We start from the raw sequence: 60,948 nt of genomic DNA, 5'->3' as shown, positions 1-60,948 counted from the left end.
AACCCTGCCTGGAAGTGACGAATTCTTTCTTTTTGCCTGTCCTGCTGGCAACTTCGGCAGGTGGCTTTGAGTTCTAATACAGAAGGAGAGCCAGGGTGGTGTGATGGTAAGAGTGTTAGACTAGGATTCTGGGAGACCCAGGTTCAAATTCCCCTTCTGCCATGGAACACTGAACACACGAAGCTGCCTTATACTGAATCAGATCCATGGTCCATCAAAGTCAGTATTGTCCATTCAGACAGGCAGCGGCTGTCCAGGATCTCAGGCAGAGGTCTTTCACATCACTTACTTGCCTGGTCCCTTTAACTGGAGATGCCGGGGATTGAACCTGGGAACTTCTGCATGCCGAGCAGATGCTCTACCACTGAGAATTGCTGGGTACCCTTGGCTCCTTCCAACACTCTCAACCTAAACCTACCTCACAGGGTTGTTGTGAGGATAAAATCATGGGATAAAGTTTTTTTAAAAAGAGCTTGCGGAGAATAAAAATCTGAACCGTGAATCAACAAAAAGGAAAAAAACAATACAAACAACAACAAATACAAAAGAAAAAAAGTATAACAATATAGAGAACTACATAATAAGAATGATATTATGTAGACCTTCTGGGGCAACAGAAAACAACGGAGCACCCTCCTCTGAATGGCAGCCCTTCAAGTACCTGTCCACTCCCGAAGCCACAGCCGCCGGACCCACCTCTGGGGATCCCTAAGCCGCGGGAGAGAGCTCGGGGAATGCCCGGCCGCTGATTGGCTCTTCGGCCGGGCCAGTGGCCGAGGGGGGCTCGGCGACGGCAGCCAATGGGGAGGCGGGGACGGGCTCTCCTGCGCGCGGAGGCGCTTCAGGGGCGCAGCGGGGCGCGAGCGGCGGAGCGGCCAGGATGCGCCTCGGGCTCGGCGCGCCTGGGCTGCTGCAGCTCTTCCAGCTGTTGCGGCAGCTGGATTTCTCCCCGGCCGGCGCCCAGACGGGTAAGTCCTGCGGAGGCGGCTGGGATGCTTGGATGGGGCGGGAGAGAAGAAGTTAAGCGGGGTGGGGGCTAGAAAGGGGACCCCCCGGGGACCCCCCGGGGATCCCCGCCTCCCCCCCCTCCCCAGCCAGGCGACTTGTGGCACCTTCAAATTGTTTATCCCAGCAAACTTTTTTTTTTCGTGTTCACTTGGTCTAAGGGCAGGTTATGCCTGTTGAAATGCAGTCTGTCGCTGTTGCCTGGATGCTTTCGCGTAGAAATATGGAGAAATGAGAAGGGTAGATTATACCTGTTGAAGTGCAGTCTGTCGCCGTCGCCTGGATGCTTTCGCGGAGAAATATGGAGAAATGAGAAAGGGTAGATTATACCTGTTGAAATGCAGTCTGTCGCTGTCGCCTGGATGCTTTCACGGAGAAATGTCACGGAGGGTCGATACACTCCTATGCTATTTCCGTCTAAGTTCATGGTGGAGCAAAATCCGATTCACGGTTCAGATTTTTATTTATTTCGATTTTTCTCCGCAATGGGACCCAAAGGGGCAACTGCGTGGTCCCCCCCCCTTAATTTTATCCTCACAACCACAACCCTGCGAGGTTAAGCTGAAGAAAAATGACGGGCTCACATGGTGGAATGGGCATTCGAACCCATTCAATTCAATTCAATCATTTATTGCAGGCAAAAGACCAGTTCAGCACAGACTTTAAAACTCTACAACATTCAGTTTTCCCCTACATAAATTCGAACCCAGGTCTTAATCTTACTCTCTGACCACTATACCAGGCTGGCTCCTTTTAGTCACTAAAATACTCCAAGGCTCAAGTTTATTTTTGTTGCAACAGACTAACTCGTTGACCCCTTTTGGAGTTATCACTCCCCCACCTCCATCACCACCCCAAAACAGTGCAAGCTCAAGCCAATAGGCAGACACATAATTCTGGGGTGCCAAAATCCAGCTGAATGACACATTTCTGAGCCGCAGAAGACATCCATATCTGGAGGTTCTTTATACTCAGAAAGTTCAGTTCATAACTGCATGTAATTCCAACTTCCTCACCCCCAGATAATACGGCTGCTACTCTGGGCTCAGGGGAAACACAAATAGCAACTCCCATATGTTGGATGTATTATCCATTTAATTATAAGAAAATTCTGGATACCAAGTTTCCTAAAATTTTGATCCTGGCCCACACCTCTCTTTGCTCAACTCCTCCTCTCTTCTGCAACTTTCTTAAAACGAGGTAAGTAGTTTTCTTTCTTTTTTGTATCTAAGGAAGTGAGGTATGACTCATGAGAGCCCATACAGGAATAAATGTTGTTAGACTTGGGATTCAGAAATGTATTCTTAACTGTCAAATTCCAGAGGGGGCCACTCACAATCCTCTATGTTTACTTAGAAGTAGTGGTTAGCAGTTTCAATGAGACTGCCTTTTTCACAGCTCTCAAGTTCTATATTTCTTTTGCACATCCATATGATGAAAGCTAGATTTATACCTGTTTGGCAAGATGGCTCTTATTTCGTTAGAAAGTGTATACCCCACCACTCTATTATACATATACACGGCAAGAGACTTACAGAGGTGGTTTGCCAGTGCCTGCCTCTGCCTGTCTCTGCACAGCAACCCTGATATTCCTTGGTGGTCTCCCATCCAAATACTAACCAGGGCCAACCCTGCTTAGCTTCTGACATCTGACGAGATCAGGCTAGCCTGGGCCATCCAGGTCAGGGCACATATACACATACCCACACACAATTAAAACCAAAATAGAAATGATGGAATCATGATGTTCTGACCATAGGGCTGCCAACCTCCAGGTATTAGCTGGAGATCTCCTGCTGTTACAACCGTTCTCCAGCCGATCGAAATCGTTTCACCTGGATAAAATGGCTGCTTTGGCAATTGGACTCTGTGGCATCAAAGTTCCTCCCCTCCCCAGGCTCCACCTGAAAAACCCCGGTGGCGAAGAGGTACCTGGCAACCCTATCTGACCACCCATCTTTGCAGATGTGTGTGCAAATAAAGCCATGAGGCTAAATATAAAGCTCTTCCTGGACCAAGCCCTGCTGGCAAAAGTGTGCATCCTTTAAGTTCCATGCAAGACTTAATAAAGAAAGGGAAGGATGTTGCCTTTATTGTTTATTGACTTAAGAGATCATTATGTTGCCTTTTGTTCTTACAGGGGGAACAGGACATTCAAAGCAATTTCCCATATATTAAAAAAAGAATTATATTGAACACAAAGCAGGATAACAGCAATAGAAAGCAACATTAAACCAATACAAATGCACCAAATTGCAATGCCCGGAACATTAAAAAAAAAGATGTTAGATTACTTGCTTAATATACGTAGGCTACTCTCCTGGAAGTCCTGTTGAATAAGCCCCACTTGGGCTTGCTTCCTTAAAAAATTATTATTGCCATAACTTTTGCATAACATGATGTGCAACCGATCAACTCTATTTTTATGGCAAATATTACTGCCTAGCATAATATGCCTTTTGTTATCCATTATGATTATGAATTCGATATTATTGTTTCAGCCCTGACCTGATATCTTGTCAGATCTCAGAAGCTAAGCAAGGTCAGCCCTGGTTAGTACTTGGACAGGAGACCACCAAGGAAGTCCAGGGTTACTACACAGAGGGAGGCAATGGCAAACCACCTCTGAACATCTCTTGCCTTGAAAACCTGACGGGGTCCCCATACGTTGGCTGCAGCTTGACAGCAAATATATATATTTCAAGCTCTGTCAGAAATCATGCAGGGTGGGGGGATGGGTCATGTTGGAATTCCCACTCTATTCCTCCTACTCCAAACTGTCTGTGGGGTGGAGCGTATGCTTAGCGTACAGAAGGTGCCCGGTTCAGTACTTGGCATCTCCATTTCCGGATCTCAGGTATCAGGAGGTAGGGAAGGTTTTTCTCTGCTTAAGGCCAGTCACAAGTAGACAGTATTGAGGCTCAGAGTCTACTCAGTGTAAAGCAGCATTTATCCCACTATGTAGACATTCAATAGTATTCTCACCCCTCCCCCAGCACTGCACAGCTGGGTCTCACAGCCCTGCACATCACAGTATGGTCCTAAGTTGAGTGACACGCTTCTATGTCCATTGAAGTCAATGGGCTTAGCAGGGTGTCACTTTGTTTAGGACTGCACAGTTAATCTTCATTAATAAGGTTTTATCCCCATGTCTTCTGATCCCAGAGGAAACGACCTGTGGACATCCTGGGTTTTGCTGTGGAATCTGAACCACAGAATAGTAATCTCTTCCAGTTTGATTCTAGATGGTAGCACTAAAAGGATATAGAGAGCTTATGGTTAACAGCTGGCCAAATCTTTGATGTTTTTAGTTTTCAGTCATTGGGGCAGGCCCCTTTTCTTATTCCTCTCTGCTGTGGACTCTGTAGGCTCATTTGCAGTGTTGGACACGGAATTTTCTGAGCTGTGATCAGCGGTCTCGCATGACAGGTTAAATATGTGGAAATACTCCCATGAATCACTTGTTCTAAGAGATATGATCACAAAAGCACAGAAATAAGATCATCCAGAAACAAATTTAGGGGTTTCTACATAGAAGTGGAGTTACTAACCTCAAAGAGGGGGGCGGAGTTCACCTGGAATTACAGCTGATGTCTCTAGACTACAGAGATACAGTTTGGAGGAAATAGCAACTTTGGAAGGATGACTCTATAGTGTACCAAAGTCCTAGAGTGATATCACATCCCTAGTGAGCTCTCTTCCCAAACTCTGCCCTCCCCACGCACCACCCCCAAACTGCCAGGAATTTCCCAAGCTGGAGTTTGCAACCCTACATACTAGTGGGGGACTTTCCAAGGAGGCAGAAACATGTGAAATTAATCAAAATAAACAAAGCCAAAAATGGTGTTGAGAGGTCCCAACCGGCAAGGGCCGTACTTCCATGACATGCTCTGTGACGACTGCATATCCTGCTTTCTGTTTTCCTCGAACTACTGAGCTGCTGCCATCTGTATACAAAATCATGTCTGGATTGTCTACAGGAACATCTGCCAAGTCCACTCGGGGCTTGGTATTCTCAGTGTGATGGAGGACTGAATTTGCTCCAGGAATGTTGACAACAGTTGAGAGTGTGGTATAGTGCTTAAAGAATGTTACAGTGCAATCCTAAGAACGCTTTCTGGCAATAAGCTCCACTGAAGAGATCTTAGGAGTCCTATTTAGGATTGCTCTGTCAAGCTAGGATCTGAGAGATCCAGGTTGAAATCCCTCCCTCACCATGACGCTTGCTGGGTGACCCTGGGCCAGTTACCCTCTCTCTTGCTCCGCCTAATCTATCTCACAGGAATGTTGTGACAATAAAATGAGGACAAGAAAAACACGTGCACTGCCCTGAGCTCTATAGAGGAAGGACAGGGTAAAAATGGGTACCCAGTCAGTGGGAAGAAGGATTCAGTCAAGCCCCTGATAGCCTCCTGGAACTTGGAAAGGGAAGTCCTCCGCTTCATTACTTAGGAAAACATCCACCCAGCAAACAGAGAAACAACAGTAACAAATAAACAGACCAAGCCGACAAGAGCCGAAGTGAAATGCAGTCTAATGGCCCAGAAGACTGAGCCTACTTTGTCGTCACATTTGGAGAGAAAAAATAGGAGCACTTCTTGGTCCACAGATAAAGACTAGGGATTGTTAGGGATTGTTTAAAATAAGTTTATCTTGAATCTTCTACAGTAGTCAGTTCAAGTCTTCACCGTAATGTGGTATCATCTGCATATCTCAAAGTGTTCACATTCCTCCACCATTATCTAAATTTAATCCAGCTTTCCTTATGATATGTTCTGCATATAGATTGCATGACAGGGAGATAAAATACATCCTCGTCTTCCACCTTTGTCTACTGGAAACCATTCTCTTTCCCCAATATTCTGTCCTGATGCATATGAGAGAATTTCGGGAGGGGGGGTGGAAATCAGCTAGACAAATGCAAACATCAAATCTCTTATATGTGTGGGGTTGCCAACCTCCAGGTGGGGGCTGGAGATCTAAGAATGGGTCTTGCCACTTATTTCCAGGAACTGCAGCACATGCATGAGTTATTAATCCATCCATGGACCCACTGAAAGAAAGCAGCAGTCTGGAAAAGAGGAGATTGGGGGGGCATGATTGCTCTCTTTAAGTGTTTGAAAGGCTGTCATTTAGAGAAGGGAAGGGAGTTGTTCCTGTTGGCAGAAGACGATAAGAGTTGCAATAATGGGTATAAATTATGGGTGGAAAGGTACTGGCTGTGTACTAGGAAAAATTTGTTTCAGTAAGAGTAGTTCAGCAGTAGAATGGGCTACCTAGGGAGGTGGTGAGTCTTCAAGCAGCGGCTGGACGAACACTTGTCAGGGATGCTCTAGGCTGATCCTGCATTGAGCAGGGGGTTGGACTAGATGGCCAGTATGGCCCCTTCCAACTCTAGGATTCTATTATCTAGCAACAACCACAGGAAAAGTATTGCCAGTCTGTATTTTTGAGGTTTCGGTCTCAGCCAAGAGAGAGTGTTGTTTTTCCATACCATTTGTTCTGTTTTGTCTTTCCCACATCCTGTTGAAAAATACAGCCGGCAGGAATCTGCTGACCAGCATGAATGCTCCTTCCTGCTGAATGGATCTAGGCAAAATGCAATGACTTGTAATCTTGACCCACTGAGTGATCCTTTCTTAAGACTTAGTGCACAACATCCAGAAGCTCAATGTGAGATTTACAGGCCAATCCTGAGAGTTGTTAGTAGGGTTGCCAACCTCCAGGTACTAGCTGGAGATCTCCGGCTATTACAACTGATCTCCAGCCAACAGAGGTCAGTTCACCTGGAGATAATGGCTGCCTTGGCAATTGGACTCTAAGGCATTGAAGTCCCTCCCCTCCCCAAACCCTGCCCTCCTCAGGCTCCGCCCCAAAAATCTCCCACCGGTGGCGAAGAGGGACCAGGCAACCCTAGTTGTTGGAGTGGTGGCAGTCACTGGTTGTCTCCCTAAGGACACTCTGTGGGCCCTTCTGCCAGGCACAGAGCTGTCGCAAGCACGCCAGAGCCCCTGGCAACACCCACCAATCCTGGAGCAGTAGCCAATGACATAACTCTGAGAGGCACAAATGGGCACAGCCAACCAGCATTCCTTAATACCAGCAAAAAAAAACCCATTTGCAGTACCATTTGCAAGTGTCCTGCAAAGGAAGAATACCATTAGACATTAATCCTTCCACTGCAGCTGTGACATCACCACCAACCATATGGGGCTGGGCAGGGAACATCACAAAAACAGGAGTGGCCTAGTGGAACCGCACAACTGGTTTCATGGACCCACCTTAATCTTGAAGATGCCACAAGACTCCTATTTGCTTTCCTATCTATAATCTTCCATTGGTTCTTTTCTTATATTCTTGTTGGATACAGACAGTGCACATTTTCTTTCTTGGAGTTCACACCTCCTGGGATTTGCGGTGGAAAGTGCGGCCAAGTCACAACAGACTTAATGCAACCCTGTAATGGTTTCAAGGCAAGAGACGTTTGGAGATAGTTTGCCATTGCCTGCCTCCACGTGGGCTGAGAGTTCTGACAGAACTGTGACTGGCCCAAGGTCACCCAGCAGATTTTGTGTGGAGGAGTGGGGGATTCAAACCTGGTTCTTCAGATTAGAGTCCGCCGCTCTTAACCACTACACCATGCTGGCTCTCATCTCCTGGGATTTTCTTGGAATAAAAAACATTTTGTATAGTTAAAAAGAAAACAGACAAATCAGCAAAGCCCGAAACATGCAGAAACATACAAAATCCCTTGGACCAAGTAGATTACCTTCATCTTTCTCCAGAAGCTTGATTAAACTCTAAGCCTGGGATATAATCTTATTCAACTGCATCTTCCTTCAGTATAGTGAGTGACAGTAAGGAAGGAAAAAATCTTTAAATACCCTGTTCCCCAACTGAAAATAACTTTGCTGCTTTCCTACCCAACCACCTCCACCTGCTAAAAATGACAGAGAGACCAGACACCTCAGGAAACTGAGTCCATGATGTCCTTTCAAAAGTGTCATGTATGTGCTGGTCATCCTCATTTGAGAACTGCTTTTTAATGTTAATTTACAACAGCAAAGGCATACTCAAGCCAAACCATCTATCATCCTTAGAATCTGATGCCCCATGTGTGAAGACCAATGCAGAAAAATCCAGAACCACCCCACCAATAAATCAACAATTTGCAAACACCTGGGAAAACTTGGTGCCAGATTATTTATTAATTTATATAGATATTTACAAGTGGGGGATTTTGCCTTCTCCCACTACTTCCTTCTCTAAAAGGCCGCATAGCCCCTTTTCATGCTTCCTTCTCTCATTTCCACCCACAAGCCAACCTAACTTTAACTGCCCCCCTGTCTTTAGTTTTCCCTCCCCCTGACAGCCTCTCACCAGAAAAAGTCTGCCCGAGTTGTATGGTGTTGGCCAGCAGGCCCAGTTGCATGGTAGGAAAACTGCAAAAACTGGTGGGGGACCACCACATTTGCTCCTGTATCCTAGGGTTGCCAGGTTCCGCTTTGCCACCAGCAGGTTTTTGGAGAGGAGCCTGAAAAACGCAGGGTTTGGGGAGGGGAGGGACTTCAATGCCATAGAGTGCAATGGCCAAAGTGGTCATTTTCTCCAGGTGAACTGATCTCTATCAGATGAAGATCAGTTGTAATAGCTGGAGATCTCCAGCTAGTATCTGGAGGTTGGCAACCCCGCTATTTCCTCTTTTCCTCTATTTGGCAACCCCATATCTCAGATTTTCCTGCTTCCTTCTCACCCACCAACTAGCCTACATTTTATCTCTGCCCCGCCATTTTCAGCTATATTTATTATTTCATTTATAACCTGCGTTTATCCAATGGGAATCCAAAGCAGAGAACATCATTCTCCTCTCCTCCATTTTATCCTCTCAACAACCCTGTGAGGTTGTAACAAGATGATATACTCCTGCATCCAAATAGAGATTCTGGACTAATTAGTTCTGTAAGAATTAATATGAATTAAACATTTAGCCCCGGATATCTCCAGGATCTATCTGATAAAAATTGTCTGGCAACCTTTAATTTTTTATGTACAAACGAATTAATTGTGAGTTCTGTTCTTTGAACTATTACTGGCAAACCATACAGAAAACCTTCAGAGAGTGTTTATCTTTTATTTAAACAAATAATTCTCTTTATTAGACAAGACCTTAGAAAATACAAGCATGTGAAAACTAACCCAGTAGCTACCGCAAAAGCATATAGTGATGATTCCCTTCTCCCCAATGGTTTACAGCATTATTCTTTTCTCCTCCTCACAATAACAACCCAGTGTTGTAGTCTCAAGTAGGGTTGCCAAGTCCCTCTTTGCCACCAGCAGGAGGTTTTTTGGGCAGAGCCTGAGGAGGGCGGAGTTTGGGGAGGGGAGGGACTTCAGTGCTGTAGAGTCCAATTGCCAAAGTGACCGTTTTCTCCAGGTGAACTGACCTCTGTCGGCTGGAGATCAGTTGTAATAGCAGGAGATCTCCATCTAGTACCTGGAGGTTGGCAACCCTGGTCTTTAGGCTGAGATAGTGTGACAGAACCAAGGTCACCAAGCGAGCTTCCAGGGTGAAGGGTGAGAGTTGAAGCTGGGTGTCTCCCAGATCCTACTCCAACACTCTAACTACCGCACCACTCTGGTTCTCCAGAAAGTTAATAGATTTGGTACCAGTCAGAGGCCCTTCCACAAAGAAGGTATCATGAAAGAAAAGACCCCATCCTTTGTGGCCACCCATCTCACTACTAAAAGCAGGAACTCATGAAAACAGGACTGTGACAATGATCTCAGGTGGGGTCATGATGGTATGAAGTGGTACAGTCCCATTCTACCAACTGAGTACTCTGGCATGTCATGACCATCTTATTCAGCTGCCTATAATTTGACCAGACTGAAACACAGTTGTGGCAATGTTCCTCATTTTACCTCATTACCTTTCAGGGGATGGCTGTGGTCACTCTGTGTTGATGCCTTACAGTGGGACGCTGGCCTCCAAGAACTATCCTGGCACCTACCCCAACTTCACATCCTGTGAGTGGAGGATCCACATGGCTACTGGGAACCACCTCAGCCTGGTCTTTGGAGACATGGACATTGAGGCCTCAGAACAGTGCAAAACTGGCTTCTTGTTGCTTTCTTCTGATAGCTCCAGCTATGGTAAGGGCAGCCTTGACTCAATCATGGGGATAACAAAATGGGAAAGCTTGTGGCAAGGGACAGTTTAATGCTTAAAATTCTCCTGGTGATGGGGAAGGTAAGGGAGGGAGCAACACATATTCATTTCACTGCTGATATTCAGTTTCCTCTGGCCATTCAGTTTCTTCAGATTCCAAATACATATGATTGGATCCTATGAATGAGTTCCATGAGTGCTGGAAAGTCTCTGCTTCCTCTTGAACTAAAACTTCCATTTGCACAATGGCTCATTGAAAGCCATTGAGCTTGCTCAAATTGAATACCTAGTGCACAGGGAACTTGTTCATCGGGGTGGATTGGGAAAGCAAATGTTCTGGGGAAAGGGACACACTCTTCCTGGCCATGCCCCTTCTTGGCCACACCCTCAATGGATGAGGGTCTGGCTGGTGGTGAGGAGTGCAGTTCTGGTGATTTGAAGCTGGGTCTCCCAGTTCTAGGGTTGCCAGTTCTGGATATGGAAAGTCCTGGAGATTTGGGGGTGGAGCCTGGAGTGGGCGGGGTCTGGGGAAGAAATGGACTTCAGCAGGGTTTAATGCCACCCAGGGCCGGTTCTAGGTTTTTGTAGGCTGTGGGCGAGCGACTATAACTGGGCCCCTTTTCTCACTTTGAGTCCCTATTGGGAAGAAAGAAAGGGTACAAATAAAGTAAATAGACAGAAAAGAACCCTGAGAGGTAGGTTAAGACTCAGTCAAGATTACACAGTAAAACTAGTTTAAGGCTGAGTAATGACATTTTTTAAACCTAGCCTTAAAGGTCTACATCTAACAGGGTTACCAGCTGGTAGCAGGGGATCCCCCACTTTAGTACCGTGCCCCCTGATGCCATTCAGTCAACCAACAGGGGAATTTATGGGCAGTAAACGTAGTCTGAGGCCTCCAGCTTCTGCAATGCAGTGATGGCATTTCCAGCATGCACCAGAAGTGATGTTATCGCGTCGCTGACAACCATGGGGACACTCTGGAATTTGGGCAAAGCTCTGTAGAAAAAAATGGCTTCTACCATATTTTGCCCAAATACCAGAGCGTCTCCATGGTTGTCAGCAATGCGATGACATCTCTTCCAGTGCACGCCGGAAAAATTGTTTATGTCATAAAACAGAAGAGGAGAGACTTCAGCAGCACATTAATGGCAGGAGCTCCATTTGTCCTCAGGGTGAGAAAAAGGGTCTTACAACTGTATTTAGCCCTGACCTGGATAGCCCCAGGCTAGCCTGTTATTGTCAGATCTCAGAAGCTAAGCAGGATCGGCCCTTGTTAGTATTTGGATGGGAGGCTTGTAGCTGGATTACACAATCTCTAGGTACTTTTTTTATCCTTGCATAGGCAGAGTTAATTCTATAAACTGTTACCAGCATACCTTGTATGACACTTTCATCCTCCTCCTTCAGAAATGCTGCCAGATGTGGGATAAGAAAATCTCGTAAGTTCATTGTTTCACTCCCTTCTGGAAGACCACGTATTCTCATAATTGACTCCTTTATTTTCAGTTCCAGGATTGCAGTCTGATCCTGATGCTCGTCTTCTCTTCTTTCTATATCTTGTAATTTCGTCTCCGTCTCCATCTTTTTTTTGTTTGTTTCTTTACTGTCTTGCCACATCTTCTGGAGTTTTGTCTCCATTCTTGTTTTGAGACAAACCACCTCTGAACGTCTCTTGCCTTGAAAACCCTATGGGGTCGCCATAAGTCAGCTGTGACTTAATGGCACTAAAAAAAAAAAAACACACCTGTATGTATGTTCATCCGTGGATTCTTCTCCAGGTTGTCAACCGGGCACATTAGATTCATCATCGTTGCCTCAAACTGGAATTAAAACAAAATGCACAAACTGGGGAAACTGGCTCAGGGAGCACAGTAGACTACAGGAAACAATCCCCCCATCTCTTAAAAATGGGAAGGCTAGCGGTCAATGAACTCATTCTTTTCCATCTCTGATTTCTGTTTGGAGCAGGAGACAAACAAATGATTTCTCTGCAGAGCCTCTCACGTGTCCCTTTGACAGAGCACAAAGGGGGCCTTCTCTTGGCCCTACTCTGGCATTCCAGGGTCCCTTGTCACTTCAGTGGCTCCTTGTCCAGCTGTGCATTCCCCCTGTTGGAGCCTATATTTGGCTTTTCATCCTTTAGACCCGGGGGTGGTCCAGCCTTCCCTGTTTCCCTTTGTCCTCTGCCTCCATCACCTCCCTTTCCTGGCAGAGGCCATTGCACAATTCCATGGAAGATGATCCCAACCGACGTTTCCAAAGGCTGTCATTTCTTTCCCACTCTTTCCACTCCCACACAAAAGACTGCAGATGTTCTGTTCAGGGCTGTCCCATTCCTCTGAAATCCATTCGGTCTTTCCCAAGAAATCCAGACGGCATTTGGATCACTACTGTTCTGGTGGGGGATAATTTAATGTATTGGCACACATATCTGCTGCTTGCATAAGGTCACTCCATGTGGCCCATTTCCCATGCAGAAATAGAAAGCCCTTTTTTTTTCTTGAGCCTATTCTTATTTAGGGTATTACATTGAACCTCCCCCTTATCCCCAGGCTATAGCAATGCCTGTGTGTGTTGGAGGAGACTCAGTGTTCAAAGTGGAACTCACATTTTGAATCTTCCTTTCTGGAAAACAAAGGCAGAACTGATGAGATGCAGACCACACAAGGAAAAAGACAATAGAAGTCATTACGCTAACAACTCTGGACATAAATTTCAGTTGATGTACTAGGTGAAGAGACAATAGGAGAAAACGCACGGTCGCTTTAGTCTCCTTTATTCCCTGTTTCAGCCAGTATTCAGCCAGGATCGAATGCACGTTCGGGGAAACGCACACATTCGATCCTGACTGAATCCTGGCTGAAACAGAATAAAGGAGGCTAAAGCGACCATGTGTTTTCACCCAATGGAAGCCAAAGAGGATCATTACTGAGTGTTTGATCCCCTCCCTAGGAAAGGAATTGCCCCAACACATGGAGTTTTCATAGGAGGGTACTACACAACCATGGTGCCATAACAGGGTCCTTGTACACCATCCATCTAACCTCCAAAGATGGGGGGATGCAGAGGATGATTTCACACCATTCCTTTGGGCCTCCGTGTAGTCCCTTTTTTTTTTTTAGGTATATACCCAAGATAGTTTTAAGGGTGCTTTCATATAGTGTCTAGGGTTAGAGTAACTGATGGGAAAGTGGTTTTTCCCGACCCCACTCACTGTCTAGTTTGAGGCACAGTCTGAAAGGAGCATATAATAGATACACTTTTCAATTCCAAGCGCCTGCACATTTTCTGAAACTTTTCAGTTCTCCCCCCCCCCCCTCCCCGCCCTCGTCGGCTTCTTCTGCTTCTGGCAGAGTTACAAAAAGCAGATTCTCGCTCCAGAGCCTTTTTGCCAACTTTCAGCCTTCAGCAAAGCTTGGCTGAGTTTCTGGAAGTTCTCTCCAACGGAAGTTCTGTGCAAGCATGACCTTGGAACGACCCGATGCGCACACAGCTAGGAAGGAAGAGGAGCTTCTCGCTGCAGCTTTTGAGCACAACATTTAAGGTTGCTATGGGAAATGATGCAACTGAAAAACTCCTTGAGACAGTGGGGAATGAGGGATTTTATGCCACATTTCAGTGGCAAAGAAGCCTATGAAGACTGTGAAGAGGAAGATTTGGGAAGTCCAGAATTATCATCTTTGTTCACCTGTATTTTTCCCTGTCAGGCTTACATTTTCCTTTCTGTCAGCTGAGCCTGAGTGTCTGCCATTCAACCCATAACTTTATGTTTGCTTTCATTCAACATACAATGCCATGTGTCTCTTTAGACTTGCCATTTGCGCACCAGGAGCAGGAAATCCCTCAAAAATCTGAGGAGCAAGAGAAAAAATGGAAAGGAAATGACATTGATGCTCTAGGAATTTCCTTTCATCTCTAAGGTCCTTAAAGGTAAAGGTAGTCCCCTGTACATGCACCGGGTCATTCCTAACCCATGGGGTGATGTCACATCCCGACGTTTACTAGGCAGGTGGTTTGCCAGTGCCTTCCCCAGTCATCTTCCCTTTACCCCCAGCAAGCTGGGTACTCATTTTACCAACCTCATGGAGCTTAAGGGAAATTTCTAGAGCATCACCCACAAGTGATGTCACATCCTCCCAAACGCCTCCCCTCCCCAAGCACTGCACCCCAAATCTGGCATTTGCTGGCACAGGGTTGGGACCCCTATGCCTCTCTAGTGCCCACTGTTTAGTCTTATGGTTCATAATAGGAATGCCATGAATTTCATGATGCTCATGTTCAAAAGCAAGCATTCTGTGCTCAACAGCTATGATCATTCATGAGCCAATCCTCTGATCTATTTGGTTCACTGCAATCAGCCTCAAAAGGCAGTTAAATACCTTTGAAGCTGTGCAGTCGCAGTGGGGTTTCAGATTAATTTCTGAAGCTGTTTTTGCACCTGAACAGTAGATGGAATCAATTCTTCCTGTGGGTCACTAATGGTTGGGTCAGGTAATTAAATTATGTGGGGTGGGGGCATAGTATTAATCCTGTAAGGCTGTGTGAAAATGTGCATGTGCGAAATTACCTCAACAATAACATGGGCTTAAGTGAACACCAAAAAAGTAAAGTTTTGATTTAGTATCACTGGCTGACCAATTCATTTACTTGCTGTTTATATGACAGGCTAACTGAGTGCCCCAGACTGGACTGGGGGAGGGGGGGACTAGAACTCCCACTGGCTGTGTGAGAACAGCACATCCATTAAATATTGCCAATAGCATTGCAATCTGCTTTACTGTTTGAATATGCAAAAGGTAACCTGTGTGAGAACAGCACATCCATTAAATATTGCCAATATTGCCAATAGCATTGCAAATATTGCCAATAGCATTGCAATCTGCTTTACTGTTTGAATATGCAAAAGGTAACCTGTTGATGGGGAGGGAAGGTGGCATGGTATAGCCCCATCTTGTCAGATCTCGGAAGCTAAGCAGGTGGTACTTGCAAGGGAGACCACCGATGAAGAATCTGCAGAGGAAAGCAATGACAAACCACCTCTGCTTAATCACTTGCCTTGAAAGCCCCTTGCTGGGGTCACCATAAGTCCATAGTGACTTGATGGCACTTATGTACATAACCTGCTGAAGATGTTCAAATTGTTCATGAACGGCCAAGGTGACTGACGAAAAATGGGCTCCTTGTTCATTGCCGGCAAGCAGAATGTGAGCCAAACTGGCAAGTGTTCAAACATCCTTTCTGAGAACCACTACTTTTGTTTACTTGTTCTGTGTAGACCATTGCATTTTGTGGCCTTACAGCCACAAGTAGGGTTGTGCCAAAAAAACCAAAAAACGGTAAATTTTGGGTTCGGGTTTATTCGGCCCGATTTTTTTTTGTAAACCCGAAATAAGCTGAATACCCAAACCCATATAATATTTGGCTTTATTTCTGGGTTTCCCCCAAAAAATCTGGGTCCATTATAGTCTATGGAAAAAATGTCAAAGCTCCTGTGTGAACATTTTTGGAGGTAGAATTCCCAAATTTTAAGGGTAGCTTCAAGGGACTCTCCTTGCATGAACCCTGAAGTTTGATGAAGATTGGGGCAGGGGGTCCAATTTTATGGGGTCCCAAAGGGGCTTCTCTATGGAGGAGGGGGTTGACCCCTTTAGGATCCCATAAAATTGGACCCCATAAAATTGGTTCATGCAAGGAGCTATGCTGCGGATTTGGTGAGTCTACCTCGAAAAATGCCCCCCTGGGGAGAATTTTAAAAGAACTTTTCATGGTCTGAAATGGCCGCTTCATCTCCAAAGAATCATGGGAAAACTCAGTTTCCTGATAGGCAGCAGCTCTCCAAGGTCCTAGGCAAAGGTCTTTCACATCACTAACTACTTGCTTCTTTTAACTGGAGATGTCAAGGACTGAACCTGGGACCCTGTGCATGCAAAGCAGATAATCAATGACTGAGCCACAGTCTCTCCCCCAGCCATGGCTCTTCCTATTCCATCTTGAATAGGGAGAACCCATGTCAGAAACTGGGATTTTCTTATCAGAATGGTATGTTCACAAAATCTGTTAATGTATGTGTAAATTCATGCATGTGCATGTATTAGGATCATAACTGAACGCTAACAGGTATTAATTTTGTAGTATACCAGGAAGCCCTCCAAAGACTTCACAGGGATGCTACTAACAATCCAGTGGCTTCCTTTTTTTCTTTTCTTTTTTTAAGTAAATGTTGCAGTCAGCCAAAGGGTTTAATCTGCTCTTCCCACATTCTTCCCACATTACACATTCTTAACACAGCTCAAGAGGTTTGCTTTTTCAATAGTTAGCCAGAGAGGTACATGGCAAATGCAGGCAAACATGTTTGTTTAACTACGGCATATGTGGCCAAGGATAAAACTGACTCATTGTAGAGGCTGAAGGAAATGCTGGCCAATGTTTCTTCAATTTATTGGGGGCGGGGGGGTTAGAACGCTTGGCAAAGGTATGTTTGGGTAAGATGAGGATGTGGGAACCACTCACCCTGACTAAGCCATTATTTGTGGCTGCTGATGGTCTTTATCAGAGTGTATCAGATCCGCATGATGCATTCCAACACACAAGGTTCGGCACATGTCTGTGGTGTTTCTCTGCCTCCAGAAGTTCAGGTTTCTAGAATTAGCTGATAGATCTGCTACCTGATAGTCCTGCAAACATTCAGATTAAAAGCAACGCTGCAAGGAAATGTCATGTCATGCTTGAATAAGGTTTTGAAGCTCAGTCCTAATCAGAGTTTCAGACCAGACCATTGACATCCTGGGCGTTACTCTGTTTAGGATTGTTCCATTAAGTCATTTTCCTGGCTTGTGTGGCATCATTCTCAAGGACACAAGCTCTTGTCCCATTCTCTTCCTGATCTGCTGGGGAAAGAATCTCTGGTGGGAGGCCAAGATCAGACCAAGCTGGGGTTGAACCTTGAGGTAGGAGCTGGATAGCAGGATCCTCACTGCAAGGAGCTGTTCCAGACTTGGTGCAGCTGAGGTTCGGCAGCCACTGAACCCACAAAGGCTTGTAAAGGAGCAGAGGATCCTGTCCCTTCCTTTAGCCAGATGTGAGTCCTGGATCTTTCAAAGTGGTGCTGTCCTGTGGCAGAACACTGGATGCTTTTTGCTGCCAGGCGTGCATTCTTCTACCTGGCCTAGGCTTCGTCCTTGTTTTGCCACCTCCTTTGCTCTTGGAAGAGACTGTGAGGCAGAATGGGTGGTGGAAGGGACCAAGGAGCTTGTGGTGTAACAAGTGGCTTTTCTTCTCTTGTGACATCTCCCTCTTCCATGAAATCTGCCTCCTCCTCCAATGAGGAAGTGCCAGGGCAGATCCCGACACCTCTCTATACATGATTTCACTGAAATCCACATGCATAGAGGGGAAGTGGACACAAGAACCCTGTGGCCCCGTCCTGCCCCTTCACATGCTCATTGGCTCATGAGCATGGAACCCAACATGTGGGAAATATATGCATACAGACTCCCTCCCCATGATCAGGATTGCTGCTTTTTCAAATGTTCACAATCATGAGGACTTTGAGGGGATTTTTGTTTGTTCGCTGCCTATGAGGAGTAGCCGCTTTGGCGCTGGGCTTTGAGAGAGCAAGGGGTTTTTTTCTCCCCCAGCCTTGAATGGCATCTACTGACAGAAATGTATGTCAGCCACATTTGTGTAACATCTGGCCTGGGGGATGTGTCATATGCCACCAGCCAGCTATGGTAGAGGACTGAACAAAAGCAGGAATGAACAGCTAGAAATGCAAGAGCCCACTCTCCCTCTCCTTTGCATCCCCCAGGCCAACCCAGCCCCAGCTAAATCCCAGTCTTTACTGGAAGGAAGGTCATCCGCACAGACACTTATGATCTGTCCATGGGGACTCATCAGGAAGCATAAGAGGCCAGGGGGCATTTCCCACTCATTGCACTGTTTACGTCCGAGTTTGTTCTTGCCGCCCTGTTTTTATATCATTTTTTATATGTCAGGTCTTGCACTGTTTTCTGATTTTGTAATCCAGTTTTATCATACATCTCGTGTTGGTCTTTTGATCCATCTCTCTTTCTCTACTTCCTTTCCTGCTTTCCGACAGACTACCTTACCACACAGATGTCTGTCCACTTGCAACAGAATACCAACTGCTTTCCACCTTTGTAGGAACCCTAACCACTCTCTTTGTTCTTGTAACTGTTCCAGGGTGACTATTTTCATATTTCTCAGTTTTATCACCAAATGGAGGTGGATTAGGGTTGCCAGCTCTGGGTTGGGAAATAACCTGGAGATTTTTGGGGTAGAGCCTAAGGAGGGCGGGGTTTGGGGAGGGGAGGGACTTCAGTGCCATAGAGTCCAATTGCTAAAGCGGCCATTTTCTCCAGGTGAACTGATCTCTATCAGCTGGAGATCAGTTGTAATAGTGGGAGGTCTCCAGCTACTACCTGGAGGCTGGCAACCCTAAGGTGCATGCAAAATCAATGAGAGAAGTTGAAGGAGGTGTTTGAGTGTCCCATAAAAATACACAATGCTTGAAAGGATTTAACATGGGAAGAGGACATAGAGACGAGGATGAAGCCCCTTCTGCCTAGATGATGTGGTCCTGATCCAAATCAGGGTAAGGAACAAAGGTGGAGCTCGGCCATCTCTACCTGTGGTTTGCATTTACCTCCACCCCACCACACCGAGAGATAGTGCCTGGGGCCTACAACTTGAACCTCTAAGTCCAGCCCTGATGGCACCACTGACCTTCTTAGAACTGGAAAAGAATAAATCCAGATTCTGTTGCATATATTTTAAAGAAAAACATAAGAGACCCAATATATATAAGAACATAAGGTGATCACTGGCCACCTACATCATGTGGTTAGGTCTTGAGCAGCTGTTTTCATGATGATTGAAAAGGGGTAGCTGTGTTAGTCTGTCATAACAAAATAAAACAAAAGCCAAGTGGCACCTTAAAGACTAACAATGGTTGGTTATGCATGGGTATTTTCACTTACGTTCACCCCCAGTCTGTCTTGGTTGTTCCTTGGAGTTATGCATGAGTTTTCCATTAGCGATGACCTCGCTGCCAGCCCTCACAAATCCCAGGACTTCCTGTCCCTCTATTAACCCAATTCTTCCATCTCTCCTGAGCTCAGCCCGCTTGAAATCCCCATGCATAAGGCAAAGCGTGGGACACAGAAGCTTGGGGGAGTGACGTTTCTCTCACAGAAAGAAATACAGCCAATTACAAAGCAGTGTGTCAAGAGGCAGGGATTCATATGCTTCCTGCTTCCTCAGAGTTCTTTCTGAGCAGAAGAAAGGCATTTAGAAATGAGGCTTGGGTTCTCCCCCCAATTCCTTCTAGGGAGCTCTGCTTTGTTTTTGTTTTTTAAATACTTTTTGACTTGGCACCTGGGTTTCCACGGAGGGGGGACTTTTCTCTCAAAGAAAAGCCAATTACAAAACGCCATTTCAAGGGGCGGGGTCTCAAAAGTGTCTTGTTTTGAGCTTGGAGACTGCTGGTGCATAGCTTCACAAGAAGAAAGTGTGGGTCCAGCAAGCAATGAACCTTAGGTAAAACTCTCATGCATAAGTGACCAACATTTATTTCAATATGAGCTTGCCTGATTCATTTCTTCAGACAGATATGTGAAGGGAAAGATTTATGATCTTAACAGATAATGCTGGAATGACAAATACCTCTTTGCAGAGAATGGTCCTTGTTTGGAACTACCTTTCTCTGCTAATGCTGCTAAACAACATTGCCTATGGTAGGGCAAAGCAACCGAGATATTTCCTAACACAGACATCTTCCTGTTCTCTCTCTTTCCCCAGGTCCGTACTGCAGTAACTCAGACCTACTCCACACAGTCTTGGTGGTAAATACTAGCTCAGTAACCATCTTGTTCAATAGCACGGTGCACCGCTCAGGACGTGGCTTCCTCCTTTCCTATGCCAGCGGCAACCAGCCAGGTAGGGGAGACACGCAGAGATCAGATAAGCCTGGAAAGTTGTGTTTTTTGGGGGGAGCATCCCGCAGCATGGCCATTTGTCCTCAGTCAGTAGCTACATTTGTCCTCAGTCAGTAGAGAGCCAGTGTGGTGTAGTGGCTAAGAGCGGTGGTTTGGAGCGGTGGAGTCTGACCTGGAGAACCGGGCTTGATTCCCCACTCCTCCACATGAGCGGCTGAGGCTAATCTGGTGAGCTGGATTTGTTTCCCCACTCCTACACATGAAGCCAGCTGAGTGACCTTGGGCAAGTTACAGCTCTGTTATAGCTCTCTCAGCCCCACCTACCTCACAGGGTGTCTGTTGTGGGGAGGGGAAGGTGATTGTAAGCCGGTTTGAGTCTCCCTTAAGTGGTAGAGAAAGTCACCATATAAAAGCCAACTCTTCTTCTACATTTGCTCTGGCTGCTCATCCACTGCAATAGGGTTGCTGATGCATGGTCCAGAGCGATGCTTAATAACTGCTAGGCAAAGAAAAAAAGGTGGGTTCATGATCTTAACAGAACACAACCCCTCATGCAGATGAGAGCATCCAGGAGGTCATTGGGGGTTACCGCATTATATATTCCCAGCGATGTATTAAGAGTTTGGAAACGTTATAAAAAATACTGTTCGCACTTTGTTTGGCCCCTTTAGCTGTGAAGACGTCTTCCAACCATTTTTTAGCCATGGTATCCAAAAACCCTTTTAAAGCAATGCTTTTAATAACATTTTCCAACTCTTAATACATCGCTGGGAATACATAATGCAGTAACCCCCATTGATTTCAAAAAGTATTCACTGATCTGTGATTTCTCTGGTGTAATTCTTCATGCAGCCAATGATAAGAACATATTTGTGGGGGGTGGCCCACACACACACACACACACACTCACACACACACACACACACTTGTGCTGCATTGTCCCAAGGAAGCCAGACCTGCTTCAGCCTCAGTCAGGGTGAAGACTAGCTAAACTCAGCTTCCTCCCAACTTCACAAGTGCAATGAGACACACGTATCTTGGAGCTCAGCACCAGCTCAGCCATCTGCTTTCAGCTTTCCACCTTTACTTTTCAAAAAGGCTGTGTGAATGTTCCTGGGTTTATGTGTCCATTCCCTACCGTTCTTTAAAAAGGAAACTTTCTAGAGTGCCATACTTCTTTGTGAAAGTTTCTGGTGCCATTTAGGCACGGGAGGTTTTGCCTTGGATTTGCCGCTCTCCATCCAAATTCTCAAAACTCAAAAATAAGCCCCCAGGCAGAGTTCTGAGACCTAACCTCAAAAGGGGTACCAATTTAGCCTCTGAGCCAATAAGAATCAGACTCTGGCACTTGGAGGTTGTCTGGCGGAATTCCAGAGGCAGCATCTGGAGCTCATTTTTGCCTTTGAAAGACTTATGGATCAGTCACTGGTCGCATTCACACTGCAAACATCCTTGACTCATATTCTCTTTATTCTTTGTGATTTGTGGGAGAAATTGTGAAATGATTTGAGTCGGACAGGGCTGATGGAAAAGTCTGGACGTTGAACCTCTTGGTGTCACACGATTTGGAAAAAAAAACGGTCTATGATAGGTTGCATTCATGGCGTTTGCCTAGTTTTCTGTTCAGGATAGTTCTGCCCATAAAATATTTCCCTAAATAATCCCGCCAAACAGGTATTTTATGGTTTCAAATGGAGAGCAAGGACATCACTATGTTCATGGAGTCTCTCATGGATTTTTTAGGTAGTTTTCAATAGACTGGTCTCCTTCTCCAAAGAGGAGTGCTGAACGTTTTTCACAGTGATGTGGACATTCATGTCATTGTCAGTGTATCTGTTGCTGGTCAGATATCCTCTGAACCCCAGTTCTTATCCCATCACAATGGCAGATGTAGAGGCAGTGTACTGGTTCGAGTGATGAACTGGGGCTGGGGATATCTGGGTTCAGATTTGTACTGTGTCAAGAAGTTCCTGGCGTGACCTTGGGCCAGACATACTCTCCATTAGAGAGCAAATCCATATAGATATACATGGATCCCATTTGGATTGGGACCATGACATACTAGGAACAGGGACTTAAGCATTCCCCGTGCTACTTTCCCAACCTGAAATAGGGTTGGGACCATGACATACAATCCATTTGGATTGGGACCATGACATACAAGGAACGGGGACTTAAGCATCCCCCATGCTACTTTCCCAACCTCAAAGCCCAGCCATATGTTATCCAGCCACATGGGGGACACAGGGACTTTATAAAAAGTGAATTGGGCTTCACCCTAAGCTACCTTGTAGGGTTGTTGTGAGGCTTAAATGAGTAGGTGAAAACTATGAACCCTAGCCTCTGAGCTCCTTGAAGGAAGGTTGCGATAAAACAGCAATAGATAAGATGCAGCCACTAGTTCTCATGAGTTCTATTCAATTTTATTGGGTTGGGGGGATGGATTCTGCACTGGAGAAGTCAATCTTTAAGAAACGTTTGCAGGGTGGCTTCATTCACATGCCATGAACAAAGTGTTATTTGTTTGTGATGGGCACGAATCTGGTTAATTGTCAGGCTTGCACATGGGATTTTCTTTCCCTTGTGTGGAAATCTTTACTCAAACTCAGGTGAAGAAAGATTAAACTGTGGTTAAGAATCCCAGTTAATAGAGAAGAAACTAACCTCAGTTGGTTGAGGTACCTGCATTCGGACATCATGACCAATTGGCTTTAGAGTGAAGACTTCCAGCTTCTATTGTAGTGCGCTACACCAGGGCTCAACAATTAACAAGGCTCATGTCCATCACATACAAACTCTGGCTGGTTCCTGATATTTGGCTTCAAGCTGTGAAGTCATTTCAAAGGAGGCCGTGAGATCTAGAAGGTTCCACATTGTCGGAATCCTCATTTGTAGCAATCCACTCACAAACAACCAGTGTGGGTCAGCTACCATCCGTTACCCCTTCCTTCTGTCTTTCAGATTTGATTTCCTGTTTGCAGAAGGGAATCCATTACAGCAAGGAACAACTCAGGTGAGTGCCATCCATGAACACTCTTACCCTGGTTGTCTGTAACTCCACCCTCCCCTGCAGCTCATGGTTAGCACAAGATGGCACTCAGGTGCAGCAGAAGATTTGTTTATTTTGGAAATTTCTATGCTGCCTCATCAGACTCCGGCTCAAGGCACCTTGCAATTAATATAATAAGTTATGGATAGAAAAAAGGAGCCTTAGGCACAGGGTGGCTGATTAAGTATATTACCATTGTGTTATATAACTTTGGAACTCGCTCCTCAGGGAGATTCAACTGTCTCCCTCTGTCGGTGTCTTTCACCAGGAGGTGAAGACTTTTTTTTTTGTTTCTTCTAGCATACCCCAATAATGGTTACAGGCCCTCCTCCTAGTGTTGTTTGTATATGTGTTTTTAATTGAATCACTTCATAATTTTAATTGTGTTTTTAATTGCTTAAATGTTGTACTTGTTTTATGTTTGGTGCCCTGTGGGTGGAAAGGTGGCATAAATACGTTTTAAATAAATAAATATAAGTGGTAGTAAGGTATATCACTATGCCCTGGCCTGGATGGCCCAGGCTAGCCTGATCTCATCAGATCTCAGAAGCTAAGCAGGGTTGGCCCTGGTATTCAGATGGGAGACCACCAAGGAATACCAAGGTCACTATACAGAGGAAGGCAATGATAAACTACCTCTGTTAGTCTCTTGCCTTGAAAACCCTACTGGGTTGCCTTAAGTCACCTGTGACTTCATGAAACTTTACACATATCACTATAACATTATTAGTTACTAATGATTTTTAAAAGCCATCCTGTGGTGGTGGAGGGCAGGAAATGGTAGGTGCAAGGGAATAGAGAGGCAGAAATGGCACCAGATGTGGGTGGAGAGATTTGAAAACCTGCAGTGTCCTGTCCACATGTTGACTAACCCATTTTGTTTCTGGAAACTGGATCAAAGCAGGTTCCAGAAATACTGGCATATAGGAGGGGAAACTGCACAAGACAAACAGGAGAACGGTGTCATGTAGATGTCCCCCCCATGTCCAGTTTGACAGCTGGGGTGCAGCAAATCCATGCGGAAGCAGCCTGAGTTAGATGGCCTGACTTTATCACATGACAGCTTCGTTACGTCCATAAGCCCAAAAGCATGCTTTCTAAGTCGATGTAAACGCTGGCTGTCACATGGACTTGCTGCTGCAGCTTGCAAGGGAGAAGGTGGCCCTCACCCTGTGCCCTTTAATTCTGCCGCAGAGTGTACTGTCCCGCAGGCTGCAAGGAAGTGCCAGGAGACATCTGGGGCAACATGAAGCAAGGCTACCGAGATGTGAGTACAGCACTGTCAACCTGTGCTTTCAAATCATGCTTTGCTTGCTGAGTGGTATCTTTAGGGTCCGGTTGAACAAAGGGATGGAGCACCGGCAGGTCTACCATCAGAGCTCTCAGCTTCTTCTTTTTTTAAGCCATTACCACGTAATTTCATTTTTAATTTTATTTTATACTTTATTAAAATAAACCAAATAAAAACAAGGGTCTAGGACCCAAATTACTGAACCCATCGACATCAAAATATACGAGCTCGAACTAACTGCAAGTTCGAGACAAAAATAACACATTCCATATTTCAAACTTTTTGGACTTTTGGCCATGTAAAAGGCAGGTGAGTTTCCTCAGACAAATACACTCTGTCAGCTTCTCCAGCCACTCCTCCTTCTCCAGGATTATATTTTTTGTCCAGTTCTGGGCAGGTATTAACCTTGCTGATGATACTGCATTAAGCACAACTTCATGGACTTCATAACGTAATTTCAGTCAGGACCATGGCAAAAGGAGAAAGCCTTTCTTCCCTTCTTGACCTGAAACTGATGTAGAAGAAGAAGAGTTGGTTTTTATATGCCAACTTTCTGTACCACTTAAGGGAGACTCAAACCGGCTTCCTTCCCCTCCCCATAACAGACACCCTGTGAGCTAGGTGGGGCTGAGAGAGCTCGAAGAGAGCTGTGACTAGCCCAAGGTCACCCAGCTGGTTTCATGTGTAGGAGCGGGGAAACAAATCCAGTTCACCAGATAAGCCTCCGCCGCTCATGTAGAGGAGTGGGGAATCAAACCCGGTTCTCCAGATTAGAGTCCACCGCTCCAAACCACTGCTCTTAACCACTACACCACGCTGATGTTACTTGCCCTTTTGGGGCAACTATTCAAGTACTCGTATCTGTACTTTTTGTTTTGTTTTTGGTCTCATCAAAATCTTTTACTAAATATCCAACTTTCATTACTGGGGAAAACAGATGGCATACTGAATTCCCAAAACTGGCTTTATTTTATACAATCATTACATCACTCTGCAAAGAAGAGAACCTGTTCAGAATAGTAAAGCTCAGGGGTACCTCCCTTTATAGATCACCACTCTTAGGCTTCCAGATGGAACTTGCTGAAGATAGACAAGGAGTCTTCCAACAGTAGCATCCAATAGCAGGCATTGTCTGGAAGTCAGCTTCCCAAGCTCCGCTTTTCCACGCTCTGTTCTACAGCTTCAGTAGCACTGTAGGAGATGTCTCATTGGACCTCTGCTTCATCTTTCTTATTTTTGCTTCACCCTGCGCTTATGCTTCTTTCACCACTTAGCTCTCATATTGGGGTAGCTTCCCCCCCCCCACGGCTCAGTCCCCAAGAATGGGGAGCAGAGCTGTAGTCACGTGGCTGCAGATGAATGGGACCACGCCACACACCCTCCTCACAAAATGGCGGTGGTGGCAACAGCAGGAAAGCATATCTGTACTTTTTAGTTTTCCCAGTGGGGCAAACAGCAGTGCACCTGAGCTGTTTTGAGTTGGGAAAAATAGTGCAGGGAGGAAGTCTTAAACCCACCCTCTCCCCGTGCCATGGTCCTGATCCAAATCAAACCCCTGCATGCTTAATTGCTCCAGTCATGGAACTTCCAGGATCTAGCCTGATTTGGCTAACTTTGGGAGCTAGCTTAGCAACACAGCTAAGAGAACAGACATAATCCAAGAGATAGCTCATGCAAACCTTTATGGTGCCACAAGACTCCTGCTTATTTTTGATTTCTTTCACTGGCCATTTATGTTTGGTAATTAGCAGCGCGTTCCAGGCTGAATTGCCCTGCATATTTGTTCTTGAGTTTTTCACGCTGAACCACCATTCAGGAAGTGACTGCGAAGCCGGTGCATACCTGCTTTGCATTTCTTTAACGCGACCTTTTGTGTTTGCTCTGCTCCCGCCATGAAGAATCCTCTCAAGGAACCATGCAGAATTACAGCTGCGCGTTAGCTATGTACACAGTGGTTGCTAATGGCTATGCAAACAGGAATGAAGGAGCAGGCAAGTGGGGGGTGGAATATCTCCTTTTTCATCGGCCTGTGAATAGGCATTTTAAAGGTCGCATTTAAAAAAACAGCTTTGAGCGAGCATCAAAATTGACCCTGCATAAATGGCCACTGTCTCATATTAATTCCCTCCAGACCTCAGTTCTTTGCAAAGCTGCTGTCCATGCGGGCATGATCTTAGATGAACAGGGAGGACAGGTGACGTTATCACAAGGAAAGGGGATCACTCTGTACGAATCGTCCTTTGCTAACGGACTCTACTCAAAAAGGTAAGCGGTCAACTGGATTAACCAACAATCAAACAGCAAGTTCAGGATCCCAATTTTTATGTGCTATTTAAGTTTAGGGACACTCATTACCAATAAGTGGAGTTGACACATCACCAATAAGTGGAGTTTCTCCAAAGAACAAAATACCAGTGGACACCCCCAGCAATTATATAAAATGTATGTAGCATTTAGACAGAACGAGTGGGGGACCCTCAAGGACCTGTAGGGAGATCTCATTTTCCCTTCCCCTGCTATTTTTCCTTTCCCTTTACTGAAAGCCCTCATAGCTTCTTCTCTTTTCCTGCTTCTTTCTCTCCTTCCCATCCACCAGCCAATATACCTTGTCTTCAGCTTTCTTTCTCTTCCCCTGGCAGCCTGTTCCCAGGAAAACTGTAGCCAAGTTGCACAGTGCCAGTCACCAGGTTGGGCCCATTTTGCAGTGCTGGCTGAGCTGGGCCCAGTTGTGTGGTGCTGGCCAAGTCAGGCTATATTGCACAAAGGGGAACCACAAGGGCTTGTGGGCGATACCACACTTTCCCTGGTATTCCCCTCCCTGCACTGTTTCCTTTTTCCCTCCTTCTCACAGCCCCCATATCCTCACCTTCCCTTACTTCCCTTTGTCCTTCCCACCTAATAATCAACCTAGTTTTATATACCCCCCATCTTCATCTATATTTTTATTTACTTTATTTATACCCTGACTCTCTCCGCAATGGAAACCCAGAGAAACGTACTTCATTCTCCTGTCTGGCCATGGTCCCAGTCTCCAGATTTAAGTATCCACAGATGGGGCCATTTTGAGAATTAAATATGCTGATTAATTATTTACTGACGTAGTTTAATCTAATCCTGCTCAGGCATACTAAGGATTTAACCAGCACAGTATCCTGTTTCCATTAGCAGCCATCCAGAGGTCTCTGGAAAGTCCCTGATCAGGGAGTCCCCTTGTCAGTTGTCACCAGTGTCAGGAATTAAGAGATACACGACCTCTGAACAAACAGCTGTTATGATTTGATTTAATTTAAAATAGCTGCATGCCAGTTTTCCATTAAGCAGTTTTACATCAATTAAAATGTAAAAACACAATTAAACAAAATTAGCCAGCCAGAAACAGGACAGCATGGAATGAATAATAATAGGCTTAAAAAAACAGTTGCAATGATAAAATGATATATATTTATTTATTACAAGTTTTTATAAATTATGATTTAAAAGGTAAGGGGAAAATGCTATTCACTTGTAATTTAAAAAGAGTAGAGTTTTGGCTTGATGAGGGAAACAGCCGGTCAGACCTCCGTGGGGAGGCAAAAGGGGCCACTACGAGAAGTCCACTAGTCTCTTTATTCAATGAATGATGAAGGCAGTCTGAAGAAATCCTTTGAGTGATCAAAAACAGTCAATACTTGTGTTTGCAGTCCAAGGCATTTTACCGTCTCCCTCTTCTTCTCATTTGAAATAGGGGACCCTTATCTGAAAAACGGCTCATCTTTCACAAAGGTTTGTCATTATACTGGTTTTAATTCTTCTCTCGTTTATATCCCACCATTATCTCAAGGAGCTCAGGGGGGCGTACATGGATGGGGTGTTCCCCAGCTCATCTTTGTGATTCAAGCAGGGGCTAATTCCAACTTACCGTAACCCTGTTTTCCCTCTTATCTTGTAAGGTAGGTTAGGCTGGGAGAGGGAATGACCAGACCAAGGTCACTTAATAAACTTTGTGGCATCCAGGAGGGGCTTCAAACCCAGGCTTCCCTAGACCAAGTCTAGTGCTCTAACCACTATACAATACTGGCTCTGTCTACAGCATATCTTTTTGGCTTTTACTCAAACCTCCCATCTGCTGCTGCATGTTTTTTCTTTGCACTGGCAGGTTAGTTTTGCCATTTGGTCCTTGTTAGAGGTGATGCCTTTCTCTGTATTTTGTAGCAACAACAGCACAAAAATATTTCAGAAAAACTGAAACCATTGGGACTCCCTCACAAAGATGTTGTGAACAAAGAATGCAGGTCCCTTTGCTTCCTTTTTCAGACTGTGATGGAGTCCTGGAAGCATCCCGCTTCAATGCATCATCCTACTGGCATGAACAGAACACCATGGGGGGAAATCAGGCCTGGACAGCCGAACGCGCTGCTTTTAGTAGCGGTGGGATCTCCTGGGCAGCAGATCAGGGCTCTACACAAGAGTGGCTGGAGGTAGATTTGGGCGGAAGGAGAAACGTCACAGGTCAGTAAGTATCGAGCAACTTTCCCCTTTTCCAAACAAACTTCTCAAAACATACAAAACGACGACAGATTCGGGACTGGATCCCTCCAGCATCTTTTAAAGTCAAAGTACAGCTATGGGAACCCTCAATTTCCTTTATAGGGCTAATAACAGCACAGAAGGGCTGGTTTCCATTTGCAAAACTATGCAGGAGCAGAGGGGTTAAGCCCCTTCTCCTTTTCACGTGTGGCCCCGTTCCAGGGGTGTGCATGTCCACTATTTGACTGTAAAAACAGGCAGGGATCTGTGATCTCTACAATGTCTGCTTGGACCTTTATTTGCACCCCGCTGGAGTAGTTAATTTGTATTCATCATTATTTTAATAATCCAGCAGCTTCTACTTATGTTCTGATGGGTAAATTTTTCTTTTTTTTAAAAAATCTGCTGCTTAAAACCAGACAAGCAACGGAGGGGGCAAGATGAGGAGCCATTCCAAAGATTATGAATCTATTCCAAAAATTCTCTCTGTACAGGCCCTCTCTGATGGATATCCACCTCACTTCTGAAGATGGGGCACATAGGGAGGGCCTGTACATTTGCCCCATGGGGCAAAGCCATGCTGCAGGGCCATTTCAGGTCAGGAAAATGCTTTTAGGTGAAACAGTTGAAAAATAATTCCCCTTGCATAGTGGTCCGGACCTGCACTGGTGGCTACATGCCTGTTATTTACAAGCATAATTTTCAGAGCCTGTAATGTTTTTCTAAACACTCATCTTGCCCCATTTGTATTCTCTCCTTCCTTTTTGGCCGTTCCTTGTCCTTCACCGGTCGCCTCATTCCTTCCTCTCCTGCCTCTGTTGCCTCAGAGACCCTGCCGTCGCCCTGAACAAGTTGAATGTTATGTCACGGCAAATCCACTTTCTGTGTGTGGTTTTCCAGAAGCCTGAGGAGGAATGGCGGCTTTTTGTGAGGCCACGTCAGAATGCTCTTGTTCATTGGCGAGGCGGAAAAAAGAGGCTTTGTGCGGCTGGGTGGAATGCAGGAAAGGGACCCAGGGGGGAGAGGGGGTTATCTGATCCCTGCCCTGTCTGGCGCTTGGCAGAGCAAGGCAACATGGGTAAAACAGTCAAAGCCTGAAAACTGTTCAGGGACAGGTTCTTGCTGGCCATGATAGGATTGCCAGCTGCAGGTTGGGAAATCCCTGGTGGTTTGGGGGTGGAGCCTGGGGGTAGTGGGAGTGGCTTCAGCAGGATCCAGTCCACCGTCCATAGCAGACATTTTCTACAGGGGGAGTGATCTCTGTTGCCTGGAGATCAGCTTCGATTCTGGAAGATCTCCAGGCTCCACCTGGAGGTTGGCAACCCAGAGGAAAGCTGAGGAACTCCTGTTACATCCTACCAGAAAATATTTTTGTTAGTCTTTAAGGTGCTACTGGACTCTTGCCCTTTTCTACTACTGCAGACAGACTAACACAGCTACCCACTGTGAATTGTTACATTCTTGTCATCTCAAAATCTAAAGAAAGGAAATCATGCTCCTTAGTCCACTCATTAGGGTTGCCAACTGTCCGGTGGTGGCAGGCAAAATCCCACCAATCCACTGGGCTGCCCACCGACCAGCTGAGGGTCACAGGCAAAAAAAGACCCCCAGTAGGGGGGTGCACGCCGCAAGCACCGTACTCCATGCCTACTGGTTTGCCCGGAAGCTCCAGTTTGCCCAGAAGCAACGCGGACGCTCTAGCAATCTCCGCCGAAACTCTATGAAAACCATAGAGTTTTGGTGGAGATTGCCAGAGCATCTGCATCACTTCTGGGCAAACCTGGAAGTGACGTAGGCGCGGCGTGCGTGTCACGCCAGGCACGCGCACGCATCCTGCGCCTAAAGCCATGCCCCCAAAAAGCTCCTGCCGGTGGAGCAAAGGGAGATGGCAACCCTACCTCTCATGAAGGGTCAAACCACATGGGATGCTGAGGCCCTTAGAACCCAATACTGGGGATCTGTAATCAGTTCCCTAGAAGCAGTGGCAGGGAGGGCCATAAGAACCTCATAATCACCCTGGTGGAACAGACCACTGGTCCATCTAGTCCAGCATCCTGGCCAACAACCACCTGTCCTGGAGGGCCCAGGCTTTCCCCTGATGTTACCTACTATCACAGCTCCTTTAGCAACAAGACGCACACCCTTTTTTGCTTCTTGAACCTCCCCCATACAAAACTCCTGGTAGCAAGCCCTATTTCCAAGCTCTGGTGGCACAATTTGAAGGCCTAATCTAGACTAGGGTACCAGGGCTGGGGAAATAGGGTTGGCCTCTGTCTAGATAAGACCCTTTTGAAGTTGTGGCCTAGTTCTGTCCACTCCCCTCCCCGAGCTTACTAATATATCTTGTCGCTCCTGGTCCCGTCCCCGCCCTTCCGCCGCCACTGTAGGTAACCAATTCCTGGTGCACTAAAAAGATTTGCTGTTATGGCTGTTTTAATTCATTGATTTTTGTTGCTGTTGTGGATTTTGTAAACGCCCCTGAAGGCCAGAATTGGTGAAAAGGCAATTTTAAAACAAATCAATGCTGCATTTGGCTTGGTTCAGAGAGATCTAGGTTCATATTCCTGCTCCGAGTATGACCTCTCTGGATGGTTCTGAGCAAAATGCCTAGGCTTAAATCATTGTGGTGTTACCTGTGCTGTCCTGGGGAAATTATATTTCCCTGGCAACATTCAGCTTCTGTCCTCTCTGGATGTGAAGGGGTGGCATGTTTCCCATTATTCTTCCTCCTGGTTCCTTAAGGAGAAACCGCAGTTCAAAGGCAAAGCATGGAGGGGAGGGGCTCTGGAACGGTTCAGTGCCTGGCATCTCTGCTGGACATCTCTTGTCAGCTGAAGCCACTGCTGCTAGCCTAAATGGACCTCTTGTCAGACTTAGTAGGACAGCTGCTTTTTTGTATACAAATTCATGTCACATGAACACATGAAGCTGCCTTATACTGAATCAGACCCTTGGTCCATTAAAGTCAGTATTGTCTACTCAGACCGGCAGCTGCTGTCCAGGGTCTCAGGCAGGGGTCTTTCACATCACCTACTTGCCTTGTCCCTTTAACTGGAGATGCCGGGGATTGAACCTGGGACCTTCTGCATGCCAAGCAGATGCTCTGCCACCGAGCCACAGAGAGACCAACAGTAAAGGCATCCAAGCACAGGCTCTCCCCATGATTCTCCCCAACATTTTTTACATCAATCTCATCAGGAGAGTTAGGCCAACAGACCCTTGCTGGTTTAAGTTCACTTACACTCCTTTCTATGTCTATTGAAGTTAATGGACTTTGAAGAGTGTAACTCTGTTTAGGATTGTGCTGTTAATGAACTTGAGGACTGAGTGGGGTTTGAACCCAGGATTCCCTGGTCTTGCCACTATATCAAGCTAGCTTGCTTATGTGCCATTCTCATGGTTTTTTAGATACAAATTTAACCATTTATTGTTCCAGGGATTATAACGAGAGGGTCATCTCATAAATATAACTACTACATAAAGTCTTACCGAGTCCTTTCTAGCCGGGATGGAAAGAACTGGAAAGTCTATAAGTCCAGCAACGGAGAAGAAAAGGTGAGACTGATAAATATTGGGAAGTGGTTCTGTTGGGGCAGAAATGGCTAATAGTTGGTATTCAAAGCAGTCTCCCCTGCTCTGCTATTAACATTTTAAAGAAGGAAATGTGTCCTTTAAAATACATTTTCCCTTTAAAATGCTAAAAACAGAACAGGGAGTCCAGTTTCAAATAATGAAGCCAAGATGGAAGCTGAAGTGTTAAACCCCCATCCCTTCTCTGCACAGCCCTGAGGCACGTTGAGGCCACCCAAACCTGCAATAAACAGACACCATTAAAGTTTTGCATAACCCTTCTTCCCCTTCCTCCCAGGTCTTTGAAGGAAACAGTGACAGCCACCAAGAGGTCTCCAACACTTTCATCCCACCAATCCTGGCCCGTTACCTGCGCATCACACCCCAAAGCTGGAACCAGAAGGTTGCGCTAAAAGTGGAGCTGTTGGGATGCCAGGCGGCACGCGTCAAGGCACTGCACCCATACAGCAATAATGGAAGTAAGGAACATTAACCTGCATATTCCGCTTGATACTCTTTGATTAACATCAACTGGCTCATCTTCCTTTAGGGAGATCATGTCAATTTCCCTGTTGCTAAGGGACACTTTCATGTGTTCGCATGCAAACCCATACACGCACAAGCCACAGGTCACCTGGAATGCTAATGCATGCCATTGAAGGGCAAGGGGGAAGCAGCCACATCAAGTCTGTCATCAGGAACTGGTCCACATCCTTGCAGGAAGCCTGGTTCCAAGCAAAGGCCTTTCTTGTTCCTGCTTGACAATGGAAAGTTGCTCTGGGATAGGGTTGCCAATCACCAGGTGGTGGCTGGAGATCTCCCGCTATTACAACTGATCTCCAGGCAATAGACATCAGTTCCCCTGGAGAAAATGGTCGCTTTGGCAATTGGACTCTATGACATTGAAGTCCCTCCCCTCTCCAGACCCCGGCCCTCCTCAGACTCCACCCCCAAAATCTCCACCTATTTCCCAACCTGGAGATGGCAACCCTACTCTGGGATGATATCCCACTTTTGGAGGCAGTGGAGAGGCTCTCATGTAAGAGTCACACTACGTTTCCTATAGGAGTCTGGGAGTTCATGATGCTGCCAGGTCTTCTGGAATGAACTCTCATTTTCTGACAAGCAGGATGCTAGTGGGAGACAGCATGGGAAACGAGCTCATGGTTTTCTCATGGCCCCTCATTCAAAATTTTCCCACAGTGCACTTTCTGTGCAGGCATGGTGAGGGACTTTGGTTGCTCTCCCCTAACGTTCTGAGATGATTAACTCAGATTTCCCACAACATGATGCTGGCACAGCAGCAAATGGCTTGAAAGAGCACAGTCCATTTCTTTTATCCTTGGCTGTGTTGAGTTGTTCTCGCTCAGGTCTCAGCAAGTACAAACCACAAAGAGCCGCACAGGGCCAATGAGGACCAGGGGTGGCCAATCCCAAACAAAGAGAGCTGCGTCAAAGGCCCTCTGGTGCCTGCAGACATAGCTTTTAGTCAGCTTCACAATATTTACATTCCTATATGTTCTCCCATTCCTACTCTGCAAGTTCTGGACACAGAATTCAGTACTGTGCAAACTTTAGCTTACTTTTACCCCCCAGCCCCCAATTTTCTGGTCCTTAAGGTGGTCAAAGTAGCCCAGAAAGGATGTGGGCAATGATGGGGAAGTTTCAAAAGACAAAAAAGGGGAGCTTCTTGAGGTCCAAGCATGGGGCCATAAAGCCAAACTAAATTATCTCGAGAAAATATGTGCAAAAAAATTTTTCAGCAGCATAATGTATTGTATTATGGGCACAGCACCAAATTTGTCACCTTCGTTTGCTTAACTGTAAAGTATTTATTGACTACAGTGACAAAGACCACTTGTATGCACAAGAACCAAGCAAAAATGTAGAATGTGTCATGAAAATGTGCCCAGCCAGTAGCCCACTCCACAGTGCCTGAGGCAGAACATGTTAAGAGTTCTCACGTACTCCCTTTTTTTGCAGTCCACAGTGGCCCCAAGGGGCTTCCTGTCCTGACCAGCACGCCAACCGTTTTCACCCCAAACCCTGGAATAGTAATCAATTCTGAGAAAAGAGGTAAGTGCTTCTTAAATTCCATTTCTAAGAATCAGCTTTTCCTCATGCAGAGCAGGAATGCTTGTTTTGCCTTCTCCCATTGCAGTCAAGGGATGCTTACTATGTTGCAAACATCAGACATGAGTGGACTCCTATCAGCCCAGCCCACCTCGGATATACAACACACACATGCATGCAAAAACACACACATGCACACCTTGTGTGAATGGCCACTACATCCTAACAGCCATACGTGGCCCAAGATCAGGTTCAGGGTACCAGAGCCAGGGTCTTTTTTTGCTGTGGCTCCTGGGTTGTGGCATATACGCAGCTGGCACTGTTGAGGTTTGGACTCCAGTTTAAGACTTTTCTTTTACTCAGGCTTGTTATAAAGTTTGTCAGCCAGCCTTCTGAATACCACCTCTGACTACTGTCTGGGGAACACCGTGGGCACAGGGGCTGTGTGCAGAAACTACCTGGTGAGAGCTCTGACATGTCTTGCTAACCAGGGATCCCAAGGTGCCTGCCAAGTGTTTTTAGAAAGTGGATGGGGCCAGGTGGGGCTTTTTGCCCAGCAAGGCTTCTGACTGGCCACTGGATGTTTGATTGGCTGTGTAGATTTTTTAAAATGCTTCTTTGGCGGCAGCTGCCACCACTGCACAAGGATCTTCACTCTGTGACAGAAAGTAAGCTGCTGCAACCATTGTGTACCTGGCTGCGCTTCCTGTGGCAGCCATTGTGTGGTTGCGCCCACCACGCTGTGTCAAAATTCTAAAGTCCACAGGCTCAAAAAGGTGGGGGGGGGGGGCTGCACTAAAGAATCTCAAACCTGGCCTACACATGTGACAGAAACTTGGGGTAGTCACATGGACTGCAGAAGTATGGCCGATGGATTTCATATTTGACTGTTCCTTCCTATGAACAACTCTCTTCAAACAGCAAACTAGTGCAGCAAGGAGAAAGCTTCTAACCCATTCTCTTTGCTCACTGTTTAGACTTTTTGTTTACAACTCTTAACTGCAAATTTTTTCCCCTATATATTCAGCCGGTACCTTTCCACCCATAATTTAAACCCATTATTGTGAATCTTATCCTCTGCTGCCAACAGGAACAGCTCCCAGGGCCTCCTCTGACAGCCCTTCAAATACTTAAAGAGAGTAACCATGCCCCCCCCCCAGCTCCTGCCACTCTATTTCTTCTTTGGTACTATTTTTCATAACTTCCTCACCACTCTTTCTCCTCTTTGATTGTTCTCGGTTAGTTATGATCACAACTACAATGAGAGATCCACTTGCATGTTATACAAACCAACCAATATTTCCTGCTTTACATTCTTAAAAGATTTAAGCTCGTTCCATGATTTAGTCACCAATGCAAAGAATGTCTTTGGTCCCAAGTGGATAAAGACTTAGCAAAATATATGCACCGGAGAGGGGTTTTATTCTGCAGTTCTTACCTTTTAATCCACTACGACCTACCAGTTTTGCAACACAACCATTGAATGCCCCCCAGTAAAAAAAAATTAGGACATCAGAACAGCATTCCAGACCAAGCAACTTGATTTACAGAGATATGATGCACAGATATGAAGCATACAATTAATGAGACTTGAGCCCAGTAAGCCATCAGCCAACTCCTTAATATTGGGTTTCATTCCTGTTTCCTGAGTGCAGCTTTAAGGGCCCAGGGCCAGAAATCTAGGATTTTCCTTTTTCTGACGCCTCCCTTCTTACCCAGGTCCTCCACTACTGGTGATGTTGCTGATTGGGGGATTTGTTCTTATCTCCTCTGCCCTTCTGCTGCTGGCTTTCCTCTGCCTTAAGAAGAAGAGGTAAGTAAATTTCCCCTTCCTTAGGGAGTCGGGAGGGGGGAATCTCCTCCAAACCTAACCTTGGCATGGAGGAGACCTCACAAGGAACACTGTGTATCCTTCCTAGAATCTTCTGTTGATACGAACACAAAAGGAATACCAAATTTGGAGCAAAGAAAGATTTTAGTCCAAACAGTCTTCACAAAGAGGCTGACATTTATTTGTAAAATTCACACGGCTTCTCTCCAGAGACCTGCTTGAGGCAACTCACAAAGTAAAAACAATACAATTAAACAATTTTTAAAAAGAATTACTAATGATAAAACAAGCTATAGGAACAAGCAGGAGATGGGGAGGACATAAAGTCAGCATAAAACAAGATTCAGCATCTGAAAACAGTGTACCCAAACAGTCCATGGGCTAGCAGACCATAAAAACGGGGGGGGGGGGAGAGAAACCCTCAGTTTAAAAAAGGTAAAGGTAGTGCAAGCGCTGAGTCATTACTGACCCATGGGGTGACGTCACATCCCGACATTTACTAGGCAGACTATGTTTACAGGCTGGTTTGCCATTGCCTTCCCAGTCATCTTCCCTTTACCTCCAGCAAGCTGGGTACTCATTTTACCATCCGCGGAAGGATGGAAGGCTGAGTCAACCTTGAGCCGGCTACCTGAACCTGACTTCCATCGGGGTCGAACTCAGGTCGTGAGCAGAGCTTTTTTTTTAAAAAAAAATTTTTTATTTTATAATTAAGGGGATACAAAAAGGAAAAAAGGGAAGGGTAAACCGTTTGATATACAAAAACAATATGGCAATTTCAATTGAGAGATAAACTTGGTCAATTACAGTAACATATAACAAGCCTAAATACTGATCGAATGCGATATAATATATCTAAAAAAGTAATTATAAAAGTATAAAAATCGTTCAAACTATCTAACTCTGGGGACATTAAAAATATAGCATATTAAAGCCCAGCATTTACTTAGGTTCTCACCACAAGGAGATTGCCTCCAATCCCGTTTAAAAATAAGTTTGCAGGAGCCATTGGGAAGCCGTCAAGGAATGCCTTGCATGTTCATGCCCCAAGTGTGCACAAGACATTGTCTGTTTTGTTGCACCCCTGGTGTAAATTGTTTGGGTGCCACTCGGTAGCCCTGTGGGTTTCTGCAAACTGAAATTTAGAAGTTATTTTCAACAATTTTTCTTTAAAGAGTGGTCAACAAAACTGTATTGTTTTCTTGCAGCAAATGGGGGCAGGGAAGGGGGTTTCCTAATCCTCTGGGCAACAACCCATTTGGTCTTCTTTCTCCCTTGGCAGGAAGACAGCAGTAGATCAGGACTGTGGCCTCATAAAAGGTAAGCCATCCAATGGCATATGGAGGAGCTAGAACAACAAATGTGTAATTTGGCCAGTAACAGTGACTGTGGGAGAAGGTGGAATATGGATCAGGACTATGGGGCTGGGGGAGGGGCTAACTTGTCGCTCATACTATTTCCCAGGGAAAAAATGCCTCTCTCCTGGGCTGCTTTAAAACCCAGGAGGGGAAAAACGCAATCAGAAATCTGGGTACCTGTCTTTTTTCCCCTCCTGGGGCTTAGAGCAATATAGGACAGAGGGATTTGTGATTACGCAAATGACAGGCAGGACAGTTTAAATTTCTCTTCCCCAGCACTGCTGCACTGATCTGCACTTTCTGTAAGTTTCTTATAAATTTTCTGCCTGTATCAGTGGTACTCACTGTGTGGCTCATGGAGAGCCACGTTAGCAATTACATTCAAACAACAGAGCCATCTGACTACTGTATACCCTGTGTTCATCACAGATATTGCAAAACACTGGGGTTCTTTTTCCAAAGTGCAATTGCTTCAGGCTTTTCACTGAGTTCTCCTGCTGATCTTCAATTCTGCTTTAGGCTGTCCAACATCAGAGGCTAACCAGATCTGTTCCAGACGCAGCCTGCAACAGTCTGCTTCAGAAATGGCCTCATTCCCTGGGGCAGGGGCCTCAGCAGACCTGAATGGAGCTCTTTCACCAGGTAGGTCACAACTGTGCTAGGCTAGCTGAAAGCCAACAGGAGGGTCCATTTTTTGGGGTGAGCTAACTACCCCAAGTTCCTGCTGAGTCCAAGGCTGATAGTATCAAGTCTGCATACGAATGCCAACCCAGTAGCTTCTTGGGTGAGGCTAAAAGGAACTTTTTGGCATGCCCCAGGGCTGGATCTACATTTTTTTGAAGGGAAGCAAAAATACAAAATGAGGCCCCTCATATATTATATGCATATTTTTCTTTATATATACATATATAATCAACAACTCTTTTAAATGATAGAATAAATCATGTTGACCTCTATGAACTGTTAATGAATAATTACACCTTTTTACATTATTTTCTCTCTATAATGTTTGAATATTCCTACAGCCCCTCTGCACACATAAAAACCCAACCCAAGGAGAAAGTTCTTCAGACTAGCCTTTTCCCTGACATTTTTTTAAATACAGCACACACAATTTTGACATCGGAAACACTAAACACACCTCACACTCCTTTACGGTGTGATAAAGTACAGCCCAAGAAAAGCTTTATCTGGTAATTTTGCTGTTAGAAGCTAAAATGACTCAACTGAAGCTGCTGTACTTTAGTCACTGGAAAAGACTCACTGGAAAAGATAATAACGCTAGGAAACGTTGAAGACAGTAGGAAAAGAGGAGGACCCAACATGAGATGGACTGACTCAATCAAGAAAGCCATGGCCCTCGGTTTGCATGACCTGAGTAAGGCTGTTAACAAGAGGACATTTTGGAGGTCATTGATTCATAAGTCCGAAGCGACTTGATGCCAAATAATGCACGTGAACCGGCCCTCCATTCTTGTGTGTGTGTCCCTTATTTCCCAAGGAGTAAAATCAGGCTCTTTGGGGGAAGGCCAAGCCTATCAGATGAGGGGGAAGGTCTACTCGAGGCCTTTGGCAAAGCCAAGCGTAATATAACTCCCAGTTTTAAAATGGGGTGGGGCCTGTCCTCTTCCCCTCTGCCCCATTCAACTCCAGGCTGCTCCAGGGTTTGCAGCACCTCAGCAGAGCACAAGGCAGGGGAGTGCGAAAGAGGGGCACATCAGGCATTCTAAACCATTAACGGTCATCAGCCCTCCCCCCCCCGCAACTCTTCTCCCCCTGTGAGTGTTTAGAACACGCCCTAAGCCCTCCTCCCCAGAAGCTTCATGTGCCCAAAGCCCTTACACGGCCACTGTCAACACGCGGCCCTTGAAAAGAGGGGGGGGGAGGAAGACAAGCAATTGGAAGGTCCGGCAGGTGGAAGGGCGGAGGGTGCCTTGACCGGAGGAAGGAGGGAGATTAGCGAGGCCAAAGAAGGTTACCTAGAGGTCTGTGTCTGCCACTGCATAGAATTGACATCTTTGAACATATCCTCAGGAACCTTTAGCTCTCCCTCCTCTTTGCTCTCCGTAGTCTCACCCAACTAACAGCCACAGCTTCTGCCTTACGAAGGGCTACGACTCCCCTCTGGGGCCCAGGGTCTGCCTCTCCCTTCCCCCTCACCTCCTAGCAGCAGCCTAATGGGGGTACGGGGCACGTGCACTGCACAACAAGCCATCTCTTCTGTACAACTGAGCCTCCCCCACCTCCTAGCAGCAGCCTAATTGGGGGAACCATCCGCGCATGCTGAACGAACCATCTCTGCTGGGCAATGGAGCCTCTCTGACCTCCTAGCAGCAGCCTAATCGGGGGAATCAGATGCACATTCTGCAGAACGCGCCATCTCTTCCAACTGAATCTCCCCCACCTCCTACCACCTCCCCCTCTCTGCCCGTTGCCTGGGGCACCTGCCCCCCCCTTAGATCCAGCCCTGGCATGCCCCATCAGCCTCTTCAACTTGTATATGGATCTGGTACCTGAATAAAATACAGGGTCCCTAATTGCACAGAGGGCTTGTATACATGCAACTTGCATACACACAACCACTATACCTGTAGGAATAATGAATGTATGTGGAAGGAGTGGATACAGCAAGCATGATCATTCAACCCCTCCCTCCATTCATTTTATGTAATTTCCAAATACATCAAATGTCAAATCAAGCAAAAGTTATTCGGCAGAAATAGAGAGTCCTTGCTTCATACAGCGACAAAACAAAAGGTATTGAGTGGATACAGTGAAGCCAGAACTATCTCCATGTATTTAGAAGGCTCAGTATCTGGAATACACCCACAGTCTCCCAAGATACAGCACGAGGAAGAGGAAGGCTCCAGTTCCAAAGGCGTCTCTTGAATGGCTCGTTTGTTCCTCCTTATGAAGCAGACAAAAGTGACATGGTTGGTTTGCCCATAAATTAAGCCCCGGCCAATGCTGTCCATTGTCCAGAAGAGCCCTGTCTTCTAAGGACAGCCCCACAGCAGCAGCAAATTCGCTCCACTCGTTCTATGCAGATGGCTACAAACACTCGGTCCATTGATTTTCTTCTCCGATTTCTTTCCATGATGCTGAGCAGGATGGGATGGGGGTAGGAAAAGGGGCCCGGAGCCATTAGCAAACGCCTGCATCTTGGATCAGCTGATGCCTGTGCCATTCAGACCATGAGCAGGAACCAGGAAGCTGGGGGCTTTGGGGGAAATGTCCAGCTGGCAATGCCACAGACCCACCGACTGAGTCCTAGGTCACAGGCAAAAATTCCAGTTCGAACGTGTCAAATTGCTAAGTGTGTGTCCAGAGAGGCAGTGTGGCGTAGGATTTGAAAGACCTGAAACTGACACACTGCTCCCTGGACCAGTCCATCACAATCTGACCTACCTCATAAGGTTGTTGTGAGGATAAAAAGGACGGAAATCGTATTAATTGGCCTTGGCTCAGTGGCAGAGTGCCTGCTTGGCATGCAGAAGGCCTCCGGTTCAATCCCTGGCATCTCCCATTAAAAGGATCAGGTAGGTGGTTTTGTGAAAGACCTCAGCCTGAGACCCTGGAGTGCCACTGCCAGTCAGATTAGGCAGTACTGTCGACCATGATAGACCAAGGGTCTGACTCAATATAAGGCAGCTCCATGTGTGCCTGGAGCACCTTGCTGAAAGGGTAAATATTTATTTATATGCTGCCTCTCCAGCGACCTGCTTAAAGAGGTTTACAAATAAAAACAACTCCATCAAAACATGATATCTATATTAAAAACAAGCCATAGGCATAAAACAGCAAAAAACCGCACTGAACAGTGTAAAAATATCCATAAAGCAGACTGCAGGGTAGAAGCAAACCATAAAGCAGCTCAAATAAATGTTTGGTTTTAGCGCCTAAAAGACAGCATGGTAGACCCCAGCTGAGCCTCAAAGGGGGAAGCAAGGTGCTACCAACCACCTCATCTCTGCTGGCAGAGGCACAGAGGGCAGGGGTTGGCCGGGGTAACAGGAACAATGTCTCCCAGCAAGTTTCTATGGATTCGAACCTGGGTCACCCAGGGGCTTGATTTCTACTGTAACCACTATAACACACTGCCTTTGGATTCATGGAGGAAGACAGGCCTACCCATTGCTGTTAGATTTGGCAGTTTAATGTGACCACCATAGGCAATACACCAGAATGCCGTAGTGATTAGAACATTGGATGAGAAGCTGGGTTTAAATCCCCACTCTGCCACAAAGCTTGTTTCGGCCAGTCACCCATCTCTCAGCTCTACCTCACAGGGTTGTTGTGAGAATAAAATGTTGAAGGGAAAACCACGTACACCACCCTGAGCTCCTTAGAGGAAAGGCAGTATAAAAAATTTACAGGACAGATCAGGGGTTTTCTCAGAACCAACACAGCTGCCTCTACGGCCTTTTCTGTGTGTCTCACAGGCAGGTTTTCATCTTGTCTCAGAGAGTTCCTTTCTTCCCTTTGCAGAATATGCTGAGCCAGATGTAGTTCAAGTCAGCCCCACCAGTCAGACGGTACCATCCACATTCAAGCCTGACCCGGACGAAGGTTACACACTCCCCCTAGTGGTGAATCACTACGACGTGCCAGGGAAGTACCATGAGTATGCTGAGCCGTTGCCCCCAGAGCCAGAGTACGCCACACCGTTCACAGAGCAGCCCGCTGAGCCAGAGGGGGCCGCTTTCCGGAAGAACGTCTGCGTCATCAAAGTCATTCCCTCCTCCCAAAGCCAGCCAGGGTCCTTAGGTTCACCAGGGTGCCCCGAGCCCCAGGTGCAATACGACTGCCCTGCTCAGCGGCCTGCCGAGAAGCCGAACAGTGCAGCAGATGCAGCCGGCATGCTGGAGGGCTCGGTGACACCCACCCACGGGGAACTACAAAGCGATCGGACTCTGAGCTCAAGCGATGAATCCCCTGCCGCACAGCCAGCTACCTCTCTGCAAGGATGCCCCCTCCAGCTCAGGGACTTCCCCCTTGCACACGTCTATCACGAGCCCTTTTGAGCCACAAAGGAAGAGGCCTTGTGCGCCACGCTGCTTAGAAAGTGATGGACTGCGCCAAGGAGCACCACTTGCGGCCAGAAAGTTATCCAACCAAGGGGCCGTTTCTCACACCAGCAAAGGGAAATAAGTCAAGAGTTTCCTGGCATCTGTGCTCTGCATCAGAGGAGTCTTTGTCTTGAACCCCTAATGAATTTGGTTGGGATTTCCCACCCCATCCCTTTTAATTTAACAAATACCTCTACTGCAGGCTCCAGTCCTAAACAGCTCTACTCAGAAGTAGAACCATGTTATTCAGTGGGGCTTACTCCCAGGAAAGTGTCCTTAGTATCGTAACCCATGTCCCATTGATCTCAGTGAGACTTATTTCTGAGTAAACATACTTAGGATTGTACTGGAAGTAACCCCCAGAGATGGTATGGGGTGATCAAATATATATGTAATATTATAACTTCTTACTTTGCTGTTCTAATGAATTTTTGTGAATAATAAACATCTACAATTTATATATACACAAGGGGGAACCTGCAAGAACTTGTGGGGGGCATCTCATTTCCCCTCCGCCACTAGTTCCTCTTTCCCTTTTCTGAAAGCCCCCATAGTCTCTCACTTTTCCTTTTTTTTCTTTTCCCCTTCCCACCCAACAGCCAACCTACATTTATCTGCCCTAAGCTTTCCTTCCCCCACACGCAGCCTCTACATGGGAAAACTATGGCTCAAGTGTGTGGTGCTGACACACAGAGGCGAAAAGACAGAGTAGAAAGATTGCAGAAGTATCTCCGCATCAGTCTACTGCAGCTAAGAGAAATACTAACATTTACAACGCAATCCTCATCAGAGTTACACGCTTCTAAGCCCGCTGACTTCAGTGGATTAGAATGGTATAACTGCAGAGGATTGCACTGTTATGCATACAGACACTTCCATGAGCCAGAGATCATTTTGTCAGATGCAAAAAAGTAGAGGTACAAATACACAAGGACACAAAGATCCAGAGTTAGTGTCAGATTAGGATCCAGGAACCCCAGATTTGAATCTACACTCCGCTAGGGACACTCACTGGCTGATCCTGAGCTCTCTTGGTCTAACTTACCTCACAGGGCTGTTGTTGTGAAGACAAAATGGAGGAGCATAGAACAATGCCATAAGCTGCTTTGGGTCCCCCTTAGGGAGAAAAGCAGGGCATAAATATCTAAATAAAACAGAAGAAGGGTATTAGAGACCCAGTGTGGTAGAGTGGATAGAGTGCTGGACTAGGATCTGGGAGACCCATGTTCAAGTCCCCACTCTCCCATGGAAGCTTGCTGGGTTACCCTGGGCCACTCACATACACCCAGCCTAACCTACCTCACAACATTGTCGTGTGGATAAAATGGAGGAGGGGAGAATGATGTAAGCTACTCTGGTTCGCGCTGGGAACAGAAGTGGCCTATAAATGAAGTCAAATAAATAACAATTATTCCAGGAAAAGGCCAGTACTGCGGGCCACAGGTGTGTTTCAATGCATTGCAGAGTACAGATCCAGGCAAAAGAGAAACCATCCAATCCTAGAGGATGTGACTCACACCCAAGTGGTGATGAAGTGACAGATAAATTACCATAAAGAGGGATAATTGTTTGCCATAGTGAGGAAGCCACAATGGATTCGGACTGAGCCCAAGCATGACAGAATCAAATCTGAATATATTTCAGTGGGGTAGTCATGGGACAGTGTGATCCTATGCAGAACTACACCCCCCCCCCGTCTAAGTCCACTGAAATGGAGTAGCTCTGCACAGAATTGCTCCCAGGCTGTTCATGGCATCTTAAAAATTACTCTAGCATAAGCCTTCATGTAATAGACTCCTATTTATAGTCACTATAGAGCCAGAGTGGTGTAGTGGTTAAGAGTGGTGGACTCTAATCTGGTGAACCGGGTTGGTTTCCCTGCTCCTACACATGAAGCTAGTTGGGTGACCTTGGGCTAGTCACCTACCTCACAAGTCGTCTGTTGTGGGGAGAGGAAGGGAAGGAGATTGTAAGCCGCTTTGATTCTCCTTAAAAGGTAGAGAAAATTGGCATATAAAAACCAACTCTTCTTCTATAGTTGGGAACTATATAATTTCTCTAAAACATGGCATATCTTTTATTTGAACCTGCACAACACCATGTGCTAGCTTGTACTCCAGAACGCCTTATCTTGCTAGATGTTTAAAGAAGGGTGGGCTCAGCATTAATTGTTCCAGATAACTGAAAAATACTATTTTGTCTTATTTTGCATTTAGTTGCCATTCTTCCAAACCAAAGGAGAAAACCCTCCAAATTCCTTTCGTTAAGACCAACAAAAATAACAGAAGAGAGCATGCAAGCTTTCAAGTTCTTCAGAACTTTTTATTAGGCTATGTCTGACTAAGATCTGGAGAACCCCAATATCTCTACACTAGACTCTAGGCAAAGTTCAAGTGCTGTATGGTTTGGAGGGCATAAAGCACCAGCATGCTGTAGTGGTTACAGCATCCAACTAGGGCCGTGTTGGCGAACCTATGGCATGCGCGCCAAGTCTGGCACACCGAGCCCTCTCTGTGGGCACGAGCGGGGGCTTTGAAGGGAGATCGGAGCCGTTCAAAGTCCCCCCTTCCCTGGACTCCCCACCGCCCGGCTTTGAAGGGCTCCGACCTGCCTGGCCTTCAAAGCCGCCCCCCTTCCCTGGACTCCCTGCGCCCCACCCCCTTGCCGAGCTGGGAGGAAACCTCAGTATTCAGGTTAAATTGCTGTGTTGGCACTTTGCGATAAGTAAGTGGGTTTTGGGTTGCAGTTTGGGCACTCGGTCTCTAAAAGGTTTGCCATCACTGAACTAGGGTCTGGGAGAGGTTCAAATTGCTAGTGTTAGCATAGCCCAATGGTTCCCAAAGTGGGCAGTATCACCCCGTGTGGGGTAGTGGAATTACCTAGGGGGGCACTAAGAGGCAAGGGGACAGCAGGGGGGAACTAGAGGTGGGCCCCTTCAACTGTGTTGTTGGATAGGGTAGGGGGCGCTGGGGTTGAGGAACCAAGAGGGCGGTGGCCCAAAAAGTTTGGGAACCACTGGCATAGCCTGTGTGTGACATGCAATGGAGGGAGGGAGAACAGGCTGTAAGGCACTTTGGTTTCCCCCTGAACAAATGAGAGTGTAACTACCAAAAAGGAAAGGAGATTGAGCGTGATAAGGAATAGAAAATTCTGTAACGTGTTCTGTTTAACTTGAATAAAAAGGTTTGGAAAAGATTGGGTAGGACTTCAGAAATTTCATGAGAATAAAGGAAAAATATGCGCTAAAATGAGAATTAAGTCAAAAAAGAAGGGAACAAAATTCTATTTTTCAATACGATGGAAACGGGGAGCCAGAACAAGCGATTACCAGCTGCCCCAAGCGCAAAAATTATGCTTCCGAAATCTCTTGATAGCGATTCCGCACAGAAAGAGACAAAGCCGCAGCCGCCCTTCTATGTGCCACTCACAGCAGAAGCCCTTTTTAAGCGACGCATTCCGCGGAGGACCCGCTAGCCTATCTGAGCGATTCACACAACTCATGGCGAACCACCAGCCGCGAGCCGGACAGAACACGTCGAGCCCCCTTTGACTTTAGATCCACTGTTCTTTGCAAAAAAACAGTTTCTTTCGGGCAAAAAACAGTTTCTTTCGGGCGATAAGAGACCCGGACGCCCTCGAAAAGCGATATGCAAATTTACGCAGCGCATTCTGGGCAACTGCCCTCCTACTCCAGGAAAGGAGAACATGGGAAAGGCGGGGTTAGAGGCGCCTTTGCGAAAGGTAATTCTAGACATATCGTCACCCTTACCCTGAGGTATTCAGCGCGGAAGCTCAAGCGGAATGAGCAAATATATTTTAAGCGGCGCTCAGAAACAGGACGTTAAAAGAATACGCTAACGGCAAAGCCCGGAGCGCGCACATCCACAGTCAATCTCGCGAGACCAGCAGAGCCGTGAGAAAGACAGGCAGCGTCTGATTGGTCGGCTCGTTAGGCGCGCGGGCTGCCGTAAACGTTTCTAGAGCTGCGGCGGCGATTGGGGTCGTGACCCCGGAAGTGTTGTGTCCCGGCGGCTCCGTGAAGGGAGGAAAGCAGCAGTCGGAGGCGGGACGCGGACATGGCAAGATAGGCGCGCGGGTGAGTTGCGAGGGGCTTGCGGAGCAGTGTCAAAGGCAGCGGAGGCTCAGGCTATAATAGGTTGCTGAGGAACAGGACGACAGTCCCGGGCGCCTGCCTGTTGAGGTAGCTTAGAAGCCATCAGACTGCAGTTGCACAGATCAATTTTCCTAAGGGAAATCGCAGCTTTGAAGGGGGGGGGCCACGATGGCGTCACGTGCCCACTGTCCTCCCTTCTCTCCCACGAACGTCATCCTTCCCAAGCGCTGCCCCTGAATCTCCAGGAATTTTCCAAGCTGACCTCTGCTCCCGAGTCTGGTCAGGCTGCTCTCCGCCTCCTCTCCAGCGCTATGGTAGCCTCGTAGAGGTTGGACCTAGCCTTAGTTCCGTTGTGCTTTCCCTTCTATGATTAAAACAAACAAGCAAATCGAGTCCAGCAGCACCTTCAAGACCAACAGAATTTCCCAAGTTATATGCTTTGGTGAGTCGGTGCTCAGTTCGTCAAATACAAATGAGAATGAAGATCCATCAGCCCTTATATCCATGTCAGAAGGTAGGAGGGTGTTACTATGAAGGGCCAGTTGAGTCAAGATGTGGTGGAGAATGGACCCCCTCCCAAGGCCTGAATCATAGGATTCTTTTCTCATTACAGATTCTAATTTTCAACACTTCCCACTTCTATGCATTACTCTAATCAACCTGATTATGTTTTGTGTTGTACTTCTGCATCTTGACTCCAACTGGTCCTTGGTAATGTCCTTCACTAAAGCTTATACCCTGAGAAAATGTGTTTGTCTTTAATGCGCTACTGAGCTCAAGTTTTGTTCAACTGCTACAGACGAACACAGCTACCTGCCTGATACTAATCACTACAACATAGCGTAGGACTGGTGACACCCACATTCAAATCCCCACTCTGCCCTGAAACATACGGAGTTGACCATGAGCCAATCACCAATTCTCAGTCTGATCTAATTCACAGTGGTGTGTGTATAATGTGATGAGCGGGGAGAAACATCTTGAAGAAGGGGTGGGATTAAAATGCATCAGATAAATAACTATATATATTCTGTAGTTATTTTGATTGATAGCCATTTTGGGAAAACTAAATATTTGTATTTAGCAGAGGGGAACCTGCTCTAAGTGGGCTCCAAACCAGCAGTTTCCCCAAAAGATAACATCTCCCCCTTCCGGCTGGCTCAGAATCTAATAGCTTGTAGGATTTCCTGTGTTGCTTTTACCATTAGCCAGCTTTTCAAGATACTGACATCCTGAGTGGCTTATATCTTAAACACAGATTGCAAGGTAAATTTTGTAAATGGAAATAAGAACCTGGTTTACAGCTTGAAAAGGCAAAAATGCGTGAGAGTAGGATAGGGAAGTGGAGGGAAAGAGGCAGAGGAGGGAGATTAGTTTGACAATTCATCTGTTTCTACAGGCTTTGTCAGTGTGCCTCAGATGACACTGGAAAGTCATAAATATAGGCCTTGTAAATAGAGTCAGTATTCTTGTTCAGAGGAAGGTGATTCAATCCTGTCAGTAGTCCTCTAGTAGAGGCCTAAGTGTACCTGTTTACTGCAGTGTAGTAACTTGTTTTTATTACGTTTTTATTCAGGAACTGTATGTGGTGTAGTGGTTTAGAGCGGTGGTTTAAAGTGGTGGACTCTGATCTGGAGAACCGGGTTTGATTCTCCACTCCTCCACATGAGCGGTGGAGGCTAATCTGGTGAACCAGGTTGGTTTCCTCACTTCTCCTCATGAAGCCAGTTGGGTGACCTTGGGCTAGTCACACTCTTTCAGTCTCACAAGGTGTCTGTTGTAGGGAGAGGAAGGGAAGGTGATTGTAAGCAGGATTGATTCTCCTTAAAAGGTAGAGAAAATCAGCATATAAAAACCAACTCTTCTTCAGTGGGTATATTGGACATCTGTCAGAGCTTCTGTTCTGTGTGACAAAGTTTGGTACAAAATGGCTTGTGGGAGTTATAAGCTTTTGCAACAGGAAAGGTCTGTTTACCTGACTGTTTACTTGCAGGAACTTTAACCCCTTGAAAATGGCCTCCCCCTTCACTGGTCCAACAGCAGTTTCTGATGTAATTAAAGACCTAGATACTCAAATAGCTGTAAGTAAGTTGGCTTGAACTCACGATGACATGGCATGCTAGCATTGTGGTGAGAAGCTGCTGACCAGTGTTACCATGTTCAGTTTCGTTGTATGCCAAGATTGAAGTGTGATTATGGTAAATGAAGTTCTGCAAGAATCTTTTCCCTTTTAAGTTTCTAGAATTCTTGTCAAAATGTCAATGGGCCCATGCGGAATAGTTCATGAATATGTTCTACCTAATTTAAAGCATGAACTGGCAAGATCTAAGCCCTAGAACTTCTCTCTGGAGAAAATTTAGTTACTCCTCTTCTTTATCAAAAAGTGTGAAAGTCCTAGCTTTCTGTTGTTTTTTGATGACATTACTCTTCCTATTCTATTGAAATATAGCAGGTTATTAAACATTCTACAGTTGGCCTTTGCCCCAGGGAATATAGTGCATCCTTCACCTGGCTTTATGATGATTAATCCAGAAACGGGGCACTATACAAGTGCCAAATAACTACATATGGTCCCTTTTCCTGATATTAGCTTACTTTAACTTTTATGTCTTGCCCCTCAACCACAGTTAGCTCTCTGTGTGACTTATGAAAACAGCTAGAAATGTAAAACAATAAGCATAGAAAATAACTATATTTACACCTTACAGACAGAATCTTCTCTTCTGAGTTATATTTGAGGTTATTAAGGAGCAAGGAAGAAGGAAATGAAAAAACAGCTAAGCTGCAAGATGGAGGAGGAAAGTTCAATTTTTTTAAAAAGTACACAAAAAAGTGGACACTTTGGAAAGGGCAGAAACGGTGCAGAGAAATTCCAGAAGCAGTAGCCACAATAGAAAACTGATTAGTAGCAGAAAGAACAGAGAAAAGTAAGGTTGAACAAGATTAGAAGCAGCAGCAGAAGAATAAGGGCAGGGATGTAGAAAGAAAGAACGGAAAAGCAATATAATTGGAACTATAGAAGATCCAGCTTTAGTGGCTGACTTCAGTTGGTGTTGAATGAAACTACGCCTTTCCCATGGCATGCATTAGATTATAATTAGTCCTTTACACATGCCAGGTGTTTGAAGATGCCGTTGTCACTAGTATATAGCCTGTTCCACTGCACAGTAGCTCCACATGAGTGTGATGAAGGGGGTGTGACTCTTAGGCTAATTTGAGTATTCTCCTCAAGCAGCTGTTAATCTGTGGTAGCTCATGGTGCAAGTTTATCCAAAGGTAGGGCAGGGAATGGAATCCTGAAATTCCTCAAATTGAACTTGATTCTGAGCTCCATCCCATATTACCGTACTCAGTACCTGTCCCTTCTTTTCCTTTTGGGCTGTTTTTCATCGGTTTTCCTATAAGTTTAAGGACTTGCCCTTATTTGAAAGCAGTGATCATTCTGAAACAGGGTTTTCTGCCATAGCATGGACTTCTGTGCCAAAATATATTGAACAGAATCATGCATGAGATTATAACATGGATTGAAATTGCTAGGCTTCTTTTGTTTTTGCGTGTGTCCTTTGTGTGGCTTAGTACTAACAGATTTTTTTTTTACTGAAATAGAATGAAAAAATGCTTCATTTTGATTGCCTTTTATGACGCACCCCCCCCTTTCAACCACTTCAGTATCCCACTCTCTCAGCCCGGCTGTATATGCTGAGGGAAAAGCGTTGGCCTGAGTATATTTGTGAGATTATTTTCCTTCTCCTCCAGTCCCACACCAGTATTTACCTCAGAGAGAAATATGACACAAGAGGCTTTTTTTTTCTTAAACAGACAAAACAGGGAAGTTTATTGAACAGACCTCACAGAGGTTAATTTTCAAGGAAAAGGCAGAAATTGGAGGGAAAACTCAAAGTCAGGTTTATCTACATAAGATTACTTCAGAGAGATATCTCAGATGTTTTCTTCACTCAAGTTCCTTCAGTTCTTAGTTTCACGCTTTGTTCTGTCCCTCAGAACTGTTACCCCGATTCAGACTCTGTCCCCAGCCTAGCTCACAGGAGCAAAGGAAGTCTGTTCCTTTCCCTCCTAAGAGAACTCACAGAAGTTTGGGGAAATATCCAAAATCCCTCTTCCAGTTCTCTCTGATTACCCCACCTAAGTGGCTGTAATCCTCCACACCTCCCTGCTACTGGAATAGCTCTACCTCAGAGACTAATTCCCCTTTGTGACTTGAGAATGGGCCCTCTCTAACCCAGTTCTCACTCCTGTCACTACCACAGGTTGTGTGTGTTTCATTAGCTTCGGCTTTAACAGAACCCCTCAGGTTCACAGAGTACAGTCTGGCATCTGCTCAGTTTCGCTACCAAGCTCAGAATCTATCACAGCCTTCTCTGGCTGGTTCCAATCTTAGGACTCCTTTCACAGCCTTCTATCCAGGCTGGGTCCCAAGCTTCAAAGGCTCTCTGTCTCTCAGAACTCCAGAGCGTCAGCTCTCTGGCTCTGCCCACTCTTGGTCAGTCAGGTCTGGCTGCAGATTAACCCCTTATCTGTCACCCCTTGCTATTGGGGTAGTATGTATTTGGGTGTTGATATGATGTTAATGGTGCATACTGAGTGAAAATTGTAAAGAAAACTAGTGCAGAATAAGAGTAATTAGCATATTGCATCTGAAGAAATTACATGTTATCCATGTTAAGCTGCAGGAAAAAGTTAGTAGTGTTCACCTCTAAAAATGCTTTTCGTTCAGATGTGACTCAAAACCATAGTTCGATGCTACATGAGCATTAAATTAGTACGGTCTCCTCTTGATGTGTGCTTTAGCTGCTGTTTAGATTTCCTTTTAGTTGGGAAACCATGGTTTCTCCTTGTTTGTGAAAGGCCTTGATGAATCTTGGGCACCAGTTGCCATGGCCCCTAGAAATTTCATGGTGGCATCTAGTATTTTCAGCAAGGATTTAATTGTACTGTTTCTTAGTGATCCTCAGAAGTACAAAGCTTATCATTTCACACCAGAATATGTTTTGTTGTATGACATAAAAATGCATGTGCATGGAGTTGTTGTCATTGCTGGTTTATATGTTAACTTTATACCCTTCAATGGTGGTAGCTACATTCACTTCTTAACCAGTTGTATTCTATACTGGCTCCAATATTCAATTATATGGAGCTCTTTAAACCTATAATGAAATTATGAGTAATTGGGGAGAGATTGTGTTAGGATTAGAGGCCAACTTTTTGTTGTAATGATGACCACCAGGGTTGCTCCTGTATTTAATTATTTATATACTACAGCACTTTTGTCATATATTTAATAAAATCACACGAAACTGTAAATAATTTAGGATTAGGCTTTGTAGTATTAATAATTAGAAAATCTCTTGAGGAAAGACCCCTCTGAATTTTGAATTATTGTTGGAATTAATTGGGGCAGTTTTTGCTGGAACGTTTTCGGGAAGAATCAAAGGGAACCTAAGGGATCACCCTTAGGTGTTGCTGTGGAACTGTAGGTCAAGGGTATGTTCTCAAGCAGTGGTATGTTGGGAATCATAGAGCATGTTAGCCTGAGTTGGCAGACCTCATCCAGAGCCTCAGATGTTCCTCTGTTCATAGAGGATACTTACCATCTTACATAAAAACTGAAAGAATCCATGCCATTTGTGAGGTTTGAGAAGCTATCATTATCTGAACCAGGCTGTACTGGACACAAGGAAGACATGACTGAAATGAGATAGCATAGACATTGATTTAAAATGAAGTCAATTGAGTAGCATGGTTTAATGAAAATGCATGTTTGCACTGTAAGGACATACCCTGATTTGTTTCCTGTGTGGACAGTTCCAAACTATAAGATAACTAGGCATTCAGTTTGAAACAAATAGAAAGCATCATAAATTAGCAATGTCCAGCTGTAGCTAGAGGTGTACGTTGTGCAACTTTCCTTTTCATTCCCTTCTCTTAGAACTGCAGATGGGGAGGGGTCCACATGTTTCAGTGGCCAGCTAATAATTGCTTAGTAATCAACTAGCACCACACATTTGCTTTTGGAACCAGGCAAATATTCGGGGAGGGGGGGCTGCCTTGAATGCTTGGTCTGAAAGATAAAGAATGCACATCTGAGATCCATAGGTGTAACAATACTCAAGTTTCCAAATTGTGATGGTTTGCATGAAGAGGTACTATTAATTCTAGGAAGGAGGCCTTGAAAAACTTCCACCTACCCTCTTATGAAGTGGCCTAAATGTGACGCAGTGAGGTTTTTCTCCCCAGTGATTGATGAAAGTTTATTTCTATCAATGTGCACCCCAAAATTTGATCAGCTTGAATCATCAGGGATCCTACCTTTCAGGAATAGCCTTAAAAAAGGTAATCTTAAACCATTTCCACCTTTTAAGTCCCCCTTCCTTGCTGTTTTTAACATTGGGGTTTTGGTTTTCCTCCAGCTGATTGGTTTAGGCCCTCACACTCCCAAGAAGAAACAAGACCTTGACAAACTCTATGATCTGAAGGCTAAAGCCCAGCAGATTATGAACCAGTTTGGTCCATCTACCTTGATCAACTTATCCAATTTTTCCTCAATCAAGCCGGAACCTGCTAGTACTCCCCCGCATAGCTCCATGGCAAACAATACCACTGTGGCAAAGATGCCTGGAACTCCTAGCAGCGGGGGGCGTCTCAGTCCTGAAAGCAGCCAGGTAACTTCATTTCCGGTACTGGAAAAGCAAGAGGGGAGGAGGGAATTTTAAAGGTTGGTTGCATTTGAGTTTGCCTGGTGCTACCTCTCCTGCAACCTAAAATGGAGGCTAAATCTTTGTCCAAAGATGTCATTTGTCTTGTGCACTGTGTAACTGCCTCCTAGAGTCCCATCTGGAATCATTTGGTGATTTTTTCCCTTACATATTCTTCATCAAAAGTGCATATATCTCATAGTTTTAATCTTTTTATAGTTTAGAGTGGGAATGCCTATTGATATAATGACTACTGTTGTGCTAATGTTTGATTTCCCCCCACATGCCCCCAGATCTTAACTAAGAAGAAACTGCAGGACCTTGTTCGGGAGGTGGATCCAAATGAGCAGCTGGATGAAGATGTAGAGGAGGTAGGTTCTTGTTAAAATGAGAGGCCAGTGCTGAGAAGTCACACAGCCCTTTTGTACACACACAAATCCATCCTTCACAGGGCTGGACTGTTCACCTTGTGCTGATCCAGTGGGATGCTTAAGGCCATCAGCACATGCACAAATAGCAGTATCGGGTGGTGGAAAATCACTGAGATGCCCCCTGATACCCGTCTAATTTCTTGGGAAAGTGAGAAACTTCTGAGGTTGAGATGTCATCCCATCCCTGTGATGTCAGCTGCTGGAACCCACCACTGAATGCACCTGGCTTCTTCTTTCCTCTGTATTTGACAGATGCTGCTGCAGATTGCCGATGACTTCATCGAAAGTGTGGTGACGGCTGCCTGCCAGCTTGCACGGCACCGCAAATCCAACACCCTGGAAGTGAAAGATGTCCAGTTGCACCTTGGTAAGTTTCTCCAAGCCAGGGCAGAAATTGTGGCTGTAAATCACTCTGTGTGGCCCCTGTCGCTCTATGGTGAGCCTTTTGTGCCCCCCTGGTGAATCAGGCTGTATCTCCAGACTGCTGCAGACTTCCTTTCCCATTCATAAAACAGCATGGACAGAATAATCAATTCTGTGCAGTGAGCCATTGCATGCAAATGGAGAACTGTGTAGTGATGGCTGCCATGTGGAGGAATTGAAGACTGCCTCTGTTTGACAGCTGTTGTGTATGTACTTGGCTCCTCCTTCAAAGTTGACGAAAAATTGGGAGGGGGGGAGAAACATAGTGCCTTCTTAATAGCTGAGAAAACAACCTTAAGTGTTAGGATTCCAGGCCTTTGAATCATGGATGGGGCAAAATCTGGAGTCCAGAGGAATCGGGGCCCTTAGGAGATGTGGTAGGAGAGTCCATAGACTGAACAGCTTGAGCATAAGGACACACTTTGGTTATTCCTAATTTCTCTCTTGAAAGGCAGAGTAGTGGGGAGGTTTTTTACCTGTAGGGTCCTTCCCACCTGGTTGTTGCTCAGCTGAGGTGGAGACACCATGATGGTGGGAAGGACTTGTGTGGTTGTTCCTTCCTATGTGGGATTGGGAACTGTGGGACTGAATTACAGCAATGTGGTTCCCACACCACTGCTATAGTGTTTGTTGGGGAACCCCTAGTTCACCTTCCTTGCACCTTTTGGTGGACGTGATGTCTGTTGCCCAACCTGCAATCCAGATCTTCAAGATACTGGCAGGGAGGGGCATAAGAGCCTTGCTGTCTTACAGGGACCTCTCACATCCTGCCAAAAGGCAATTAATTTGGGTTTCTCACTTTATGTAGTACTTACAACCCTGGCAGCAGAAGCTGCTTTGGGCTTTTTCCTTCCTAAATAGTGAACTTGAGGAATGTTGGTATCATCTACTTCCTGTGTGCCTGCTTACCGCCTCTCCACCAACCTTTGCTTCACTATAGAGCGCCAGTGGAACATGTGGATCCCAGGTTTCGGTTCTGAAGAAATCAGGCCATATAAAAAAGCCTGCACTACCGAAGCTCATAAACAGGTAAGGACCCATGGTCTAAAGCAGGGGTGGGGAACCTTTTTTCTGCCAAGGGCCATTTACACATTTATGACATCATTCAGGGGCCATACCAGGTGTAGATCTCCCGGGGGGGGGAAGAGGCTAGGGTTGCCAGGTCTCCAGCCACCACCTGGAGGTTGGCAACCCCAGGGGAGGCCACACAGAGAAGGCCTGCAGGGTGCCCCCACTCCCCCTCCCAGGCGGAAGGGCAGCCAGCAGTGGGCCCGAGCAAATGAGGTGCCAGGGGGGCACAGCCCACAGTCGATCTGCAAGGAAGGAATGAAAACAGAGAAAGAGGAGGAGGGAGGGAGAAAGCGAGAGAAAGGGAGAAAGAAATGGAGAGAGAGGGAGAAAGAAAGAAAGAAAAGGACGAAGGGAGACAAAGAAAAGGACGGAGAGAGACAAAGAAAGAGACAGAAAAAGAGGGAGAAAGAGGGAGAGAAAGGAGAAAGAGTGACAGAAAAAGAGGAAGAAAAGAGAGAAAAGCCTTCCCCCCCACACACACACACCCGCTGGCCCCGCGTGACCGGGCCCCAGCCTCCCCTGCCCACACACACACACGGCGGCGCACAGAGCCCCGCGTGACCGGGCCCAGTCTCCATGCCCTCTCCTCCCCAGAGTCCACAAAAGGGCCCCCCTGAAGCCCGATCGGCTCCTGCATGCATGCTCTGCCGCCGGGATCCACCAGCCTCTTTCCCCCTCCCTCTCGCTGCTCAACAGTCGGCGAGAGGAGGTCCGGGGAAAAAAAGGGCGCCGCAGCACCGCTGTAAGCCATGGCGCCAGGAACACTCTCTGGGAGGGCCACCCTGCACCCCGCCTCTGCAGCAGGGCCCCGGAGCTCCCGAGGGCCACAAAAATGTCCTCGGGGGCCGCATACGGCCCCCGGGCCTGAGGTTCCCCACCCCTGGTCTAAAGACTAACAGTCTGACCCAAAGAAGATGATGCAATGTGAAACTTCAGGCAGGAGCCTCTGGATGGTTCAAGCATGTGAGTGCCAGAAGATAGTGGCATGCAGAAGGGGAAGCTCCCCGAATGTGTTCAAAAGTCAAAAGTACAGTTACGCTGCTGGGTACAGGTCCTCTGCACGAAAGCAAGCTAGAGACTAGCACCTTGCAACCCCATTTAGCTGGCATCCTATTTCAGCTCAACATCTTGATGACCAGTAAGACTGTGGGCTGGAAGGCATTTCAGTACCATGGTGATGAAGCCTCTGGAAGGAGTAGTTAAATTGTATGGTTAAACTGTGGAACTCACTGCCCCAGGATGTGGCGATGGCTGCCAATTTGGAAAGCTTTAAGAAGGGAGTAGACATGTTCTTGGAGGAAAGGGCTAGTCATGGCTACTAATAAAAATGGATACTAGTCATGATGCATACCTATTTTCTCCAGGATCAGAGGACATGCCTATTACATTAAGTGCTGTGGAACACAGGCAGGGTAATGCTGCTGCAGTTTGTGGGCATCCTAGAGGCACCTGGTTGGCCACTGTGTGAACAGACTGCTGGACTTGATGGACCTTGGTCTGATCCAGCATAGCTTTTCTTATGTTCTTAATGTTCTTTTGACTTGTCTAGATCTCATTAATCAAGTGTCTTCTGAGAGCATGTCTTCCTGACTGACACACTCATTTTTCTCTTTACAGAGGATGGCACTGATCCGCAAAACTACCAAGAAATAACGCCTGGGAAAGGCAGGAGATAAAAATGGCTTTTCTGGACTGGGAAAAATAAATCTGCCTCTAAGCTGTGGCATCTCTATGCCATCATCTTTGGGATGGTTTACGCTTTACAGAGAGGCATCTATTTAATGGTGCAGCAATATCTGACTTGGAGGGGAGATCTGCCAAAAGCATTAGCCCAGCCCGCCTCTCCCCCTCTCCAGTCTCTTTTCCCCCAAAGAACACAATTTATCTTGAAACACCAACTTTCTTTTTGTGACTTCAACAGTGATTTATGGTGTCCGGGATTGTCCAAGGGACAGAATATCTTGGTATTCTGGGGAACAGTATTAGAAGCAGCTGTAGATGTTTTTGTTTCCCTTTAACTCTTTGTAATGTCAGTGTTTAGATTTGTTTTATTAGTAAAGAAATTATGAATCTAAAACCAGGTAACAGTACTGGCACCGGTTGTGAAAAACACTTTACTGAGGGCATCGAAGCTGGAGCAAGAGACTGGGCCAGTCTTCAAAAATCTGTTCAAAACAAACTTATTTTGAGGCTCAACAACGAGCTGGAAAGAAGTTGAATTTTGTTTAAATTGCAGCTGCTTTGATCTCAATGGACCCGCTTATAACAAGGCACAGAGCAAAAGTCCTGGTAGGGTGATTGTTCAGGACCCAGCACACGCAGTTTTAACCAGTAGAATTCTGTTTACTGGCTAAGAAATTAAGGAGATCTTGGCTTGTGTGTATACTGTGGGCATCCACACTTTATGGCTTGTTAATCTCTCCTACGACAGGGTGGGAAGCAGTTTCAAACAGCCCACCAACCCTCTCCTTCAGTGTTTGATCTCAAATCAAAAGCACACTCAAGTGTATAAATAGGGTTAGTCAGCCACAATGCCTTCCCAGGAGCATTTAATGCTTGCATAAAGAGATTGGCATTAGTACATCAAGCCTGTAGTGCTGGACATTTCTAGCATAACCACCTGTGAATGTGCCTGTGAGTGAACTCTTTCCGCTCGTACATGTTCTTGTTTTAAAAGTCTGGGTTGTGCTTGCAGGAGCAGTCTCGCTGAGCCTTGGCATCCACAATTACCGTATATAAAGGTGCACAATCACATGGAAAGATCACACAACTCTCTTGCCCTGTGTGCCTCCAGTAGGAATTGGCTGTGCCTTCCTACTAGGCGGATGCGTGTTAGATGGCAGCTGTCATGGTAGTGTATGGAGATGCGTCTCTCCTTTCTAAACCTATGTAGGCAAAATGTCCTGCCTGCATTCACCTTTAAGACGCTGACAAAACTCTCATCTTAATCATAGTGCTAGTCTAAAGCTCAGTTTGAGGCCCATCTGATCTGTTCCAGCTAGAACCATGACTCTGGTAACAAACAAGCAAGGCCACTAAATCTTCCTTATCCAGATGGTGCGCTGGGGTTTTTGTGTTTCTGGTTTTGTTGTTCAACATGGTTTCCATAAAGGAGGCCTGCCTTATTAGTGGTATGTTAATAAAATGTTGCTATAAACCACCTCAAAGCATGCAGTTTCACTAGAGAACTCTGCGCTCCGAAGCCCCACACGGACAGAAGATCATGCACTTTTCTACCTTGAGTGTACCTGTGCAGTAACTCCACCATGTGGCTCTTTCTGGCAATGTGCTTTGAAGTAAAGACTGTGGAATAGTACAATCCAGTTGTATGTGTGTGAAATACAGTTATTTAGGAGTGGCAGTGTGCACTTAAAATGGTGCTGAAGTTAAAGAAATGGGTTTGCCCTCTCAAAAGCAAAACAAAAACACTCTCTTCAGAATGCAGTTAATGTATTCAATGTTATTTAACTATATTTTTGCCTCATGGAAACCAGCAATACAGCTTGGGCCCTTCGTCTTTCAGAAGATCTTGTATATTCTAGTGGCTCTAACATGTAATCAAAGCCCATATTAAGGTGGAGGAGGCCTTATGTTCTGGAATATCGCACTTGCCTCAATTAGTGCTCTGCTTTTCTTTTTTTGTAATTGTAATATGCAAATGCAGAATTAGTACTCTGAGTATCTGAGTTCTCTTTTAAAAAATAAAACAAGTTTCCAGCCCTTTGGAACATGAAGATAGGGTTGGAAGGACAGAAATGTTGGTGACAGGATTTCTGGCAGGTCTTCTGTGCCTTCCATAATTCTTGAGACATTCCGCACAGGCTCCATACATTGTAGAGCTATACACAATTTAGGTTGTAGGATACAGATTTTTTTAAGACAATATACACAGCCTGAAGTATAGGAATCGTGTCATGCATCCTGAGCTTATAGTTATGCAGATATCCAGTGGTGCTTACTGCCAAATGAATGTTTGTAGGATTTTCATCTTGGTTTCAGAACTACCAGTTCCACTCAATAGACAGCTGTGCAGAATCTTCTCTCCCCCCGCCCCCCCGCACACACACACTTGCAGTGTTGGATTTGAAAACGCTCCAGTGGACTGCATTCAACCACCTGCCAGCATGATACTCTGGGTATTCCTGTCCCTGCTGGAGTCTCTTTTTAAATCCCCGCCACCAAATGCACAGCCTAGGGAGTGTGGGGAAATGCCGCCAAAATTTCTCCCCTGTTGAGGATCCATGCAGCCTTTTCGCCACATGAGCTCTAAGAGTCCAAATGTCTTTCTAAGGGAGAAAAGAGATGGCCATGGGAAAGAGGACTCTGGGAAGAATCCTCGTTTGGCTACAACCTGGTGGATTCTAAATGATTGTCGTTCCCTGTTTTCATGCTGCCATGGCTACAAATACAATAACAATGTTTGCTTAATGTTGGGATTTCCAACAGCACAGCAATTCAGATAACTGGCAAGGGGACATCTGCTCTGACAACTAGGCAGGTGCAAGCAGTTCTAAAGGTTTTGCTTTGAGAATGGATATTCAGATAGCCATGTCCAAACTACAGAAATCAATGCTTCTCTTGTCATTTGTTTATGCCATGAATAAGATTTGTAGAGCCGGCTCAGCTAGAAATGCCCAAAATGCTCCTGGTTCTGTGGTGCTTGTAACAATCCTTACCCTGTTTAACATTAGAACTTCTCTTAAAACAACAGAGGCAGAGATATAACCTTGAAATGGCATTGACCTTTATCTGCAAGCCCTCTTTAGAAAGCTACAATAACTTATTTCTAGGGCATAGGGATGATAGTCTAGACTCGATTCTTTGACAGCGAGCAAGAGGCTCGGAAGGATCCTGCTCTGGTACATGGCAGAGCCAAAGGTTTTGCTGTTTGTTTGCTTTACTGCCTGCTGACCAGAAGTTAAATGCAGGGAGGTTAGATGTGTTATGATCTGTCAGCGAAAGGGATGTTCCGAAACTAAGCTGGTGGTCTGGGGGGGGGGGGGATGGTGAAGCAAATGCTTCTTAGAGGTAGGATGCCTATAACAGGTCCACACATTTCAACCCAGCTCCCTGCTTAGCAAGACAGAGGAAAGCAAGTCTTGGGACTGGTGAAGGAAAGTACTACGTGGGGTGGCTTAGGAGCAGATGCTGCACACTTTCAGAAGTGTGTGATATGCCCAGGAGTTAAAACATGCACACTGCAGGCACACCCAAATTCTGTTTTTGTTCTTGTGGGGTTTTTTTACTCTCCTATGTCTTGGATCACTGATAAGAAATTGAGGGGGAGGGGTCTGAGGATAGACAATGTCCAATAAG

The 60,948-nt window shown here is 45.8% G+C and overlaps 2 protein-coding genes and 1 non-coding gene across 3 annotated transcripts; 2 read left to right on the top strand and 1 right to left on the bottom strand.

Annotated features, from left to right (window-relative positions):
- The first annotated feature begins 880 nt into the window (after positions 1-880).
- On the top strand, positions 881-42,835 carry LOC130474754 (discoidin, CUB and LCCL domain-containing protein 1-like). Its single transcript, XM_056846450.1, has 15 exons — positions 881-968; positions 9,943-10,158; positions 19,997-20,134; positions 23,095-23,146; positions 24,377-24,449; positions 26,605-26,738; positions 28,198-28,235; positions 28,767-28,961; positions 32,416-32,534; positions 32,848-33,028; positions 34,533-34,625; positions 36,342-36,435; positions 37,736-37,773; positions 38,331-38,453; positions 42,300-42,835. Exons 1-15 carry the CDS (start codon positions 881-883, stop codon positions 42,833-42,835), a joined length of 2,118 nt encoding a protein of 705 aa, XP_056702428.1.
- A 3,349-nt stretch (positions 42,836-46,184) lies between these two features.
- On the bottom strand, positions 46,185-46,324 carry LOC130475900 (U11 spliceosomal RNA). Its single transcript, XR_008933271.1, has one exon. It is a non-coding gene; the product is annotated as a U11 spliceosomal RNA (small nuclear RNA).
- A 2,668-nt stretch (positions 46,325-48,992) lies between these two features.
- TAF12 (TATA-box binding protein associated factor 12) lies at positions 48,993-57,841 on the top strand. Its single transcript, XM_056846841.1, has 6 exons — positions 48,993-49,075; positions 53,423-53,674; positions 54,001-54,078; positions 54,391-54,505; positions 55,502-55,590; positions 57,250-57,841. Exons 1-6 carry the CDS (start codon positions 49,007-49,009, stop codon positions 57,283-57,285), a joined length of 639 nt encoding a protein of 212 aa, XP_056702819.1. The 5' UTR covers positions 48,993-49,006; the 3' UTR covers positions 57,286-57,841.
- The last annotated feature ends 3,107 nt before the right edge of the window (positions 57,842-60,948 follow it).

Source organism: Euleptes europaea, chromosome 3 (genome assembly GCF_029931775.1).
Source record: "Euleptes europaea isolate rEulEur1 chromosome 3, rEulEur1.hap1, whole genome shotgun sequence".
NCBI lineage: Eukaryota > Metazoa > Chordata > Lepidosauria > Squamata > Sphaerodactylidae > Euleptes > Euleptes europaea.
Note: the sequence above shows the minus strand (reverse complement) of the source record. Positions and strands in the feature narration are given on the sequence as shown.

Bases quoted from the DNA above. Each gene is read 5' to 3' on its own strand.
- TAF12 (XM_056846841.1), top strand. From the start codon at position 49,007: ATGGCCTCCCCCTTCACTGGTCCAACAGCAGTTTCTGATGTAATTAAA. The intron at 49,076-53,422 runs GTAAGTAAGTTG...GTTTTCCTCCAG, and splicing joins ACCTAGATACTCAAATAGCT to CTGATTGGTTTAGGCCCTCA. The intron at 53,675-54,000 runs GTAACTTCATTT...ACATGCCCCCAG, and splicing joins TCAGTCCTGAAAGCAGCCAG to ATCTTAACTAAGAAGAAACT.
- LOC130474754 (XM_056846450.1), top strand. From the start codon at position 881: ATGCGCCTCGGGCTCGGCGCGCCTGGGCTGCTGCAGCTCTTCCAGCTG. The intron at 10,159-19,996 runs GTAAGGGCAGCC...CTCTTTCCCCAG, and splicing joins TTCTGATAGCTCCAGCTATG to GTCCGTACTGCAGTAACTCA. The intron at 20,135-23,094 runs GTAGGGGAGACA...TCTGTCTTTCAG, and splicing joins TGCCAGCGGCAACCAGCCAG to ATTTGATTTCCTGTTTGCAG.